This window comes from Odontesthes bonariensis, chromosome 2 (genome assembly GCF_027942865.1).
Source record: "Odontesthes bonariensis isolate fOdoBon6 chromosome 2, fOdoBon6.hap1, whole genome shotgun sequence".
In the NCBI taxonomy this organism is placed as follows: Eukaryota; Metazoa; Chordata; class Actinopteri; order Atheriniformes; family Atherinopsidae; genus Odontesthes; species Odontesthes bonariensis.
This window is the reverse complement of record NC_134507.1, coordinates 43841768-43913856: the sequence shown is the minus strand read 5'-3', so window position 1 is coordinate 43913856 and position 72089 is coordinate 43841768. Positions and strand designations below refer to the sequence as shown.

The 72089-nt window shown below is 41.6% G+C and overlaps 2 protein-coding genes across 2 annotated transcripts; one reads left to right on the top strand and one right to left on the bottom strand.

Annotated features, from left to right (window-relative positions):
* Nucleotides 1-36904: 36904 nt before the first annotated feature.
* yipf4 (Yip1 domain family, member 4) lies at nucleotides 36905-43146 on the bottom strand. The gene is made up of 6 exons (XM_075482100.1): nucleotides 42903-43146; nucleotides 41778-41931; nucleotides 40881-41052; nucleotides 39801-39878; nucleotides 39599-39712; nucleotides 36905-37260 (listed from the first exon to the last, which is right to left on the bottom strand). The coding sequence occupies exons 1-6, from the start codon at nucleotides 42958-42960 to the stop codon at nucleotides 37123-37125; spliced, it is 714 nt and encodes a 237-aa protein (XP_075338215.1). The 5' UTR covers nucleotides 42961-43146; the 3' UTR covers nucleotides 36905-37122.
* Nucleotides 43147-47005: 3859 nt separating this feature from the next.
* exo1 (exonuclease 1) lies at nucleotides 47006-68809 on the top strand. Its single transcript, XM_075485954.1, has 14 exons — nucleotides 47006-47108; nucleotides 49617-49813; nucleotides 50372-50491; nucleotides 54345-54468; nucleotides 55331-55468; nucleotides 55867-56079; nucleotides 56514-56701; nucleotides 56825-56927; nucleotides 57013-57226; nucleotides 61137-61317; nucleotides 65101-65590; nucleotides 66740-66832; nucleotides 67905-68101; nucleotides 68590-68809. The coding sequence occupies exons 2-14, from the start codon at nucleotides 49653-49655 to the stop codon at nucleotides 68615-68617; spliced, it is 2250 nt and encodes a 749-aa protein (XP_075342069.1). The 5' UTR covers nucleotides 47006-47108; nucleotides 49617-49652; the 3' UTR covers nucleotides 68618-68809.
* Nucleotides 68810-72089: the final 3280 nt, after the last annotated feature.

The following is a 72089-nucleotide window of genomic DNA, read 5'->3' as shown; positions in this document are numbered from 1 at the left end:
TACTGCCAATAGTTCAATGTCAGGACTGCAGAGACGACTCTTAACAGTAACATGTCCTGGGTGATGTTACTGATCCCTGTCACTGATCACTGTTACTGATCCCTGTTACTGATCACTGTTACTGATCCCTGTTACTGATCACTGTTACTGATCCCTGTTACTGATCACTGTTACTGATCCCTGTTACTGATCCCTGTTACTGATCCCTGTTACTGATCACTGTTACTGATCCCTGTTACTGATCACTGTTACTGATCACTGTTACTGATCCCTGTTACTGATCCCTGTTACCTTGCATGCACGCTTTGACCTAAGGGCCCAGATCAGCTTTGCTACTCTCACTTTTCTTCTCATCATTGTTTGTAATAATTTTCTTTGCTCTGAGCAGTTTTAGAATGTTAGTTAAATTGTTCAGGATCCTTCTTGTTTTCCTTTGACATAAATGAGGCCTTTAATCGTGTAGTTCAGAGCTCTGTGCTTTACCTGCTGAGAGCAGCTCTGTCTTCAGTATATTCTGTTTTACTGAAGCTTTACTTCTTCCTTCCAGTATGTGTGGCGTGTATATGTATATGTATGTGGGTGTATGTGTACGTATAGATGAGCAGTGTTGGTCAAGTTACTTTAAAAAAGTAATTAGTTACAGTTACTAGTTACTGCTCCCAAAAAGTAATTGAGTTAGTAACTCAGTTACCACATTGTAAAAGTAATTAGTTACTTTTTTGTGTTCTATAACGCTGTTACGTTCTATAACATCTTTAACATCAAATATGTTTATATTAACTGATTGAATTCATTCAAGGTAAACACAAGAAACTTGTGCTAAAGGAAAAAAAAAATGGACCAGATTCAGAGAATATTTCCCTATACTCCCTATATAGAAGATATAAAAACACTACATACAGTAATTTAGAACATTCGGTATTTATTTGAACTCAATAGATTGCAGCCTGCCATATGATGCATAGAAATAAATTAATAAATAAATTCTGACCCGAAAAATCGAGTGTTTGTTTTCGAGTTGCTTCGTCTCCTTCGCTGGGGCTCATGCTAGCTGCATTTGGGCTTGGGTCAGCTGCAGAAGCAACAAGTGTCATATCCGCATGGGTTGATGTAAGGTGCTTCATTAGATTTGAGTTACTTGAGGCAGACGTGGATAAAGTTTTTTTCCCTGGGCATAGCGTGCATGTTACATACACATTCTTGCCTTTTATCTCCACGGGTAAGAAGTAGTGCTGGTACTTCCAGTTAGAGAACGCTACCTTTGAACTTCCCTGGCTCGTCGCCGCTGTCTTGTGTGTGTTTAGCGCGTGCAGTGAGACAGCGTGAGCCGGTCATCCGCCCACCCAGCCAATCATCATCGCATTTGCAACGGTGTCATCCCCCCACCCCTGCTCTCTCCAGGCAGCATGCAGCTGATGTGTAGCCGAAAGCCTACAACCAAATTGTAGTAACGCGCCACTTTATGTTCTCAGTAACGATAACGCCGTTGTAACGATGGGGAAAGTAATTAATTAGATTACTCCGTTACTGGAAAAATAACGCCGTTAGTAACGCCGTTATACTTAAACGCCGTTACTCCCAACACTGTAGATGAGAGTGTGTGCGTGTGTGTGTGTCTGTATGTGGCCTTGGGTTTCACTGCTTTGTTTTATTTGCTTCTATCTTGCAAAGCACTTTGTGCAACATTTTCTTGGATGAGAAGTGCTATATAAATAAAGGCTGATTGATTGATCGATGTAGTGCACCAGATTAAAAAACTTGGGTCATCTCCCATGGAACGTCTTCTGATGAACCAAAACACCTGATTAACACTGTTCTCACAGAACATTTCATTCATCCCATTCATATGCTTTTTCTTTCAACCACATGTTATGACTGAGCACAGATCGAATTTAACCATACCATCTTGTTTCTCGATAAATTGCAATTGAAGTGGGTTGTTGTCATTTTCCAGACATCTTTTAGCCACCTGGTGTGGAGTGGTGGGAAGAGAGGCTGTGTCCAGATTACTGTTGTAGTTCTTTTTCAGAATCAGAATCAGAATCGCTTTTTATTGCCAGGTATGTGGACACACACAAGGAATTTGACTCCGGTTACAACTCACTCTCTTTAGTGCAACAAGTACAAAAAATAGACAAAAAATAGACATAGAACAAGATTAAATCAGAAGTGCAAATTGGTGTATGGTGCAAGGATGATACACTGAGCTTTCTATTCTATTGAGCTTTTAATGTTTGACTCACCCACCACAGGAGGGGAATGAAAATGAGCAGAGTTATTGTGACCATCAGTGTTACTTCTGCTGTGGTACTACTGTCTAGTCCCCAGAGTGGTGTTTTTCTTACTGGTTTCATTGTCAGTGGTCTGTTTGATAGTCTTAGTCCCCGTGTTCTAGTTTTTGTCAGTGGGTGAGGTTCCTCAGTCAGTCCGAACCTCAGCCAATCAACTCAGTGTTCTTTCGGTAGGATGTTGAGCATGAGTACAGTGAGTCTTGTGGATCCAGTTTACTCAGTCTGTCTTCTGTCAGCCCTACCTTTACACAATGTGATGTAGCTTCTGCTACCTTGTATGGTCCCCTCCACAGAGTTTTGAAGTGTAGATGTCTTAATCGTGTCTGGCAACATGCGCAGAGTTGATCAAAGTCAAAATCTTTGTATAGAGACGTAATGGATGATGGGAGTGTCACCTCATCCCCGTCCCCAGCTGTCACTAGTAGCCTCTCAATGTCCACCACTAGTCCGAAATCACGCTGGTCGAAGCGCCTATCGTTGTGAAGAACCTGTCCCTTGCACCCTCCTGGTTCTTTTTAGCACATCGGGATTGCTTGGTTGATGAGGCGTTGTAAGATCCCTGCAGCACTCACTTGAACAGTGCCGATGGCTAGCCTCAGCGAGGTTTGGTTCGGTTAGCGTAGTAGTTGAAGAACATTCGTCACTAGTCCCTTTCACACTGAGACCTTAGCGGGTCCAAATTGCACCTTCGACCCGCGTCGAGCAATGTGAACGCTTGGCGTATTAGGTGACCCGTGTAACTTGATGTAAAACAGAGTAAAACTTGTCCTCACCTGTCGCTGTTGTTCTGAATCAGCTGTCCATTCTGTCTTTTAAACTCCTCACGTCACGCTACGCCCACGTCCGACCCGCGTCAATTGCTTTCACATCAAACTCGGCTCGGCAAAAAGACTAGGGTCCGACACGGGTCGAAAGGCGAGTCGAGTTGACACGCCAGCCCGGGTCGTCAGTGTGAAAGGAACAGTGGACACACTAACTTCGCGGATTAAATGCGGGTTCTTCCTCAGTGTGAAAGGGGCTTCTGTTGCTTGGTTGGTCCACAGTTGAAGGTTGGGGCACAGCTGTCCCATCAGATGATGCTGTGCTTTTTATTTGTTTTGCTTTAAAATATTCAAAAATGGGTTTGTGCCTTTTCATTATGGTTGTATATTCCACGCCACGAACAATCTCTGCAGTATACCACAATCACTACTTCTGCCGCGCGATTTTCAGTGCTGCGCTGTTATAGGCCTACATTTTGCAACATTGACGTGTGACGTGAAAAATATTGGTTACGGGGTTGTGTTTATGTTTGATCTTCGACAGTTTTTTTTTTTTTACTTTGTTTATTGAACATTTTAAACATAATAAGACAGACATTGTTGGGTCAGAATAAAAATATAAATACAATCAGTAGCAGCAAAAATTCTGTTAACCCCCAACCCACCCTGACCACCCATCCCACCCACAGGCCAACAAAAAAAAGAGAAAAAAGGGAAAAAAAATAAATAAAAATAAATAAAAAATAAATAAAAATAAATACAAAATAAATAAGGAGGGGATAAATTATTAAGAATATTAGTTTAAATAAATAAGTACAAATACATAGAAAATTTAAACTTACAGGTTTGTCAGATATTTAAATATCCTCAATGTCAGACAGAGCTAAGGAATCAAAATACCATAAAAAGGGATCCCATGTAGCATGAAATAACTTGGTGGAACCTCTACAAGTAAACCTCAATTTCTCTGTTTTGAGGTTGTAGAGAAATTCTTGCACCCAGCGGACATGTGAAGGGGAGTGAGAGACTTTCCAATTCAGTAAGATCAGCCTTCGAGCGAGTAGAGTGGTGAAAGCTATGGCTTGTTTCATTGCTTTCGGCAAGTTAGAAACAGGGGGGATACCAAAAATTGCAGATACTGAATTAGGAGCAACCAGAAACCCATATGCTTCGGATAGGGAATTGAAAATTCCTGTCCAGAATGGTTTCAGCTTAGGACATGACCAGAACATGTGTGAATGATTAGCAGGGGAAAGTTGACATCTGCCACAGGCATCATTTACAGAGGAATACATTTTTGCTAGCCGTGAATTGGTATAGTGAGCTCTGTAAACAACTTTGCATTGAATTAGTCTATGCCGGGCACAGATGGAAGTTGAGTGCACCAGAGCCAGTGCAGAAGTCCATTGTTGTTCTGTAAACACAATGTTAAGATTCTCTTCCCAAGCTGTTTTGACTGCATTTGCAGATGTTGATGTTTCTGATAGCATAAGCTTGTATAGAACCGAAATACATCCTCTAAGACTGGGATCAATTGAAAAGAGAGTCTAATAGGGTTTCTGGAGGGGGATTCGGAAAGTAAGGAAACAGCTTCTTAACATAGTCACGGATTTGAAAAAAACGAAAAAAATTGTGTTTTGGAAGGTGGTATTTGACAGATAGCTGTTCAAAAGACGAGAATACATTTTCAGTATAAAGATCTACAATTGATTTAATTCCATTATCATGCCAAACTTTGAATGCTGAGTCCTGTGATGGTCCAAACATCAAGTTTTTAAACACTGATGTCAGGGCAGATGAGTGCAAAAGGCCGAGCTGTTTCCTAAGTTGGTTCCATATTTTTAAAGAAGTGGATACAACAGGGCAGTTAGTTAAGTGCAGGAGAGGAAGTTGTGAGCACAAGACTGAGCGAAGTGAGAACTAGGAGGACTTTTTCTCTAACTGAACCCAAGCCGGCATAGTGTCTTCTTCATCATTCATCCAAAATACCAGTTTCTGTACATTTGCGGCCCAGTAATAATAGCTAAAAACTGGGAGGGCAAATCCTCCTTTCTCTTTGGGGGACTGTAAAACCGACCTACTAATTCTGGCAGGCTTCCCAGCCCATAAAAAGTTTGAAATCAATTTGTCTAATTAACAAAAAACGATTTATTGAGAAGAATTGGAAGATGCTGAAACATGTAAAGAGACTTAGGAAGAATCACCATTTTCACCAAGCTTATTCGCCCAGCGAGTGAAATGGGCAAAATTGACCAGCGAGCAAAGTCAGCTTCTGTTTTATCTATCAAAGGGGTAAGGTTTACTCGGTACAGATCAGAAAGAGATAGTGCAATTTGAATGCCCAAGTAACGAAAACCATCATTAGACCAGCGAAACGGTACTATTGATGACGGAAGGGTTTTGGCAGAGTCATTAATGGATAAAAGTTCGCTTTTTTGGTAATTAAGTTTGTAGCCGGATATAGTGCTGAATTTATTAAGAATATTTAAGATAATGGGAAAGGAGGAGATAGGGTCTGAAACATACAATAGAAGATCATCAGCGTATAAAGACACCTTATTCACTATATTAAATCTTGTTATACCTTTAAAAGAGGCCTCTGCACGTATCTTCGACAGGTTTTGAGTTGGAAAAAAACTTGCAGGCTCTCGGATACACACAGAGCGGGGAGGAGGGGGGTTCATTCATTCATTCATGGGAGGGAGCCAATCAGAGACGCGTCATTATTGCGTCACGGATATGCATGAGAAGGACCGGAAAACCCTGTTGTATCTCATCAACCCATTCTTCCTGCCCACAAAAACAGCTTGAAACAAAGCAACCATAACGTTTTTTTAAACAGAACTGACGCCTAATGCATTCAATAACAATGGTGAACACAGCAGTATTAATGAAATGACGATGGAAGTTGGCCTTTAAATAAATAACAAATAAGGCTCCAGAAGCATAGCAGAGGTTGGAAAATGCAACAAACCAAGGCACCAAAGCACAAGCATAAATCAACAATATAACTTTTTTTTTTAGAAAGAAACAAATTTAAGGTTTTGAATACCCAATTCAAACTGCTGACCTCAACCCATGTGAAATAATCTTATTATTGACATCTCTTAATATTTTGATGAAATGAAATAGTTTTGTAAAAAAGGAAGAGTACAAAATTCCTCCTCATCAAGTAAGTCTGATAAGCAACTGCAGGAAGTCTCATGGATGATTCTTGCAGCATAATGAAGTTCTTCAAATTATTAAATTCAAGTTACTCAATGTACAACTGTTTGTTTATTTCTTTAGTTGTGTTGAAATCCAGCTGTTTTCTGCTGAGACACAGAGTTGTTGCAACGCTGGCCAAAACATAGAATCTCTCCAACAGCTTCTGGGTCTGACCCAAGGCTTCCTCTCTGTGGGACATATCTGAGACACCTCTCCAAGTAGGCATCCAGAGGATATCCTGACCAGATACCCAAACCACTTCATGTGGGTCCTTTCAATGCAGAGGAGCAGTGACTCTACTCTGAGCCTGTCCCGGATTACCAAGCTCCTCAACCTAGCCTTAAGGAGGAAGCTCATTTCTGTCACTTGTAATTTCAATCTTATTCTTTTGGTCACTACTCACAGCTCATGACCATAGGTAGTAGATTGACTGCTTTGCTTTCCATCTCAGCTCTCTCTTCACCACTACAGACCGATACAATGTCCACATAACTGTAGATCCTGCCCCAATCCGCCTGTCAATATCCTCCTTTTTGCCCCCAATCCACTCCAAGATACCTAAGCTCCTCCACTTGGGGCAGTGACTAATCCCAAACTGGAGCGGGCAATCCACCCTTTTTCAACTGTGGACCGTGACCTTAAATTTACAGATATTTACTCATCCTGGCTGCTTCACAGTTGGCTGCAAGTTACCCTAAGTGCCTGCTGGAGGTCTCTGCTTGATGAAGCCAACAGGACTCTATCATCTGCAAAAAGCAAAGATGCACTCCTTAGCTGCAATCCTTCGAAAGTTTTAAACAGAAACACATTGGAAAAAAATCTAAATCTTACCAAGTATATTTGTCTCATTGAGTATCTCATTACACTTGATATAAGACATAATTGCCTAACAAATACCATTTCAGCAAGATATAGGGACTAGTTTTAATACAATACATCTTGAATATCTTGTTAAGTGAAAAAGTCTTGAAAACATCTTGTTTTGAGTCATATTTCACATGAAACAAGCTTTTTTTTTATTTGAAGAGGTTTTTAAGCTAATTTCAAGATCACTTCTAACTCAAAAGTCCTAAATATCACATTTTATTTCAAGAAATCTTGACAAGCCGATTTTCACTAGTTCCATTGGCAGATTTTTTTTGCTTATTTCAAGCAAAAACGTCTTTTATTTGTTGTTTTTTTACTTATTTTTGGAGGGGCATTTTTTCCAGTGCATTGATAAAGGACATGTAGCAAAGGTCAGCACGGTGGGGACCAGAACCGGCCATCACTGCAGTGGGCATTGCCAACATGGGATGTGCTCCTAACTACTCGACCACTGAGGGCCTTCCCTTTTTAATAATGGAGACCACTACCCTGGTCTGCCTGTCCACTATCCCAAAATTTCATGCAGTGTTGCAAAGGTGTGTCAACAAAAACATCCAGAGCCTAAAGGAATTCAGTTAGGTTGCATTTATCTGAAGTTGAAACTTGGATGAAGATGAGATCATGTTTTATGAATAATCATTAAGAATTCGGTTGTTCCAAAGGATAAACAAACAGATTTTTGCAGCTGTACATTTAAATGTCCTAATGAGACTTAAAGTAATCTGTATGTGTGTTCCTCCAGGTGTGTCCAGTTTGTTCAGCCATGCCATGGGGAGACCCCACCTATAAGAGCTCAAACTTTCTCCAGCATCTCCTTCACAGACATAAGTTCTCTTACGATACCTTTGTTGTAAGTCCACTTTTTCCCTTTTTCACTTTAAATGTACACAAAAATGTCTTTAACTCCACTGAAAGTAAACATTTTCTCTAACTCTCTCATGAATGGTATCTCTATGTCGGTAATATTGATTTTGTTTTTCCATATATGGAGGAATAGTAATTACATGTTTTCCAAACCCAAAAACAATGGAGGTGCATGGAGTTTGTGTCTTGGGGCTCTCAGTATTGAGCACAAATATTTTGTAACAATTGAGCATCTCTCACCATAATCAGTGTGAACTTGGTGCCTTCTAGGGATGTGTATCTCTCCATTAAAAGACCATTAGATATGAATGTAAATCCATGTGGTTTGATAGGATTTGGGGAGGATACATTTTTAAACAATTTGGTACAATTTGATGGGATTCTGATACAGATCTTAACATTTCCAAAGTATTACTAATTACTCAATTTAAACAAGTTTTTTTCTATAAATTGGTTAACTATTTTCATTGGTACTTCATAGCACAGGAAAAGCATTCTTCATTCTTTACTTTGTCAAATATGGCTCTGGCTGTGAAATGCAGTTCAGTTGATATCTTTGACCACTGTTCTAATGTGACCTAAGTGACCAAACCTCGCTCACTCTCAACCGCAGTGTAAGATGGTGAATTTTTACTAACAAATTTGGTCATAGATACTGTAATTACCTTTGACCTAGGAGTTGACTAAGTTGTGGTTGGAAAAAGTGTTCAGTGTTGTACGGTTGCTGTTCTTGCATATGAGCATCCATGGATTCATATTGATGTCTCAACAGGTGAGTGGTTCAGGTCTGTCACGCTACTGCAGTACTTGGGTTTTTGTCCGACATTTCTTCCCTCTTATGAAACCCATGTGATTTACAGACTTTTGATTTGATGCTGCATTTGTAAACCGTGCCAATGTTGGTCATCTGACATGTTGTATATCTGTTTATCTCACAAGCAAGAGCAGTTGGTGTATTGACCCTTCCCAGTCACGTGACTTTCGTAAAGCAACCGCCATTTTGGACGTGTAGAAGACAACGATTTGCGAGTAACGATAGTAACAGTAACGATACAGACAGACTGAAAATTGAATAAAAGAAGAAAGAACAAGATGCAGAAAAAAACTCCACTATCCAGCGAGGTCGGGCATTTAGTGGGCCAGCAGAGGGAGAGGTATTTGGAGAAGCTGAAAATTGGAGGTTTAGAAAACGACGTGTACTTGCTTCCACCAGGGCTGTTTACAGACGTCCGACAGCATGCCACCGCCTCGTCTTTACCCGACTTCGGCCCCCACGACCTTTATATTTATGTTGTAAAAAACCCATCGCCATACATGGGAAAGGATCTAAAGGCATACAAGAGTTTGGATGCCTACAAATATTATGTGTCGGGCTATGTGACCTGCCTTTTACCAGTGGATCGTCCCTGGAGCCGGTGGGCGCCATCTTTTTACAGCTAAGGTTTGTTTACATTTTTCATTTAACGTTGTTCACCAGGATAAACGACATGTAAACCCGTTGACACGGTGTTATAATCTTGCTATTACGAGAATTGCAATGACCAAGTCGTAGTGCTTTACTAAAGGCGCTGTGTTATGTTTTATCTAGTAGAAAGGCAACCCTGAAATGGCACAGGGGAACACTAGTGTGCCGTGAGAGATCATCTGGTGTGCCGTGGAAAATCCCTCTCAGGCTTTATCTTTATTTTGCATGTATATGTATATGTTATATATCTTTATTCGACACTTACCTCCAACAAAGTGGTCACTACACAACCGCTGGTATACTGAAGGTTGCCAGTCTTTCCTATTGATCGCCGCGACTCATCTTCTCCGTCGCTCAAGATCAGTGGGGATCCGGTAAAAAGACAAATCTTTCCTCGTCTGCTGACTGTTGGTACACCCAGGCGCGCAACAATATGCCGGCATGATGTAAACCTTACTGATCTAATCGATATTTTCCTTTGAATGTTCTTCGCTCCTCCGTTGTTGGCTGTGGTAGACTACTTGTTTTCACGTCCAAAATGGCTGACGCTTTTGTTGTGACGTCACGTGGGATGGGTCAATACTCAGGTTTCACTACATCTACATCTGAAAGGCACATTAGCAGGTGGTCCAGCTGATACACAATTACCACCATTGGTGTGCAGACTCTTCTTTCTTAAAGTACTGCCAGAGAACACCAGAGCTCAGCATAAGGATGAGAGAGCCGCGGGTCGGCAATCCGCGGCTCTCTCATCCTTATGCTGAGCTCCGTGTGGCTTGGGAAAATAAATTAAAAAGTATCCAAATGAAGTGTATTCTATTTGTGTTAGTTCTTTTTTTTATTGTAGTTCTGAATTGGAAGATTATTGTGATATTGAAATATTAAAATAAAATTCCATCCATCCATCCATCATCCTCCGCTGCTCCGGGGATCGGGTCGCGGGGGCAGCAGCTTGAGCAGAGAAACCCAGACGTCCCTGTCCCCGGCCACTTCCTCCAGCTCTTCTGGGGGGATCCCGAGGCGTTCCCAGGCCAGCCGAGAAACATAGTCTCTCTAACGTGTCCTGGGTCTTCCCCGGGGCCTCCTCCCAGTGGGACTGGCCCGGAACACCTCACCGGGGAGGCGTCCAGGAGGCATCCTAACCAGATGCCCGAGCCACCTCATCTGACTCCTCTGGATGCGGAGGAGCAGCGGTTCTACTCCGAGCCCCTCCCGTATTACCGAGCTTCTCACCCTATCTCTAAGGGAGAGCCCAGACACCCTGCGGAGGAAACTCATTTCGGCCGCTTGTATTCGCGATCTCGTTCACTACCCACAGCTCGTGACCATAGGTGAGGGTAGGAACATAGACTGACCGGTAAATCGAGAGCTTGGCCTTCTGGCTCAGCTCCTTCTTCACCACGACGGGCCGGTGCAGAGCCCGGATCACTGCAGACGCCGCACCGATCCGCCTGTCAATCTCCTGCTCCATTCGTCCCTCACTCGTGAACAAGACCCCGAGATACTTGAACTCCTCCACTTGGGGAAGGATCTCATTCCACCCTTTTCCGGCTGAGGATCATGGTCTCAGATTTGGAGGCACTGATTCTCATCCCAGCCGCTTCACACTCGGCTGCGAACCACTCTTTCGTCGCTCAAAATATGCGTCACACTCGCCGAAAGCCGGTACATGCCCGCCAAAACGCTGTGCATTTATCCAGACTTTCAACCCGAGGTAGGCCAAGTATGGAGAAATGTAAGATATTATTTTTTTAAGAGTTCAAAATGTTCAAATTGTGTTCATTACATAAATAAAATTTCATTTTCTCTGTAGCACTTTATGGATTTCATAAGCAACACACTATAGTTTTTTTTATTCAAAGCGTAAAGGTAAAAAAACAATACCTTCATTTTAGATGTCAAAACGTATTTGCGGCTCCCAGTGTTTTCTTTCCCGTGGAAACTCGCTCTAATATTTTCTCCATGACGCGTACTTGCAAATTTTGCTTTGACTTTGTACAAGCAGAGCAGCAAAACCTTTGTCAACTAGATTTTAAATGAAGAATTGGGTCATAGAGCAGTTTATGGCACATTGAAGTTGATCTGGGATCCATTCATAAATGTAATTTACACACTTAGAGTTCAAATCTGATTCAGATTAGCGTCAATGAATCTTTTCACCTCTCGTGCTTTCATCAGGTGATGAGGAACGTTTTTGCCATAATGTTGTTGACATTACATTTATATTTATTACATTAGATTCATTTCAGAGACTCTTTCATCCAAATGGGGGGGTTAATGGAAGTTCAGTGTTTTTTCCAAAGAATTTGGGAATCAAACCAGCAGCTTCCAAATAAAGGACAACCACTCTGTCTCTTGACTTGACTTTTTTAAATCAAGTGGACAAAGCCTATATCACCCATTCTCTTATGGTTTACGTTTCTTTCTCTGATTCAGGGTTTTCAGTAAAATTTAAAGCAGGCAAACTAGTGACAACTTTTGAATCAAATCAAAATCAAATCAAATTTATTTGTATAGTACATTTCATGTACAAACAGTTCAAAGTGCTTTACATAAAATAAAAGCATTGCAGCAGGGAGTGCAAGAAGCAATAAAAATACATAAAAGAATATAAAGAGAAACAAATAAAATCATTTAAATGAATTTAAAATCAGGCAACAGTCTGGATAAGTTAAAAGATATTTCATGCATAGACACATGAGAAAATAAATGTTTTTAACCTGGATTTAAAAATGTCTACATTTGGTGAAAGTTTAATCTCCAGTGGCAGTTTGTTCCACTTGTTTGCAGCATAACAGCTAAATGCTGCTTCTCCATGTTTAGTCTGGACTCTGGACTGGACCAGCTGGCCTGAGTCCTTGGATCTAAGTGCTCTGCTGGGTTTATATTCTCTGAACATATCACAGATGTATTTTGGGCCTAAACCATTCTGGGATTTGTAAACCATCAGCAGGCTTTTAAAATCTATTCTGTGACTGACTGGAAGCCAGTGTAAAGATTTTAAAACTGGTGTGATGTGTTCAGATCTCTTAGTCCGGGTTAAAACTCTAGCAGCAGCGTTCTGGATGAGCTGCAGATGTTTAATGCTCTTTTTGGGAAGTCCAGTTAAAAGAGCGTTACAGTAATCGAGTCTACTGGAGATGAATGCATGGATGAGTTTGTCCTGGTCTTTTTGGGAGAGGAAACCTTTAATTCTGTTGATGTTTCTGAGATGGTAAAAAGCTGCCTTGGTGACAGCTTTGATGTGGCTGCTGAAAGTCAGATCTGAGTCTATCAACACTCCGAGGTTACCAACTTGGTCAGTGATTATAAGGTCCCGAGTCTCAAGATATTTACCAACGCTAACCCTCTTCTCTTTGCTACCAAACAGAATGATCTCAGTTTTGTCTTCATTTAATTGTAGAAAATTCTCTCTCATCCAGGTGTTTACTTCCTCCAGACACTGACACAGTACGTCTGCTGGGCTGCAGTCGTCCGGTGACAGAGACACATAAAGTTGTGTATCGTCGGCATAACTGTGATAATTGATGTTAAAATTCTGCAATATCTGACCCAAAGGGAGCATATACAAGTTAAACAGAAGAGGTCCAAGAATTGACCCCTGGGGGACTCCACAAGTCATGGCCACTCGCTCAGATTCATAGCTGCCAATAGTAACAAAATAACTCCGGCCTTCTAAGTAGGACCTGAACCAGTTAAGGACCGCTCCAGAAAGTCCAACCCAGTTTTCCAGCCTGTGCAACAGGATTCTGTGATCTACAGTATCAAACGCAGCGCTGAGGTCCAACAGAACCAGGACTGAAACATTACCAGAATCAGTATTCAACCTGATGTTGTTTAACACTTTGACCAGAGCTGTTTCAGTGCTGTGATGACGTCTGAAGCCTGATTGAAAGTTATCAAGACTTCCACTTTCATTCAGAAAGTCATTGAGCTGGTTAAATACAACTTTCTCAATAATCTTGGATATAAAAACAAATTTCCTTTAGTTGTCCTTTCAGTCCTCTAAGCCCCTCCCACTATACAAGCACAAATTATTAAGATCACAACACAAGCTTGACCTGAAGGAATCCCTTCACAGACTCTCATCTGGATACTTTGTAGCTAAATGTTACCTGATGAACTGCATTACCAACATAAGTAAATGTTGGTAAAAAAATGTAGATAGAGATAAGAATGAATAGTAGTATTGCTTTGTGCAAGATATGATATAGACCTACAAAAATATCAAATCAAATCAAATCAAATCCCACACGCTGTGTCACCCTTAGAGGATGAACTGTTTTATTTTGTATAAAAACAGATATGATAGATTTTAATTATCAGAATCAGGATATTTATTATCATTGTAACAAGTTCATTGAAATTAGTTGCTGTCCCTGCGTTTTTAAAGGGTAAAAATTTATTTTAAAAAAAGTGTGTGTAAATGGTTAAAAGTGTTCACGAAGGATGAATGAATTTAGTCAAAAGAGACATATTTTTCACATAATACCATCTATGCTAGGTGTTTAATGTCCTGATGGCTGTGGAAATGGAATCTTTGTTTTAATGCTCCTGTGTGATGCCACAAAGTTGGAGCAAGAAGAAATAAAATGGGATGATTGTAAAAGAAAAACATCAGAGCAGATAGAAAGCCATAAATGGAAGCAACTTTATTTGATTTTTGAAGGTAAGTTTCTCAAAGCCTGACTGCTTGATAATACTTTTGTGCTATAGTAATATTTTTGTTTTATATATGCTGAATGAACATCTTCCCAGTGATTATTCTCTATGTTTTGCAAAGGCTTAGATGCTTGCTGGTTTTCTACTCACCCAGGAAATGCAACACCTCTGCAGTTTCCTTTCAGGCTGCACCCGTCTTTGTGCAGTCATGATATCAGCTGGAGGACACATCCATACACCTTGTGCTGCCACGACTCAAACAGATTTTCTTCATTGATTTAAATCCACAACTTGTGTTTATCTAGTTTGTCTTCCATCTACGTTCGTTTGTTACAGCAAATATGATCCTCACAGTGTTGTCTGCTTTGTTGAGAGGATAGAAGGCTGTGGTGGGCTCATACAGGTGCTTAAAGGGGAACTGCGGTATTTTCAACATTGGGCCTCTTTTCTGAGTCGTCTGCAATGTTTTAGAACCCCCCTCACCGCTTTTTTGATGTTTACTGCTGTCTCCGGTATTTGCCTCATTTTGATTCATCTCAACCTGCTTCAGAACGGCAAGTCATGCGCATGTTCAAAAAGGTCACAATAAACGTCCGTTTTCAAAATCATCAACTCACCGGAGTGGTTACTGGTGTGCACTGGTAATCCATATCAAATTTCGTTGCGAAAAGTTGCTTCTGTCGTGTTTTATTTGGCAGCTCGTTCATGCTCTAACTATTTTCTTAGCGGTGGCGGAGTAATATCAACGAACATCCAGTACAAAATGTCAAATAAAACACGACAGAAGCAACTTTTCGCAACAAAATTTGACATGGATTACCAGTGCACACCAGTAACCACTCCGGTGAGTTGATTATTTTGAAAACGGACGTTTATTGTGCTTTTACGGACCTTTTTGAACATGCGCATGACTTGCCGTTCTGAAGCAGGTTGAGATGAATCAAAATGAGGCAAATACCGGAGACAGCAGTAAACATCAAAAAAGCGGTGAGGGGGGTTCTAAAACATTGCAGACGACTCAGAAAAGAGGCTTAATGTTGAAAATACCGCAGTTCCCCTTTAACTGAGGCCAATAACTGTCTCTCTCAAACTTTTAAGATGAAAGATGTTTGTGCCATTGATCTATACTCACTGAAAGCAAATAAATAAGATTTATTTTGCACTAGAATAAGCACGATTTGCTTGATTCACAGAAGTGGAACCTTCTCCAAGCTCAGACGAATGCCCCTTTTCCACCGAACATTTTCGTAACGGTACGGCTCTACAAGGTACAACTCTACCCTGATTGGGAGCTTTTCCATTGCGGGTTGAAGGTGGGACCCGTTATGATTTTTAGTACCGGCTAGTACCTGCTTCAGAGGTGGGTCTAGTCGGTACTTGCCGACACTAAAACGTCACGTGATCAGTGCTGCGACGAAGCTCGGGGAGCTTTAAATAATCACCCGCCATGTATGAAAACACACCTGCGAGAGCAACAGAGAATAAACAGAATTGCGAAGATGGAAGACCAGAGAAGGAAAGCCGACGATGAGCGAAGTGCAGACCTTTCTGTGTGTGGTGGCCGAGGACCGCATACAGAAGGAACTGGATGGAGCGACACGAAATGAGAAGGTGTTCCAGGATATAGCCAAGCTGATGGCTAACCATGGCTATCACCGGAATTCTCAGCAGTGCTGAGACAAGCTGAAGAGTGATTACCGGCAGGTAAAGGACCACAACAGCCGGAGTGGGTCAAACCGAAAGACATGGAAGTGGCTCGACCAAATGGACGGCATTTACGGGCACCGTCCGGCGAACCGGGGCAAGGAGAGTGGCGTGGATACGGCGACTTCTTTGTTGGAGGCGATGGAAAATGGTAAGTGTTGTTCTTATCCCCTTGGTGCAACGCTTATATCTTAACAAATGCATGTTTTATATCGTAACAAATACATGTTCAGTCTTTAACTTGTGTAAAAAGTTACACAGGTGTCTCATGTAAGTTGTTCTGAGTCAGCTAGCAAACAACGCTGTTTTGGAAGGCTAGCACAGTGTCTCACCTATGCGGTTACGTGTATGCGTTTTGTATCTTCACACTTTTAATTTTTTTCCCCCCTCAAAACTCGGTTTGTGCAACCGATGAGTGTTCGGTTGCTGAGGTCAGCGAAGATCCTCCAATCCCGCAGGCTTCAGAACCGACGCTGGCATCGCAATCTGCAGCAGAGGCAACAGCTGCTATCTGCATTCCACCGGCACCAACACTGGCGTCGACGCCTGTATCTGAGACAACTCCTGCTGTTTACTTTTGTACTGTCTTTTTTAATAAAGAGCTTGGTTTAACTAAACAATATGAATTGTCAACTGCATTACACATTACACTCCATCGTTGTGTTTACTTTTGACTAACCGTGGCGTGACACTTTGTAGTCGCCTGAAACCGACGTCACGTTAGTGGTGACCGGGCCGACTCCGCCCACTTCCAGGTCACGGTTTGTGTGGAAAAGGAAATGGTACTGGTGCCGTGCCGTGCAGTGTCGCGCTATATCGAACCGAGTAGAGTAGGGCTAGCTCGGCAATGGAAAAGGGACATAAGTTTGAAAGCAATACTGTCCGGTTTCATTCAACTGGTATAGTGTTTTTTAAGAAAGTTTTTTTCCCCTTTTATCTTAACTCTGTCTCATGTAAGTGAAACAGCTATTTTGATTCACAAAAAGAAAAAAACCCGAATGTATCAGTGTTGATGAGGCTTAAGTCAAGTTCAACAATGAAGATCTGTTCTCTCTCATCCTGCCTGTAATTCGCTGTGGTGTATTTGGGTAAATATTTTGTACAATGCAATTTTCCAATGGATAGGTGGAGTATTTTCCCAAAATTAGCATTGCATAGATATGCAGTGGGTTTCAGCTGATGTTCTGTTTGTTGTTCGTTAGGACTACAGCATCGATGAAGAGGCAGCACTTCAGGCAGCTCTGGCACTGTCACTGGCTGAAAACTGACACCAGTCACACCACTATCACCCTGATCCATTTCCTGTTCTTCCATGGGTCAGAAGGTATCATCCACCAAACCAACAACACCTGACCCACTCACGCCACACAGGATTCCAGCCAGCTTTGGATTTCTTTCTCCTTGTGAAGCAGTGCAGACAGTTTGATGCATTACCAAACACAAGTGGTCTGAATGCATCTTTATGTCTTCATATGAATGGGATGATTTGGACAGGAATGGATGAAATGATGATGTCAAGCTCCAGAAAAAAATGATCACACACTGACTTTCCAATCTAAGTTTGGAAAGATGTCAGTGCACCTGATCGCTGCTGTTGGGACCAACCCCAGCATGAAGGGCTACCTCCCTGGGAAAACATCTCGTCTGATAGTTTGAAACCTGCTGCTGACTCTTTAAGAGCTGATAAATGTTCAGGCCCTGGCAACAGGTGAGGTCCTGACTGCTGGTAGTCACTGTGAGTAACTACTGAGGAGCATAGACTCCAGTTTATTCTTCTGCAGCGGCCAAGACGGAACATTCAGTAGCTGGCCAGCAAGGTCTAATTATCAGCTGCACAAATGGATGATTCCGCTGCATAGCTGCACTTACCAGCCAAATGACCAGGATTAAAAGGATCATTAAAGCTGCACTGACAGGCTCGTGAAGCGTAAATACAACTGTAGAGTTTGTCATGTTTAGAAATGAAAAGCCTTTAAGTCATTTGTTGATTGTCTTGCTTGTCATTAGGTTACACTGTAACAATGGAATGGTGCCATCAATGACATCATCCAGTGGTTATGGTCAATAGACGGGTCAAGTAAGCAATAGTACACCATTGATAAGGGGCTGAAATTCCTTCAATTCAAGGATTGTCAGGTAACAAAATCAGGCTGCAACTTAAAAATGTACCCGACATTATCTGCATTTTCTCATTTGTGCTACCCTGCAAAAACAATTAGTATAAATCCAGATAGGGATATGAATTCAAAAGTTACGAATACGAATTTCTCAAGTGCAGGAAAGGGGACAAAAATACGTCATCGCTGACGTCATCACGTCACAGGCATCACCAGCAGAAGAAAATTCGATCACCCCATCAGCGCGGCCGGTGATACTAGAACATATTTTGACTTTGACCACAGTGCGGACTCTATATAACTCTATATTTACTATACTATAATAGTAAATATTTACTCGATTGCGTTTGTGATTTAAAGCATTACACAACAAGGGGCTTCAGCCAGAGGTGCACCTTGTCAACAGGCAAGGCAGGCAACTGCTTGGAGCCCCGAGCCACTAGGGGGCCCCCGAGAGCTGAGGTGCATTCAATCAAAGATTTTCTAGTTACTTTGTAACTAAACTGTGGCGAACGTTCGTGGTGAACATGTTTTCTTTGAACAGTTTAAATTTAAATGATTTAGTCAAAGATTGTCTAGTTAACATGCCATTCTATAATTCCATAATTGAATTGTTGACTTCGTCAAACTCACGTCAAGTTCCACTGTAGGCTATGTTCGCGGAGAACTAGCCCCTCAGAGTGTTTGCCATTGTTGGCAACGTTCGCCGGAAATTCAAGGCTAGTGGAAAATAAAAACAATACTTATGAAATCGATATCATGAACAGCTTTACTTGTCACAAAGAATCTTTAAATGAACACAATTATTATTGGATGGCCAGCTACACCCGGTAGATAAATAGCAACAGGCGAGTATCAAGTGCCAACGTAGATAACATATCAAAATTCCGATTGAATTCGATGTTGATTGATTGACATTGGCTTTGCCCAGTCAAATCCAGCTCGGATAACTTCAGTTTTGAAAATGACAGTTAGTGACGTTGAATCGGAAAATGAAGAGGACCTCACGCACTTTCCACCATTTTCACCAAAGAATGTGCATAAAGTTGAAGTACATGTCCACATGAATTTTCAAGAGTTTCCTACCCTGCCCCCCCTCGCCCTCACTGACACCCCCATCACCACTGCGGACTGTCACCGGTTCCTCGGCACCACCATCACCCGGGACCTCAAGTGGGAGCCGACCATCAGCTGGAAGGCCCAGCAGAGGATGTACTTCCTGCGACAGCTGAGGAAGGCCCAGCTGCCGGCCCAGCTGATGGTGCAGTTCTACACGGCCATCATGGAGTCCATCCTCTGCTCCTCCATCACGGTGGTCTGCCAGGGACAGACAAAGACTGCAAGCTGTGCGCTCCGCTGAGAAGGTGATCGGCTGCAGCCTCCCATCTATCCATGACCTGCACGTCTCCAGGACTATGGGGCGAGCAGGTCGGATCTCAGCTGACCCTTCTCTATTTGCACCACTCCCCTCGGGCAGGAGGCTTCGGTCCATTCGGACCAGAACCTCCCGTCACAAAAACAGTTTTTTCCCCCTTGCAGTTGGACTTATGAACACTTCATAATCACCTCACAACCTGCCCCAGTCACTTTACCATCATTAAAATTGCACTACTGAAGCTGCACTGTTGTTGCTCTGTATACTGTGTATTGTTGTACACACCTTGTACATTTTATATTCATATATTTTTATTCCTTATTTTTATCATTATATTCCTATGTTACATGTTACATGTTTGCACCTTACGCCGCAGCAAATTCCTAGTCAGTGAACACTGTTCACTAACAATGGCAATAAAACTGATTCTGATTCTGATTCTGAATTGGCCTGAATTTGTAATCTTGCAGCCTGGAATCTGTTTATTTCCTGGTCTGCTCCTTGCTCTGACACTAATTGCCTTCATGATATTCACCTGTGCCTGATTAACGTTTGCTCTCTCCCACTCTGCACTCCGCCTATATCAACTCCTTCCTGCCAGAGATCCCTGCCAGATTATCGCAAGCCTCACAGCCAGCAGATGTCTAGCCTCACCTCTCTACTTTGCCTTCCTGATTTCCTGTTCCGACCTTTGCCTGAATCAGTTTTGTGGATTATAACCCTCTGCTTCCAGAAGACCTCCCTGGATCCTCAGGATCATACCTAACCTTGGATTACCCCTGACTGTCATCTCTGGCCCTGTTCTCCGTACCCTGGAGCGGACTCTGACCATCACGGATCCACATCCCTATTGGAGGATTATCTGGACTCCAGCTACATTCAACTCCTGACCAGCACCTTTGATCCAATAAACCTTTTACCACTAAACTTGTGTCTGGTTGAATTATCGGGTTTTCTGATCTGGTCATTACAGTATAATCTGGCCATGATGAACCCGTCACCAGCACAAGAGTGGTGCACTGGAGTTGAGCGATCCATTTCCAAATTAAAGAAGACTGTTTCTGACATGATGGTTTTGTTGCGTAGTCCTCCTCTCCCTACTAACCCTCCTCCAGCTCCACCTGCACCTTCCATGCAACCAGCTGTGCAGTACAGATCATCACCACTTCATGAACCTCGTCTCACACCACCTGAAGTTTTCAAAGGCGAACCCTCACAGTGCAGAGCCTTCCTAACACAGTGTGAGATCCATTTTGAGCTGCAGCCGTCTTCCTTCCCTACCGAGAGACCTGTTGGAAAAAGAAAAATCCCAGCCCTCCAACAAATATGACATTACTTTTGGCAGTAATGAAATTCTGGAGGAACCCACCAACAGGCCAGAGAGTTTATCAAGCTCAGACCTGTTGGAAAAAGAAAAATCCCAGGCCTCCAACAAATATGACATTACTTTTGGCAGTAATGAAATTCTGGAGGAACCCACCAACAGGCCAGAGAGTTTATCAAGCTCAGACCTGTTGGAAAAAGAAAAATCCCAGGCCTCCAACAAATATGACATTACTTTTGGCAGTAATGAAATTCTGGAGGAACCCACCAACAGGCCAGAGAGTTTATCAAGCTCAGACCTGTTGGAAAAAGAAAAATCCCAGGCCTCCAACAAATATGACATTACTTTTGGCAGTAATGAAATTCTGGAGGAACCCACCAACAGACCAGAAAAGCTATCATCAAGCTCAGACCTGTTGGAAGCTCACCGAGAGCCACCGAAAATCAATATTTCTTCTAAAAAGCGTCAGCGCAAAAACAGAAAGACACCAGAAACCATTGTAAAGAACGACCAGCCTGAAGTCATCCAGGAAGCTGAGAAGATATCCGAATCTGTGGAAGAAAAAGAAACAGAAAGGGGTTCTGAAGACACACAGGAAGTGATTCTATTTGACTTGGCTCATCAGACTGGAGTTCCACAACCACACGTGGTCCCAGAACTGGTGAGTGTCGAAATGGAATTAGTCCCACAGCAAAAGGATGTCTCAGAGCCACCGAAAAGAAAACGTAACATTACTTTTGGCAGTAATGAAATTCTGGAGGAACCCACCAACAGGCCAGAAAAGCTATCATCAAGCTCAGACCTGTTGGAAAAAGAAAAATCCCAGGTCTGTGCTGCGGCTGTGACTCCTCATTCCGAGGTTGTCCATCTTGTGAAGGATCCTCCCCAGGCTTCCGTAGTTCGTCGTGTCACGTGGAAGTTTCCAGTTGCAGAAACTGAGGGGATTCCCTCAAACGCCTCTGCTGCTGACGAAGATGAAGGATCAGAGGAATTACAAGACTCTTATCAACATAAAGACAAGATCAACTCTTTAAACCATCGGATGGATATTCTCAGGACAAAGCTGCCGAAGAAAAATTTCTTTCTAACACGAGAGAAAGACAGAAGAGTCGCAGCAGAGAATAGCTGCTCCGTGACGGAGGAAAAATTGAAGAACCTGGAAAACTGTTTGACGTGTGAGCGCCATCTCCGTCAAAAGTGTGAGCAGAAGATCAAGGAATACAACGAAGTTATTGCAGAACCGTGTGAAACGCTGAAACCGCCAGTATCTGAAAGTGAATATCAGTCAGTTCTGAAAGAGGTAGAGAGTTTGAAAGAACAACTCAAAGAAAAGACCGCCGCCAATATTGATCTGGCCTCCAAACTAAACGCACAGGAGGAGGCAACAAAAGAACTTATGAACGCTTTATTCCAATCTGTCATCATCAGGCAAGAAAAAACAGAGTTGGACATCATCCATCCACTCCATTTAGCTCAGACAAGTGTTCCACCAAAGAGCAATGAAACAGAACCACAGGGGATCCCTGAGCAACCAAAGGAGAACGTCGCATCAAAGAAGCGTCGGCGCAAGAACAAAAACACGCCTGAAACCATCGTAAAGAACGACCAGCCTGAAGTCGTGAAGGAACCTGAAGATGCGGAGGACATTTCATCACCGATCATGGTCCAGGAACTTAAGACGATTTACGCACCTGTGGAAGAAAAAGAAACAGAAAGGAGTTCTGAAGACACACAGGAAGTGATTCCATTCGACTTGGCTCATCAGACTGGAGTTCCACAACCAGATGTGGTCCCAGAACTGGTGAGTTTCATTGAATCGGAATTAGTCCAACAACCAAAGGATGTCTCAAAGCCACCGAAAAGAAATATTTCTTCCAAAAGAACAAAAACACGCCAGAAACCATTGTAAAGAACGACCAGCCTGAAGTCTTCCAGAAAGCTGAGAAGATATCCGAATCTGTGGAAGAAAAAGAAACAGAAAGGGGTTCTGAAGACACACAGGAAGTGATTCCATTCGACTTGGCTCATCAGACTGGAGTTCCACAACCAAACGTGGTCCCAGAACTGGTGAGTAATGTCGAAATGGAATTAGTCCCACAGCAAATGGATGTCTCAGAGCCACCGAAAATAAATCTTTCTTCTAAAAAGCGTCGGCGCAAAAACAAGAAGACGCCAGAAACCATTGTAAAGAACGACCAGCCTGAAGTCATCCAGGAACCTGAGAAGATATCCGAATCTGTGCTGGAGAAAGAAATAAATCAAGAAAGAATTGTCATCGAAATGGAACCAGCCTCTAAACGTTTGGATGACTCTGAAACATCAGATCCTTTACATCCCACAGAGGACTTGTCTCTTCAACTTGCAGTACCTGAACAAGCAATGGACGAATTTAAGCCCTCACATGAAAGAGCAGCGCTGCCTTCAATGTGGAGGCGCTTAAAAAAGCATATGACGCAAAAACATCGCCGGCAAAATAAAGAAAACAACATCAAGAGAGAAAGCGTTTAGTATTCGCACAGAAGACTAGGCCACCTATGAAATCTCTATACATCATTAAAACAGTAACATCAATAAATGATACTTGAATATAAAATAAATAACATAAAAATTCATATATCGTTTGTACAGCTTTTCATCTTTTCATCCTGAACAACTGCACTGACTGAAAGTATCAGTGCATTGTTCTCACAACTGTTAAGAGCATTATTGTGTCATTCCAATAAGAACATGAATATGCTCCCACAAATGATTATTACATTGATTTATGTGTTTAAATAAGATTTAAGAGTCTATCAAGTGTAAGAGACAGAAAAAGTGGGTGGATTGTAAATTGGCTCCCCACACTGTGGAAAGATTTAAGAGTCTGGATTCATCATACAGTGAGGCAAGAATCCCACCCCAACCTCACGCACTTTCCACCATTTTCTCCAAAGAATGTGCATAAAGTTGAAGTGCATGTCCTACTGAGGTATCCACATGAATTTTCAAGAGAGTTTCCTTCTATTTGGTTGACAGTCCTGGAAACTTGTCCAATAATTGAAGCAGTCAGTTAAGAATCACACCCCAACTTCAAAGCACTTTCCACCATTGTCTCCAAAGAATGTGCATAAAGTTGAAGTGCATGTCCTACTGAGGTATCCACATGAATTTTTGTCCAATAATTGAAGGAGTCTATTCAGAATCACACCCAAACTCAACAGGACTTTCCACCATGTTCTCAAAATAAAGTGGATACAGGTGAGCTTGCCGTTCAGCTCACACGAGGAATATCTGCAGGTCATGAAACTACCCCAACAAGAAGCCCTTACTATAATGAGGAACAGCTCAGTGTTTCTATTAGGGCACTTATCATGACAAAGTCTCGCTTCTGATAGAAAATAAGTGTCATTCTAATCGTGGCCACAATATTGATCTTCTATTTGACTTGGAAAATCACACGTCATCCCTAGAAGTAATACACAGTTTGTTTCAAAGGTTCAGATCTTGTACCTTTTCACTACCAAGACAACCCCAAAGAGAAGCACTTTTGAGCTCAAAAATCAGGAGTGACTCCTTTGAGGTGATCTGAGAGTGATTTGCCCACAAAAATGAGAATTCACATTTACCCAGTGGATGTGGTCTGTCCCAGAGTGTCGCACTCTTTCACTTCAAAGCCATGTAAATTCTCAAATTAGTTAGAAATTAAATAGAAATTCCTTGCAAATACATTTTTATCTATAGTTCATATTTTGTAGTAGGATCTTTGAATGAGAGCCGTCTGCAAGATTACCCCAACAAGTAGCACTTACTTTTTGAAGAAATATAGTCAGTGCCTGTGTTAAGGTAATGTTGGGGACAAATTCAGGAAAGAACAGTCATGTCTTATTGAAGAAAATCTCACAAGCGAAACAACCCCAAAAGAGAAGCACTTATGAAATCAAGAACCATCAGTGTGTCTGTTTGAGGTGGTCTCCATGTGATACACTCATCTGCTAGCTTCAGTTACAGTCAATAGCATTTGTCGTGTACAATCGCCCCAACCAGAAGCACTTCCTGAACTCAAACACAAGTCAGCACAGACAATGAATCAGATTTTTGTCTTACATGAATTTCTCCTCGGCCCAGTTGATGCTTTCTTGTTTCCTCCACGTTGCGTTTCCAACTGGGTGAGTGTGTTGAACAGAGTTGCCCATTTTATATGCTCAGTGTTTGTGGTTCCAACAAACTCCACCTTCCTTTTCCACAAGGTTTCTATGGTCCAGGCAATGGGCCATTAAACAACCATTCAAAGAAGAATCGTTTTGGAATGAATGCAGACACGAGGGCAGTTAGGTGTTGATGAGTGATCAATCAGCTTTCTGCAGGTTTGCTCCATGAAACTTGTTTGACAAAGGAAGCCTCCAGTTGGAGTTCCATCACACGTACTTCAAAACAAGACAAAACCAAATGTACAGTCTGGTATCAAGTGTAAGAGACAGAAAAAGTGGGTGGATTGTAAATTGGCTCCCCACACTGTGGAAAGATTTAAGAGTCTGGATTCATCATACAGTGAGGCAAGAATCCCACCCCAACCTCACGCACTTTCCACCATTTTCTCCAAAGAATGTGCATAAAGTTGAAGTGCATGTCCTACTGAGGTATCCACATGAATTTTCAAGAGAGTTTCCTTCTATTTGGTTGACAGTCCTGGAAACTTGTCCAATAATTGAAGCAGTCAGTTAAGAATCACACCCCAACTTCAAAGCACTTTCCACCATTGTCTCCAAAGAATGTGCATAAAGTTGAAGTGCATGTCCTACTGAGATATCCACATGAATTTTTGTCCAATAATTGAAGGAGTCTATTCAGAATCACACCCAAACTCAACAGGACTTTCCACCATGTTCTCAAAATAAAGTGGATACAGGTGAGCTTGCCGTTCAGCTCACACGAGGAATATCTGCAGGTCATGAAACTACCCCAACAAGAAGCCCTTACTATAATGAGGAACAGCTCAGTGTTTCTATTAGGGCACTTATCATGACAAAGTCTCGCTTCTGATAGAAAATAAGTGTCATTCTAATCGTGGCCACAATATTGATCTTCTATTTGACTTGGAAAATCACACGTCATCCCTAGAAGTAATACACAGTTTGTTTCAAAGGTTCAGATCTTGTACCTTTTCACTACCAAGACAACCCCAAAGAGAAGCACTTTTGAGCTCAAAAATCAGGAGTGACTCCTTTGAGGTGATCTGAGAGTGATTTGCCCACAAAAATGAGGCTTCACATTTACCCAGTGGATGTGGTCTGTCCCAGAGTGTCGCACTCTTTCACTTCAAAGCCATGTAAATTCTCAAATTAGTTAGAAATTAAATAGAAATTCCTTGCAAATACATTTTTATCTATAGTTCATATTTTGTAGTAGGATCTTTGAATGAGAGCCGTCTGCAAGATTACCCCAACAAGTAGCACTTACTTTTTGAAGAAATATAGTCAGTGCCTGTGTTAAGGTAATGTTGGGGACAAATTCAGGAAAGAACAGTCATGTCTTATTGAAGAAAATCTCACAAGCGAAACAACCCCAAAAGAGAAGCACTTATGAAATCAAGAACCATCAGTGTGTCTGTTTGAGGTGGTCTCCATGTGATACACTCATCTGCTAGCTTCAGTTACAGTCAATAGCATTTGTCGTGTACAATCGCCCCAACCAGAAGCACTTCCTGAACTCAAACACAAGTCAGCACAGACAATGAATCAGATTTTTGTCTTACATGAATTTCTCCTCGGCCCAGTTGATGCTTTCTTGTTTCCTCCACGTTGCGTTTCCAACTGGGTGAGTGTGTTGAACAGAGTTGCCCATTTTATATGCTCAGTGTTTGTGGTTCCAACAAACTCCACCTTCCTTTTCCACAAGGTTTCTATGGTCCAGGCAATGGGCCATTAAACAACCATTCAAAGAAGAATCGTTTTGGAATGAATGCAGACACGAGGGCAGTTAGGTGTTGATGAGTGATCAATCAGCTTTCTGCAGGTTTGCTCCATGAAACTTGTTTGACAAAGGAAGCCTCCAGTTGGAGTTCCATCACACGTACTTCAAAACAAGACAAAACCAAATGTACAGTCTGGTATCAAGTGTAAGAGACAGAAAAAGTGGGTGGATTGTAAATTGGCTCCCCACACTGTGGAAAGATTTAAGAGTCTGGATTCATCATACAGTGAGGCAAGAATCCCACCCCAACCTCACGCACTTTCCACCATTTTCTCCAAAGAATGTGCATAAAGTTGAAGTGCATGTCCTACTGAGGTATCCACATGAATTTTCAAGAGAGTTTCCTTCTATTTGGTTGACAGTCCTGGAAACTTGTCCAATAATTGAAGCAGTCAGTTAAGAATCACACCCCAACTTCAAAGCACTTTCCACCATTGTCTCCAAAGAATGTGCATAAAGTTGAAGTGCATGTCCTACTGAGGTATCCACATGAATTTTTGTCCAATAATTGAAGGAGTCTATTCAGAATCACACCCAAACTCAACAGGACTTTCCACCATGTTCTCAAAATAAAGTGGATACAGGTGAGCTTGCCGTTCAGCTCACACGAGGAATATCTGCAGGTCATGAAACTACCCCAACAAGAAGCCCTTACTATAATGAGGAACAGCTCAGTGTTTCTATTAGGGCACTTATCATGACAAAGTCTCGCTGCTGATAGAAAATAAGTGTCATTCTAATCGTGGCCACAATATTGATCTTCTATTTGACTTGGAAAATCACACGTCATCCCTAGAAGTAATACACAGTTTGTTTCAAAGGTTCAGATCTTGTACCTTTTCACTACCAAGACAACCCCAAAGAGAAGCACTTTTGAGCTCAAAAATCAGGAGTGACTCCTTTGAGGTGATCTGAGAGTGATTTGCCCACAAAAATGAGGCTTCACATTTACCCAGTGGATGTGGTCTGTCCCAGAGTGTCGCACTCTTTCACTTCAAAGCCATGTAAATTCTCAAATTAGTTAGAAATTAAATAGAAATTCCTTGCAAATACATTTTTATCTATAGTTCATATTTTGTAGTAGGATCTTTGAATGAGAGCCGTCTGCAAGATTACCCCAACAAGTAGCACTTACTTTTTGAAGAAATATAGTCAGTGCCTGTGTTAAGGTAATGTTGGGGACAAATTCAGGAAAGAACAGTCATGTCTTATTGAAGAAAATCTCACAAGCGAAACAACCCCAAAAGAGAAGCACTTATGAAATCAAGAACCATCAGTGTGTCTGTTTGAGGTGGTCTCCATGTGATACACTCATCTGCTAGCTTCAGTTACAGTCAATAGCATTTGTCGTGTACAATCGCCCCAACCAGAAGCACTTCCTGAACTCAAACACAAGTCAGCACAGACAATGAATCAGATTTTTGTCTTACATGAATTTCTCCTCGGCCCAGTTGATGCTTTCTTGTTTCCTCCACGTTGCGTTTCCAACTGGGTGAGTGTGTTGAACAGAGTTGCCCATTTTATATGCTCAGTGTTTGTGGTTCCAACAAACTCCACCTTCCTTTTCCACAAGGTTTCTATGGTCCAGGCAATGGGCCATTAAACAACCATTCAAAGAAGAATCGTTTTGGAATGAATGCAGACACGAGGGCAGTTAGGTGTTGATGAGTGATCAATCAGCTTTCTGCAGGTTTGCTCCATGAAACTTGTTTGACAAAGGAAGCCTCCAGTTGGAGTTCCATCACACGTACTTCAAAACAAGACAAAACCAAATGTACAGTCTGGTATCAAGTGTAAGAGACAGAAAAAGTGGGTGGATTGTAAATTGGCTCCCCACACTGTGGAAAGATTTAAGAGTCTGGATTCATCATACAGTGAGGCAAGAATCCCACCCCAACCTCACGCACTTTCCACCATTTTCTCCAAAGAATGTGCATAAAGTTGAAGTGCATGTCCTACTGAGGTATCCACATGAATTTTCAAGAGAGTTTCCTTCTATTTGGTTGACAGTCCTGGAAACTTGTCCAATAATTGAAGCAGTCAGTTAAGAATCACACCCCAACTTCAAAGCACTTTCCACCATTGTCTCCAAAGAATGTGCATAAAGTTGAAGTGCATGTCCTACTGAGGTATCCACATGAATTTTTGTCCAATAATTGAAGGAGTCTATTCAGAATCACACCCAAACTCAACAGGACTTTCCACCATGTTCTCAAAATAAAGTGGATACAGGTGAGCTTGCCGTTCAGCTCACACGAGGAATATCTGCAGGTCATGAAACTACCCCAACAAGAAGCCCTTACTATAATGAGGAACAGCTCAGTGTTTCTATTAGGGCACTTATCATGACAAAGTCTCGCTTCTGATAGAAAATAAGTGTCATTCTAATCGTGGCCACAATATTGATCTTCTATTTGACTTGGAAAATCACACGTCATCCCTAGAAGTAATACACAGTTTGTTTCAAAGGTTCAGATCTTGTACCTTTTCACTACCAAGACAACCCCAAAGAGAAGCACTTTTGAGCTCAAAAATCAGGAGTGACTCCTTTGAGGTGATCTGAGAGTGATTTGCCCACAAAAATGAGGCTTCACATTTACCCAGTGGATGTGGTCTGTCCCAGAGTGTCGCACTCTTTCACTTCAAAGCCATGTAAATTCTCAAATTAGTTAGAAATTAAATAGAAATTCCTTGCAAATACATCTTTGTCTATAATTCATATTTTGTAGTAGGATCTTTGAATGAGAGCCGTCTGCAAGATTACCCCAACAAGTAGCACTTACTTTTTGAAGAAATATAGTCAGTGCCTGTGTTAAGGTAATGTTGGGGACAAATTCAGGAAAGAACAGTCATGTCTTATTGAAGAAAATCTCACAAGCGAAACAACCCCAAAAGAGAAGCACTTATGAAATCAAGAACCATCAGTGTGTCTGTTTGAGGTGGTCTCCATGTGATACACTCATCTGCTAGCTTCAGTTACAGTCAATAGCATTTGTCGTGTACAATCGCCCCAACCAGAAGCACTTCCTGAACTCAAACACAAGTCAGCACAGACAATGAATCAGATTTTTGTCTTACATGAATTTCTCCTCGGCCCAGTTGATGCTTTCTTGTTTCCTCCACGTTGCGTTTCCTACTGGCTGAGTGTGTTGAACAGAGTTGCCCATTTTATATGCTCAGTGTTTGTGGTTCCAACAAACTCCACCTTCCTTTTCCACAAGGTTTCTATGGTCCAGGCAATGGGCCATTAAACAACCATTCAAAGAAGAATCGTTTTGGAATGAATGCAAACACGAGGGCAGTTAGGTGTTGATGAGTGATCAATCAGCTTTCTGCAGGTTTGCTCCATGAAACTTGTTTGACAAAGGAAGCCTCCAGTTGGAGTTCCATCACACGTACTTCAAAACAAGACAAAACCAAATGTACAGTCTGGTATCAAGTGTAAGAGACAGAAAAAGTGGGTGGATTGTAAATTGGCTCCCCACACTGTGGAAAGATTTAAGAGTCTGGATTCATCACACAGTGAGGCAAGAATCCCACCCCAACTTCAAAGCACTTTCCACCATTGTCTCCAAAGAATGTGCATAAAGTTGAAGTGCATGTCCTACTGAGGTATCCACATGAATTTTTGTCCAATAATTGAAGGAGTCTATTCAGAATCACTCCCAAACTCAACAGGACTTTCCACCATGTTCTCAAAATAAAGTGGATACAGGTGAGCTTGCCGTTCAGCTCACACGAAGAAGATCTGCAGGTCATGAAACTACCCCAACAAGAAGCCCTTACTATAATGAGGAACAGCTCAGTGTTTCTATTAGGGCACTTATCATGACAAAGTCTCGCTTCTGATAGAAAATAAGTGTCATTCTAATCGTGGCCACAATATTGATCTTCTATTTGACTTGGAAAATCACACGTCATCCCTAGAAGTAATACACAGTTTGTTTCAAAGGTTCAGATCTTGTACCTTTTCACTACCAAGACAACCCCAAAGAGAAGCACTTTTGAGCTCAAAAATCAGGAGTGACTCCTTTGAGGTGATGTGAGAGCCCACAAAAAAGCACTTTCCACCATTTTCTCCAAAGAATGTGCATAAAGTTGAAGTGCATGTCCTACTGAGGTGTCCACTCTATGGCCTTGAAGGGCCCTGTTTACTTTGTCGTGGCTTCCCAATAGGGAGAATTTCTTTCTGCATAGTGGTGTCCAGGGATACCTCCCTAAGGGGGTGGGGGCTCTGTGCGATTGTGCGGTAGTGAAAGGAGTCTGGACACTAGTGCAGTCCAAACTTCAATTCAATTACATGGACCTAATCTCAACATTACTAGCTCTGAAACATCTTGGCCGTGCTCTTAGAGGTCAGCATGTTCCGGTCAGAAACAACAGCACAACGGTAGTCTCTTACATAAACAGGCAGGGAAGGACAAGTTCACTTCCCCTGTTACACCTAGTTCACTCTGTGTTATAGTGTTCTTTTTTTTTATTATCATATCCCACGCCGTTTCAATCTGGAGGCAGATGTGCTCTCCAGCGGAATGAAGGCTTCAACCCTCAGTGGTAGCTCAGATATGGGACCTCTTTCCCTCTTGCACTGGATTTGCTTCCGATGTCTCCAAGGTTACTTTACACCGAAATGCATCTTAAATCAGCGGTTCCAGATTCATTTTAGAGGTGAGGGGGCCGAAGGGAGGGAGAGAGAGAGAGAGTTCTCCGCTTGGTTGTTGTTACGCCCTAAACTCGAATGACTGTCAGGTGCACAGACTCATTTTTGTCACACTCTAATGTCGGTGCGTATTTTTTAATGTCAATCAATCATGTGGAAAACTAGGCTATCCTCTGCAACAAGAGTTGTTTTTTGAAAACGGTAATATCCAGCAAGGTGGGTGTGGCTGGTTGTCTGTCACAACATCTCACATCAACATATCCTTTTCTTTGATTACTAGCTGCCCGGTCCTTCGGGAAAACGCCCAAAACTTACTGGACATAGGAACCAGAGGTCACCAGAAGTACATAACTTTAAAGGGATAGTTCGGAGTAGATTCACCCTGGGGTCATTTGAACCGTGACATCCAGCCAAGTAGCCCACCCGAAGTTTTTCCGATATTGGCCGAACATCAGCCGAGTTATCCCGAATAGCTTAGTACAAGCGCTAACGGACCCTGGCAGTATCTCCAAAATTACCACACTAAAATCACATGCCATGACACCAAACTTCTACAGTAGTACAAATATGGTCTGTACTCACAAAACGATGCATTTGGAAGTTTGTACATAGTCCAGGAGTTTATTATTATCAACACAAGCCTAATAGCTTCTCTGCTGCTAAAGCTGCGTCACTTTCTTGATCTGGGACGAGCCCGTAAAAGTCCTCATCGAATATCTCCATCTTGTCCTATCTTTTCACCTCGCGCTGTAGCAGCAAATAACAGTCTTCTTCTTTCACTGCAGTAGCCCGAAGTAACCGTGTTTGACTATCCTCAGTCACGTGTACACAGTTGTTTCCGTCAACAAAGTTCCAGACGAGAGTATAAAAAAAAAATTCACTGAATTGTGATAAAGGCTTATATTTTCAAGGCAACACTTAAAAGATATTTCAAATGTTACCTACTATCAATTAGACAAGGAATTTAGTTATCAATACTGACGCTGAATTCACTTTTCCTTGTGCATATTATGAGTTTTGATTAGGACTTTTACGGGCTCGTCCCAGATCAAGGAAGTGACGTCGACGCAGCTTTAGCAGCAGAGAAGCTATTAGGCTTGTGTTGATAATAATAAACTCCTGGACTATTTTCAAACTTCCAAATGCATCGTTTTGTGAGTACAGACCATATTTGTACAACTGTAGAAGTTTGGTGTCATGGCATGTGATTTTAGTGTGGTCATTTTGGAGATACTGCCAGGGTCCGTTAGCGCTTGTACTAAGCTATTCGGGATAACTCAGTAACTCGGCTGATGTTCGGCCAAGATCGGAAAAACTTCGGGTGGGCTACTTGGCTGGATGTCACGGTTCAAATGACCCTAGGGTGAATCTACTCCGAACTATCCCTTTAAGTGTGCTGGATGGCATGAAAAAACATTAGAGATTGTATATCTTCAACACAACGTTGTTTTCTTTTTGGTGACTGTAATGATAAATTCAGTGTCTGCAAACTATCCATCCATCCATTTTCTATACCCGCTGAATCCGTCGGTCGGGTCGCGGGGGGGCTGGAGCCTATCCCAGCCGTCAATGGGCGAGAGGCAGGGTACACCCTGGGCAGGCCACCAGTCCATCACAGGGCCACACAGAGACAAAAGAGACAAACAACCACACACACACGCTCACACTCACTCCTACGGACAATTTTAGAGACTATTTGTCTCTTGATTAACACTCAGACAATAATTGTTTTAGACTATTTATCTTTTAATGATCAACGAGACCAGATCCCGCACCCTTCTCCAAAGTGTGAGACTTTCCCCCGGGGGGTGTGGTAAGGTGAAGGTTGAAGAATACACACCTGAAAGAACAAAGCCCCTTCTCTCCTGTAAAAATGTTTTTGCTCCCCTTTGTCTGGGGTCTTTCTTCACCATAACCGCTGAGTGGTGTTGACTGACGACTGAAAAATAGAAAGGTCTCTATTTAATTTCTCATCAGAAGTAATAGGAAGGTAAGCAAACCTTAATAGGAAGTTAAGAAAAACTTCCACCACATGACTCACCTTTTTCCGCGGGCACTGTGAAATTTCACAGTTTTGTTCATTCTCTTACCAGGGTTACATTGCTATAAAAACGTGTACAAGGAGGATGTCTGATTTTCGAACCTCAGGGTTGCACATCTGCTTTTTGCTGGTGATGCAGTTATCTTGGCCTCTTCAAGCGATTGCCCTCAGCAAGTGGAATATCACCCAAGTGGACAAGGATCGAGATTTGAGAGGTGACCTGAAGAATGGGGTCACAATCAGTTGATGAGTTGAGCCACTGCTCTTCCTTGTTGAAAGGAGTCATCAAAGGTGGTTTTGATTACGATATGTCCTGGGATGTGTCCAACTGGAAGGAGGTCCAGGACACACCCAGAATATGCTGGAGGGAAAATGATGTCTTCCATAAAGGAAGGGCTAACTAGTGGTTAGATTTTGCAGTGTAGCCTCTATATTTATGTGGATAGCAGTCTCCGACAAAGACACACCTGCCTCCTGAAGACCGTTTCTGATCTGTTGGACAGGCCTTTGAGGATTTTCCTTCACCATTGTGAGGATTCTTCTGTTTTCTGCAAATGCAGCGCTCATCAGTGGAGAATTTCTTCTGGATTATCTTCCAGATATTTTGGAAATCTTGAGGTTTAACCCATCCATCCATTTTCTATACCCGCTGAATCCGTCGGACGGGTTGTGGGGAGGGCTGGAGCCTATCCCAGCGGTCATTGGGCGAGAGGCGGGGTACACCCTGGACAGGCCGCCAGTGGTTTAACCCATCTCTAATGTATTTATTTTAGTTTTTCAGCCTCATAATAGCTTCCTTGACTTTCAATGGCAGAGCTTTTCTCCTCATGTTGAACAATGGCAACTACAGACTCTAATTTGCAGAGAATCAAGCTGAGGTATCTTATCCCTAACAATAACAGTTAGGAAGTCAGGTGTCCCACACATTATGGAGCCCTAAAATGAGGCAGACTATGTATGAAAAGTGTTGTATATATGAAAATATGTCATTTCTACATGTGGGAACTAAAATGTATGAAAATGTATGAAAATGACTTTGAATTAAATTCTGGATGGTGCACTTTAATCGTGCCTAAATTACATTGAGGAGTAGAGGGAGAACTCAAAGAAAGATGGGACTTTGTCTCAAACATTATGAAGGGCAGTCTATCTTTCTGTTGTTTGGTCATCATTATTACACCCTATCAATATACAGGGGAAGATTAGTCGGTTCACTTTTATTGATCTTGTCCTGGTTGTTGTTACGTTTGGACAAAGATTCGTCCTCCTCCTTGAATTCTTCCATTAATTTATCCAATGGGGAATCACCCTTGATGAAATTGTCAATCTGACTTTGAAGATCTGTTTTCAGAGTTTCAAGCTGTTCTGTCCTGTCAATATTGCTATAAAAATGAACCAGTTGGGAATTGAAAACAGTGGAAAGTTTTTCGGTGGATTCAGGTGAAGACTGTTTACATTGTGGCACAAAGCAACAAATTTGTCCCTCGTCGTTGATAAAATAAATGGCTTTTTCCCGATCCTGTGTGCAGTCGCTGATCTCTGTAAGACTCTGTAATTCCTCTTGGCGGGATGTGATGTTGTCCATAAATGTTTTCTCAAGGAATGGTTGATAAGTTACAGTCTTATTCAGAGTCCCTCTGTCAAGAGATTTGAGTTTTTCACCATAAAGCGCAGTTTGAATGGCTTAAAGCTGCAGTCTGCAACTCTTTTTCAACCATAATGCCTGGAACTGTCCGGGGATTCTGAAAGTAGTACATCAAATACCCCAATACAAAAAAAAAAAAAAAAAAGAGTTCTCTGGGTCCCCTATATGTCCCGCTAGGTCCCTCCAAAGCCAGCAGGTTTGTTTACAAAATTGCAGACTGGACCGGTAAAAGGTAACCAATCAGGTTACGAGCTGGGCTCTGCTGCCTGTCAATCACCGATTGTGCACGCGCGATACAAGGTAGGCTCGTCCCCACGCTTATTTATCTGGACTATTGAACTTCATTACGGGCTAGTCTACTTACTGTGTCTTCCATGATCGCAAATGACAGGTGAGTTGATGAATGAGGAGTCGTGTACGCGGATCTGGCGTGCACGTAGACGTGCACGAGTTCTCATGTGTTTTGATGGGGCGGGACAGGAAGTTGAATAACTTTTTATTTTTCGGTTAAAAAATAAGCATTTCTTGCATTTTGCGACTACGGAGGTCACCGTTTTCAACTTCAAGCGTTCTGATAGATCATGTAAACTCTTAAAATGCCAAAAATTAGGACTTTACGTATGACAACAACAAATCCTGCAGACTGCTGCTTTAATGTGATTAGCATATGAGTAAATGGTCTCCAAATTCATACACAAATGCAGCGAAGTCCACAGACCAGAAGCAGTTTGTAAATCAAGTTATATTTGTGTGTGCATCAGAAATACATTAGGGAATCTTGTCCTGCGCATCTGTAAATAGTCTTGTGCATTAGTGAATCTTGTCCTGCGCATAGAGGTATAGAGTTTGCCTCTGTATTATGAAATGAGTGCATACAAAGTAGTGATATAGTAAATTAAAAAATAATTATTTTTGTGTAGTTTGTATATTGCAATAATAACGTATGGTTATCACAAAATCCCACGGTTTGGGAACCACTGGTCTAGAAGATGGAGGAGAGGAAAGATTCAAACTGCATTACATCTGAACTAATTATACAATATAACAACTAGTAAAAACATAATCAATTTGGAACTGTCATTGATTAGTTATAACCATCAGACTGTGTAAACACACACTAACATTTTAGCCTGGGAGAGTATTTTTTAACTTCCTTTGTTTCATTTTGGAATTTAACCTGAGCAATAGATCTAAAACACATTGTACATAAAATATTAAAACTCTGTCCCCATCTCATCACACTTCCAAGTTTCCCCAATTAGTGTCTAAAGGCAGACTCATTGAGCCACGAGGGAGGTAATTAAGTAACTGCTGAGAGGTAACAGAATTTTTTATCTTCTCCACTAAATACTTCTAATCTGTTAAATAGTACCGAAGTAGGACACAGGTTTGGTCTCAATGTTTCTGTATTTACAAACTATTTTAAAATAGATTTTTTTAGTAAATCTAACGTTGTGATGTACGGTGCTGTTTAATGAACAGATGTCATCAGTTGTGTTTACTGCATATAAAGCAGTGATCACTCAAGAGATACCAAATAATTAACTGACAAATGTCTAATTTACTGTAATTATTGATCAAATTATACCCCTGCATCAAACAGCTGAAAAACAGGACTCAGAGGGGAGAAAATAAGGCACCACATTTATCAGACAACTTGTTTGCTTATCACAACCTGCTTCTGCTGCTGAAAACCTTAAAGAAATGAAAACTGAAAAGCATCAACTGGCATCTGCCAGAATACATTACAAGGTGTAACCGAGTGGAACCTTCCTGTTTCTGTTGAGGTTTCTTTTCTGCAGTTCATCTCCAACCATGTATACACAAATATTCGGCAACACATTCTTAAGTGTGATTAAGATGGGAAAAAAAAAATTTCTTAAACAACCCTGCAGTTATGCCCAGTTTCAGGAAATAGTAACAAATACACGAATATGGAGACTATATTGCACAAAGTGTCCGCATAAAAAGGTTTAAGCTGCAAAATCACAAGCATTTTATTTACCAAAGACAGGAGGGACAAAATTATATACAATGATATATATTCCCTACACCGCCACAGTCTACAACTGAACACAGTTAAAAAAGAAATAAACAGATTTTTAAAAACTTTCTGTTATTGTTACATTTCTTCCCCTCATGCACCAGGATCACTGTCCATGAAAAGGTGCACAGTTGCAACTCAGCTCGTCACACACCAGTATATAGTGACAGGAAGTAGATATACAAAAGTAAAATGGGATATATGAGAAGGGGCTTCTTTGTTTTGAATTCATCTCCAACGAGTAGTGAAGCAGCGCTGTACGCAGCCCAGAACACTCCGAACAGCTGGAAGGTGAGAAGAGGAGAAGTATCAGCACATTATTACAGGCCAGGAAGTAAATATCACAGGGAGAGAGGAGCTTGTTGCCCTTATGAAAACTTCATCTATTTTTTTTATCATATTTATCTGCTGATCAGCAGCTCATGAGACAGGATTTTAAGATTAGTCATCAGGTCGATCTTACTGAAGTTCATTTCCCCAAAAATGTTATGTACACAACTTTGTGACTGTAGTGAAAAAAATAAAAGATCAAACCAACAAATCAAAAAGGAAATATTAATGTGCATCCAGGCCTGAGTCTACATCATGATTTTATAGAGCCCACTAAGATGTTCAATATCTCATTGTTAGGCCAAGTCCCCAAAACCTGAAGTCTCCAATGATGTATGAGAGAAGGTAACGTTGCACATCTGGCTGAGTCTGGAAAAAATTCTAAGTAAAACTCTTCCTGCAAACTATCAATTAACTTCTCTAAATGATCCTTTCAGCTTTAACTGGAACAATACTAGCTGTGGTACTCACAGGAGCTCCTGTGTGTTAATGATGTTACCAACACCGTCTAAAACAGTGTGCTGGGTTTGATGCGCACCGCAGAGTTCTGATCCTAGTTGTTTAACCTGTTGTGGACCACAGCCCCAGTACATATGTGAGACCTGAAAAATGGCACTTCAGTAAAGCCCTGACCATCCAGATGGATCGATCAGCGAATGAGAAGCTCAGCGCAGGCTCAGTTGGCTTTGGCCTCCTTTATAATGGTCCTATTTGTAACATTTGCCTGGTGTGTGTTAATCAGGATGTTATGAATCCAACATGTGACAAAAATAATGTTTTTTTTTTTTTTTTTAATGTTGCACTAATTAGACCAGGACCGATTTGGGGGCCAATCACCGATCACCAAAAGCGGTATCTGCCGATATTATATATTCCCTATATTGCCAATCACCGATCACAGCACGTCAAATCCATAAATTCTTCAATATTGTTGTCTCAAGTAAGTCTCTTATGTATAAAAATGAGGATCTGAGAAAGGATTATGAATTGACCACTGTTTAATTCATATTTCACACTCTAGAGACAACTTGGACTCAGCTTACATAGAGTAAGTGTAGCTTACTAGCTTAAGCTTTCTTGTGGAAATAATTATGTGTACAACACAACACACAACATGTGCAGTGCACCCAGACAGACAACAGCAGACATTTCACTCTCTAGAGTTGATACAAGTTGTAAACTGTAAACCTCAGTTTTCCTGTGGAAAAAGGAATTAAATCTTAAAATAAAAAATGGATTACGTGCACAACACACAACATGTGCACCATAATAAACATATCTCTCTCTCGGCTCTCTTAGAGACACAAATTGGAGTTTAGCTACCAGCTTTTTTGTGGAAAAATAAAATAAATATGTCATACAAATGAAGATAAGAACACTGACATTTGTGCAACTGCAACATTATCTCTGGAGACACTCTTGGACATACAACTTGGAACTTATTATACAATATTGTGGCTTTCCTGTCAAAAAATAAACTCAAACTGCAACATAAACAGGCTATAGCCAAAATAATATAATAAAATAATAGAGTTTCAAGACAATTTGTCTGCATGTAGGAAATAACAGACAATAGTGTGCAAACAAGTTCACAGCATTAGCAATAATCAAACGAATTGCCGTTAGACTCACACTGGAGCTCCACGTGTCACTCGTGAAGCCGACTGACACCATCTTGTGGTCCTGCATAAGGCTTTGGATGTGACTGTATATAGTTTGGTATAGCTCCGCCAGGCATTCATCAGGGAAATATTTACGACTAGGCAGCGGTACACAAGCAGTTAACGAGGTTTTGAACCCGATGTCTTCTACAACAGAAAGCGGCTGATGATCAAGGCATATGAACTCCATTACCTTATGATTTAGTTCCTTCTTTTTCTTGCTGTTGTTTATGTGTGTCTGTTACAGTCAGCTGAGTTAGTGGCGTTGCTGCACGCTCCTTTTCTTTCTCGGCGGTTTGTTGTTGTATTGCATGTATAACGTCATCTGATCGGCCTGTTTTGATCTATCTAGAGAACTCCGATCCAAACCGATAGGAGCACTATCGGCCGATTGCAATCGGTTGCCGAACGATCGGTGCATCTCTAGCACGAATGCATTTATTTTTCCTAAGGACATTTTTCATTTTACTGCTTTAAACCTTTCTATTCCTCTACAGTATTACACTGTATCCTGCTCACATGAAACTAGCAAAAATAACTAGCATTACAGTCCAGGTTAACAACTCTAGGACGTTGCCTCCAAGCAACATAATTTAAGCAATTATTGATCCAACGAAACCCTTCGACTCACTTTGATTAGTGTAGAAACCACCTCAAATCCTCCGATCACTAGGAGCAGAGGGGCTATGACGATGAGCGGCAGAAGGGAATACCCAATCACTCCAAGAACCTGGCCATAAGAAACCTGCTCAAAAAAACAACAAGAAGTTGGAGACAACTCGATGTGGATTTTGTCCAGCAGCAGGGAGTGACTAGTGGTCTGCGTCACTTACCTCACCACCAAGAACACGAGCCAGCAGGAAGACAGTGAGTGATCCAAATATCCAGATGGTGATGATCCAGGACACAACCTGTTCATGCAGAGCACCATTTAACAACAGAGCTGTGGCTTCGGGGATTTGTGGTCTTGGTTTTGATTTGTTTTGACTCAAAAACTGTTAGCAAATAGGAATATTGCATTTTCATAAATTATATATAACAAACGCTGACTTGTCATGGAAAAATACATTAAAAAAATAATTGTGTTGCACATTTTTCTAAAATGTTTGGACCATATCTCTGGGCTCAGGATACCATGTTGCTGAAATGCAGCGGTTGGTTGAGGTGCTGTCATAAAAGATAATGTTGGGTTTGCTTGGTCCCCCCAATCATAAGAATCTTCTCATTTGTTAGAAAAAGAAAAAAAACTGGTTACTATTTTTGGTTGTTGTTCAGATCCTTCACTGACTTGTGCCATCAGTGCTCTAAATTTTCCATTCTGAAACATGAAATAAAATCAATGACGGTATTCCCAATCCTGGCCTGGCCCCCAACCTTTTCATAAATGACCAATCAAGTAGCACATAAAACCGATTACATTTGTTTTACCATATTTTAGGTTTGGTAGGTTAGGTTTCCAGTCTGTGACAAACTGTAGAAACCAAAGCATCAAATGGTTTAGTTTAAAGGCTAGTTGGCTGGGGCTTAAAAAATAAAGCGTTTTGCTTCTCAAAACAATATGCGTTCAACAGAGTAATACATTTGCATCACAAAATCATTCTCCAGGAAAAAGTCAGACCTCACAATTGCTTGGCCCTATTTTCTCTCCCTTCTGCCTGCTGTGCAGAGCGAGCAGTTCCCTGCTTCCGAGCAGCAAACACCGTAACAGGCGCAGCTGTCGGCAGGCGGCAGCAGGCAGTGATACGAAGGGAGAGAAAATCGGGCCAAGAGATTGTGAGGTCTGACTTGTTCCTGGAGAACGATTTTGTGATGCAAATGTATTACTCTTTTGATAGACTAATATCTAATAGACAATACTGTGAGAAAACCTGTTCATGCAACTGATCCAGTGGTGTTTACTGCTTCCTGCTCACCCTGAACTGTCCATAGATTGAGATCATGGAGAAAAGAAGAACCACAGCCAGAGGGCCCCAGAAGTCGGGATTATCTCGGACAACCTGCCGGTTGTAACCCAGAGACGGCATTGGCATCAACACGCACCGAATCTTGTAATAGATGTCCTTCAGGTCAATGTCCAGCTCTTCCCTGCTCACAAAAAGAGACCACACTATCATAGTGAGAACTTTGATCTGACACTGGTAACAGGCAACAAGTAAATAGAATCAACATAACACAGTTAAGGTCATCTGAGTTGGTGCTGAGGTCAAATCTCAGCTGGAAGCAAGTACCCTGCATCACAGTAAGGCTTATTGTGTCCACGCAATTTTATGTGCACTGTATTGAAAACAATATAAACATGAATAAAACCACAACTCAGATTTCACAAACTTTTAGCTTTAAATCAGAATCAAATTAAAATGTATTTTCATTCTCAAACTAGTTAAAAGGAATTAGAAAGTTCAAAGAATGCAGCATGTTGGCAGATACTGCCGTTTGTTTTAGCAGTTTCCAGAAAAAGCCTGTTTTACAGTTTGCTGTCATCTGTAAAACGTCACACCATTTCTTCTCCACCTTTGCAGGGCAGGTTAATAGACTGTTAATAGCCCTGTAAACACTAAAACTCATTCACACCTCTCGTCCACATGCAGTGTCAGCTCACTGCACATGCTCACAATGCACTGCATTGGAAATTTGGAATGTCTTTAACGTTGTGGTTATTGCCTCCTACTGGCCTGGCTTGATTTTATTTTACTAAGGATTTCTGGGAATTTCTGTGTTCTTGTCAAGACAAGAGATATTTTTTTCAAACAAATTAAAATATTAGCTTAAACAAATACTGTAATAGTTGCTTTAGTAAGACATGCACTCACAGAAGAGGTTTGTTCTCTTCATTGTCGTCCTCCTCCACCTCCAGCAGCCAACCGTAGCCTCGTTGCCTCAGGAAGGTGGTGGCATACGGGTCTTTACCACCGTCACTGCCCATGTTCAGCTTAACATCTGGGGTGCTGATGGTGCCGCTGAGTTCTGTGATGAACACAGTGGTTTTCAGAGCGTGAGCTTTACAGGAGGTACAGTAAATACACAGCAGCAGGATGTACAATGAAACATTTTTAATGCTGCATACAAACATGAATATCTTGGTGTGGTTATTACATCCTAAATTCCTTCTTACTCTCCATGTAGCCTGAGAAAGCTCATCTGTAACTACCTTTGTTATTCATATTGAATTGGAAGTATTGGAAGTATTGGAAGACTGTGGCTGGATTGGCTCAATTGATCAGATTTTCATTTTAAATTTCTTATAGGACTCAACTGTTCGAGGTGTATTAAAACTATTCAGCACGCATCTTCCTGTGGCAGAATAGACTGTGTCATCTACATTACATATTCCAGATTAATCTGGAATATGCTGCCTTTTGAGGGTAACTTTGAAATCCAATATTGAAAGTCAATAAATAGATCAAATATGGGACAAAAAGCAAAAAAGAATAAATTTCTATTCCCACTAAAATTTCACGTTGAGCCATGAAGCTGTCATTGTACTGGTATTATAATTTAAATATAGTTAGGTTAACATACAGTATTAGGAAGTGCTTGAAGGTGTAAGCGAAAAGTGTACACTAAAGTCTTGGTTACATCCCAACAAATATAGTTCACAATTGTGCTTTGCCACAGTTAAAGGACGATCAGCCTTTAAAGATCTTCTTTCAAAGATTTCGTAATAAGAATGGCAAACAAGTTTTTAAGTGGTGCTTTTTATCTGCGTTATTTCAGCCACGTATCAGTGCATAGCATAGCTAAAAGCTAGCTCACAGTCAACTGAAAAGGTTCTTTTAGCCTTTTAACAATGTCCTCCTGCCCGTGTACTTTTCCCTCTTGAAAGCATATGGGTTACCTCAACGTCACTCATCAACAGTTAATGTAAAAGCATAATAAATATGTTTCTTTCTCTTTTAAGGCCTACTTTCTGTGGAGCGCTGCGAGCGTTAGCATACCTTCAGCTTCTGAGGAAGAGACGAATGTGAAATCTCCGTTGGTGGGAGAGAACTGCATAGTTGACTTTCTCTTACTACCACACACCTCGGGTCCAGAGGAATGACATTTAAGTCAGAGGTCAGTAAAATGTGTCGGGACACGTTAACAGGGCTGTCATTGATCCCAGCTCACCTGTGAAGTTTTGACTATCGCATTTTGTTTTTGTTCCGCCTGTCACTGTTGCGCTACAGAGAAGGCGGAAGTGCACGGGAAGCCGGGGATGAGACACGTCTTACGACCCAGGAACAAGTCCTGCCCCCCTGAGAAATGCCCTGTCCATCCAAAGAAAACTGGCCAGAAAAAAGGCCACGATTTATTATCTCTGTTTGTGTCTTGTATTGATAGAATAAATGCAGGTGGTGATATTAAAAAAGCATATATCTGCAAAGTTTATAGCTTTATTTATTTTTTTTTGTTATCGTGTTTCCCCCCCTCCGTAACCTTAACCCCTTGCTGCTGACAAAAAAAAGGCGATTTTCACATTTTCGGATGTTTTTGTTGTATATAATGATCTGAAATGTAAACTTAATGAAGGTAATAAAAAGCTGGAGTTGGCTGGATGTCTTGCTCCAAGTATCTACTTGAATTTAAACCCTCAATGGAGAATGTGGAGCATGTTAAACAAAAGCTAATGTAAGCGTTGTAATGGTGCGTTTGCATGCATCATACTACTACATCTACATTTCTTTACAACCCCCCCCCCCCAAAAAAAAATCATAAAAAAATTCCACAATGTTAACAAAATTGACGGTCAAGATTTATGCTAGTGTGACCATATTTTCATTACCGAATTGAATTATTACCATTATTATTATTATTATTATTATTATTATTATTATGCTTGAAGTTGTAGTAGTGGTTTTCCACCGATTTTTTTATTTATTTATTTATCTTTCAGGTATTGTTTTCTGCCCCCCCAGATGAGCTAACTGCCCACCCACACATGCCATTCTGATCACACCTCTGCTGGGGTCCACAAGTTTGTGAGCAGCACTGACACACAGTGGTTAATGTAACCCTCTCCCAGCTCCATGGGAGGTGTTGGGTTTGTCAGATATAGTGTTTTCCACGATTGCCAAAAAGCTCAAAATTAGTTTATCTGAGCAGAGGACCTTCTCCCATATGTTTTGGGAGTCTCCCACATGCCTTTTGATGGACTTTTCTATAAGCAGTGACTCTTCTTCTGGCCACCCTTTCATAAAGCCCAGCTCTGTGGAGGGCACAGCTTATTGCCCTATGGTCAGATACTGGAGATGAGATGCAAGTGGAAAGGTAATGTGTTGTGGACACTCCCTATGTGCTTGTAAACAAACGATAAAAAGTGATCTGAAGACCCTCGTAAGTACTTGATGTCCAGGAAAACAGTGTTTCCCAACTTATTCGAAGCCCAAAATATAGCTGCAAGCTCTGTCCCTTGCAACAGAATCTTTTCTAAGGCTGAGAAAATAGTCAGAAAAGGGCTCAGTACTGCGGAAAAGAATCCTGTTTCGCAAAATCTGTGAAATGAAACGCTGTACTAAGCACTGTCACATCATGTTCACAAGCACATTTCTCTTATATGACATAGAATAAGATAAAAATCCATAGGGTCATGGAGCCTATCTATCACAGCTGTCACTGGGTGAGAGGCAGAATACCCTAGAATCACCCCGAGGGGCAATTTAGAGTCACCAATTAACCGCACATACATGCCTGGGAGGAAGCCAGATTACCCAGAGAGAACCCACCCACAGGGAGAACGTGCAAACTCCTCACAGAAAGGCCCCAGCTGGGATCTGGACAGGAGTTTGAATGGACAGATTTGGGATTGAAAGAATGATATATTTGTGCAGGTGCTTTGGTTAAAATGATGATATAACTGCTGTAATTCCAGTCTGCCACCCAATGTCACTGGTCCTCCTCACAGTGAACCGCCGAAGCTTCAAATCATTTTCGGCACAAGAAAGAAAGGCTTTGTTCAGCCATCACTGTCAGATACACCAGTCTCCCCTGTGACACTTTCCAGCTCACTCAGGGTTATCTTTGGTCTTTTTGTTGCCTGTCTTATCAATGCCCGGTCTGTAAGACACTCTGTTGGCAGGTTTTATGTGGTTCCATATTTACAACCAAACCCTGATTTAGACTTCTCAACAACGTTCTCCCTGACTGAGGAAAGCTCATTTGTCTTCATGATGTCACTTACTTGGTGTTGCAGACTCTGGGCTTTTCTGAACTGGTATGTATATACATACATATATATTATTCACACACACACACACACACACACACACACATATATACTGTATGTATATACTTACTTGCTATGCATTAAGTTAAGCCTTTTAATAGTAATACAATTTGAACTTGAACTTGTATGTCTAAGAAATAAAAATTCAATTGTAATATATAAAACAGAACACAGACAGAGACAGATCAGCTCAGTGTGACCTGGCTACACCCTGTTGCTATGAATGGTCAATACTTGAACATGCGGGCTGTTGGGCTAGTACAAATGTCTGTTTAGATTTTCTACTGTATCTTTTCTTGTAAAAATTAGGACTGAAACAGGGGTTCTTGAGCATTTAATGACGCCACACAACAATGCTTACTCTGAACCATATAAATGTGAGCAGCAGTCTCACTTCACAGCCACGTGTACATGCTGGCAACATAAACTGTAGGCTGTCTGAGGTAGCTCTGGCCTCACACAATGACATGCCATGACATGACATGTGCTTGAAACTGTAAAGGATATTCACCAAATGGATGCCTGTCAAATTGTGTTAGGCTTTTAATATCTCCCTGTCTGGCAAAGACGAATCATCACATGAGATCCTGTGTTAGTGATCAACTGTACAACCACAAGAAAACTCTCTGCAAAACTTGTTCCCAGATTCCACATTTGTCCACATCTTACTGTGTGTACAACTTACTGACACAATTACCCAGTATAGACACATAAAAGCAGTATACTGGGGAGGTCAACTACCATAGATATCACAACGATTTGGTTTATTTCTTGTAAGAAATTGAATGAATGAGTGGAGAGGAAAGAGAAGTGTGAAAATCAGCTGACGTATTCTTCTTCTTTTTTTTAAACTTCCTTTTATTTAAGATATTTTTTTTTTACATTACACATGAAACATTTCAATATTATACGCCAAGGGGTATAATTTTGATCACAATAAACACAATAAAATATTCAAGTGTTCACAGATATCTACAGTCTTAATCGCTTTCTGGTTGTTTGAGTATTTAATGGAGGTCATGTACTGCCTGAGCTCACCGAGAAAGGCAAGAAAATATATGGTTTTTTTTCATGAATTTACATTTATGGATATGAAATTTTGCCATTAAAATGATGAGGTTCATAATAAAAGTTATGTTGGCTTTTTCTTTGGTACTGTTAATGTCAGAGGGCCCAAACAATACACTCCTCCAAGATAAATTAAACTCATTATCAATGTTGTTAGCGATGAAGTTACAGATATCACTCAACTGTCTTTGGACAATGGGGCAGTGCCAAAATAAATGGGTAACAGTTTCAGTCTGTATAGAACAGAAAGTACATTTCACATCAATGTCTTTTTTGAATCTTTTAACAGTATGATCATTGGATGGATAAAATCTATGAATTAACTTAAATGAAACTTCTCTGACTTTATGAGTTAACAGCGTTTTCTTCTTCTTTGACCAGGCAGACTGGACTCAGTGACAGCATGCCCCTCAGTCCAGACACAGATGTTGACTGAAGGCAGGAATAAAGCTGGCAAAGATTAAATGAAATGCATAACGTTATATTTGGTTCCCCTGTTGACAAGCAACAAATGTTACTTTACTGCCAATAACTAATAGGGCGGGCAAAGTGAAGCTCTGAAGCTCAACCTAGAGTGAAAAGCTCAGCCCACTTTTTCTTCCATTGATCCCGCCTCTCGGTGTATATGACCAATGGCAGCAGCTCTTACTCAAACACCGGTTTTGCCGCTAAAACCGAACTCGCTTTAGTAGACTGCCAGCCTGTTAGTACGTGTGGATATTAGAAACAAAAAGGTGAGCTGAGTTAAATCAGCCGTTTAGTTGTTTTTGTGTGTTTTCCTAGTCAAACGTGCTTTACATGGATATCCGGTGTCGCGACCGTTTATTTTAGCAACGAAACTGTCAACGTCGTTCTGTTGCTGAGCAGACAGGTAGGTTGTAGACATTTGTTGGCTCTGCACACACTGAGAGACCTATCATGTGAAAACGTGTCATTTGTCAACTTATTTATCGTGCCAATAGGCACTTCATATCAAATACTTCAACTTTAGAGGTGTTAACGCTTATTACCAAACATAAGATGGTATTGTAACGTGCCGATAGGTTCTTCAAAAGATATCAGGTTTTGTGGTCAATTCGGCACATAGATGCAGTTTCTTCATTTCACTAAAATGTAAAGTTGAAATTGTGGTTAATGTTTGTTACACTGCTCAACCTTCCGTGTTGTGGTTCATTAACAGCGATGGTCATAGACAGGGGTGATTTTAGGATCTGGTCTTTAGGGGTGCCCAGCCCCCAGTGCTCACAGAGGCACATTATTTCTCACTAATTGGGGTGAACTAGTACATTTATAAATTTTGGAGCCGTATTAGTTTTGCTTTGAGTAGTGTTTCCCCTACAACATTCAATTTTGACCTCTTCATTTCAAAAGACTGTGGCTCGACAGGGATAAGAGAGAGCCTGAGACAAATATTGAAGATAACTCAACGTTTATTTTGGGAGTAAAGAGTTCAAACAAAAACAAATGCTAGAAAATAAATAAAATGGTCACTAAAATAATGCATCCTTGAGCAAAAAAAAAGTGTTTTTGCATAATATAATATTTTAAAAATGTGCTGAGCCAGGGGGTGCCTTGGCACCACTAAAAATACCTTAGCCTCGCCCCTGATGTTTGCTAACACTGCTCAACCTTCCGTGTTGTGGTGCATTAACAGCGATGGTCATAGATAAAGTTGCAACATCAAGTTAACATCCATTGGAAAATGTACTATTTGTTGCATGTACTCCACATTCCAGTTGTGGAATTTCCTCGTTTACTTGAGAGTAACTGAGCTCTGAGCAAGTATTTCCGTCCGACTTCAATCAAAAAAGATCCTAAGGTTTCATCTTCACTAGTCCGTAGTCTTTAACAGTCATTGCCACTGAAGTTATCCATCCATGATGTGTATACCCATTTTTATCATGTTCAAGTCTGCTGATGGTTTACAAATCCCAGAACGGTTTAGGCCCAAAATACATCTGTGATATGTTCAGAGAATATAAACCCAGCAGAGCTCTGAGATCCAAGGACTCAGGTCAGCTGGTCCAGTCCAGAGTCCAGACTAAACATGGAGAAGCAGCATTTAGCTGTTATGCTGCAAACAAGTGGAACAATCTGCCAGTGGAGATTAAACTTTCACCAAATGGAGACATTTTTAAATCCAGGTTAAAAACATTTCTGTTCTCATGTGTCTATGCATGAAATATGCACGCTATCTTTGAACTTATCTAGACTGTTGCTTGTTTTTAAATTCATTTAAATGATTTTATTTGTTTCTCTTTATATTCTTTTATGTATTTTTAATGCTTCTTCCACTCCCTGCTGCAATGCTTTTATTTTTTTGTAAAGCACTTTGTTTGTACATGAAATGTGCTATATAAATACATTTGATTTGATTTTGATTTGATTAAAGGTCGCTAAAACTAATTCAATGTCACGATTCGAGATGACCAATTAAAATTTCTCTGATTGTAAGCAGTGTTTAGTCCTAAAACACAGCATCTATCATTCCAGAATGGTCACAAGATAATCTTTGAAGTTGTCTCTCATTGGCAGACAGGACCACTGCTCTGGAGCTACAACCAAAGATATTGCTTTAATTGTGTTGCATTGGTAATGGTTTTAGTTTTTTTTTTTGTCTCTATGACATGACTTTCACACACAAACATTCACACGCAGCAGGTCTTCGGAGCACCTGGATAAAACCACCGATGTCAGCATGAAGGAGTCTTAAATGAATGTTTTCAGACTGATATAATCAATAATATCAAAATGGGAAGTTGTTTTGCTCTTACTCCATGTTCAGTTTGAAGTGCGCTCACTGCATATTCAACCATAACATGGTAACTTGTTCTCAGTGAATGTTGGGGCCATTAGAATTTTTATACCCACATAATGTCCACCTCTTTAGTTTGTACTGTAGTAAATAGAAATTAGTTTCATGGAGTTTAACCAGTATTAGTGTGTTTCAATTGAGGGGACTGTATGGGCGTCTAAAAAAAAAATCTCAAATAATTGACTATTTTCTTATAATTTCTTATTGTTTTGTTTAAATTTGCCCTTTGTGTAGAAAGCAAGACTTCCCTCACATTTCTCCATCATGTTTCTATGATATTCGAGAACCGACAAACCAAACACTGGATCTAAACTGATCTTTCACCCTGTTTAAACCTGACCGTCACTGGAGGTTCTTCCACATCCGTGGAATGCGAACGTCATTCACGTGTTTGCAGCCAGCAACCTCATTACTGGATACCACGAATCCCACGCAAACATAGAGCTGTTGTACTCTTATTGTACCCGAGTTGATTCTGTGTTTTGGGTGAAAGATACACACTGCAATTCCGCTCAGAGAGTCAGAGGTGGTTCACATGTCTGTGATTTCTTCATTCTTTCTCAGATTCATAATCAGCGTGGTTAGGCCGAGTAGCTGAAAATGGGAATCTCTGGACTGTTGCAATTCATCAAAGATGCAGCAGAGCCCATCAACGTGAAAAAGTATAAAGGCCAGACGGTGGCTGTGGACACCTACTGCTGGCTACATAAAGGAGCCTTTTCTTGTGCTGAGAAGCTTGCTAAAGGGGAACAAACTGACCAGTAAGCAGCTTTTTTGTTGTTGTCAATGAAAAAGTTTTATATGATACACACTGAACTATAATAACAGATTCCATGTGAGTATGATTAGTGTCTTTAGTACACAAAGAATTGTGCCGAGCCATATAACTAATTCATCGTCATAAATAATATAATCCAGAACACACTCAGTGTTTCCCGCAGGAAATTGCTTAGTCAAGGTGGTGAGTCGTCGGCCGGGACCAGGGGTTTTGCGCGGATAGCGTTCCGTCGGGTGGCGCGCGGGGGGGGGGTACTTGGAATGGGACGGGGGCTGTTAGAGCAATAACGAAGCTGTTTAAGAGCTGTAACACTTTTTTATTTACATTAACAACCAGTAGGTGTCGCAATTCAATGTTATCAATGCTGTCTTTTAATGTCTGAGCCTGGCAAAGCATTATTACTTCGGTTTAAAAACGTTGGCAAGGCGGCAGTGCGAGTTTGCTAAGGCGGCCGCCTTAACTATAATGCGCTGCGGGAAACACTGCACTGGATCATTCTATCTGAAACCCCAATGCTGTCTTTTCAATGTGTCCATACTAGGTATGTGTGGTACTGCATGAAGTTGGTAGACATGCTGTTGAACTTCGGTGTCAGACCAATTCTGGTGTTTGATGGACGCAATTTGCCTTCCAAGCAAGAGGTGGAAAAGTCTCGCAGAGAGTGAGTATTTACTTTGTGTATAAATGTAAAGATAGACGGCACTCCTGTTCCACACTTCTAATCTACATACACATATCCCTATCTCTTGCTCCATCAAAGGTAGCTAGAAACTTGGGTATCATGATTGATGACCAACTAACCTTTAAAGATCATGGTGCCTCCGTTGCTCGATCATGCTGCTTTGCATTGCTAAACATAAGAAAGATCAGGCCGTACCTAACCCAACACGCCACCCAGCTCCTGGTGCACTCTATGCTCATCTCCCACCTTAACTACTGCAACGACCTCCTAACTGGTCTGCCAGCCTGTGCTGTGAAACCTCTGCAGATGGTTCAGAACGCGGCGGCGCGTCTGGTCTTCTATCAGCCTAAAGCCTGATTTATACTCGGAAACCAGGTCGTCTGCGTGTGTGTCGCAGTTAACGCAGACATGCCCCCCCCCTACGCAGACACTACGCAGACACTCTGGTGCACCTCCTCAAAATTGTAACTCACCGCAGACAGTGCCGCAGACATCGCCGCAGGAGGAGAGAAAGGAGGCCTCTGATTGGTCAACTCTACATCCGCTCTACACTATGCCTATTTCCGGTTTGCTAACCGGCTGACGCTAACCGTGACGATTCTTTCCCTCTCTGCCAGCTCCAGTAGTAGCAATATTTCTTCTATTTCTAGATCGATCAGCTGCATCTCAATCAAAGTGCGCATTCGTCCAGTCGCCATTGTTGTTGAATGACCTCCGTAACCATAACACCCACAATCCTAGCTTGTTCGTGATTGTCCCTCTTGCGTTGTGGCGTGGGATTAACATAGCGCAGACAGCGCTTCAAGGCATAAATCAAAAATAACTGCGTCGTGTCTGCGACAAGCTCACTGCGACACACTGCTGCGAAGTATACACGAGCCTTAAAAGAGCACATGTCACCCCTCTGTTCATTGAGCTCCACTGGCTACCCTTAGCCGCTCGCATCAAATTCAAGTCACTGATGTTAGCCCACTAGTCCTTAATGGAACGGCTCCCATCTACTTGAATTCACTTGTAAAGGCTTATGTCACAACTCAGTCACTCCAGTCATCAAAGTATCGCCGTCTAGCAGTGCCTACACCATGCTGAAGACAATCCAGACTCTTTTCATGACCAACCAAGTGCTACCAGAACAGGGGCGTCCCTGAATATCTTGAAGAAACTCTTAAATACCCAGCTCTTCAGAGATCATCTCCTACCCTAGCACTGACCCTGTACTTCCCTACCCCCTCTACTGCACTTTCTCTTTCTGTACTTCCCTCTATGCCTACACTCCATCTCTACTCTGTCACGTCTGACAGAGTCTGACCAGTGGTTTTTCCTTCTATGTAGCGTATTGTTTGCTTTGGTGTTAGCTGTAATGCTATATCCTCATTTGTAAGTCTCTTTGGATAAAAGTGTCTGCTAAATGCATAAACATATAACATTGTTCTCAAAAGTGAATTCTACAAAAAAACTAAACAAAAAAAACCTGCCGAAACGCGTGTTCTAAAAAGTGTTCCTTTTAGCAGGCTTGTGAGATTTTCGTTTTAGAGTGAACAGAGACGAGGTAAGAACTTAGTGTTGTCACCTGCACTGCTCTGTCGGAGCTGTACACTTGGCACTCTGACAGTGTGTAAATTGATTCTATGAAGATATGGGATATTTTGGGCACTTCCTACATGGGAGGTCCATATACTGATAATGACAGGAAAGCTGTATTCTACAACACTATAGAAAACAACTCATCCTTGTATTGAAAGTTCCTGTTAGCAGTGCACTCGCACTTTCCTGCTGTCACACAGTAGTGTCCCATCTAATTTTTTTATGCAAACTATAAAAAAAAGGCTGGAGCCTATGCCAGCTGTCATTGGGTGAGAGGCGGGGTATACTCTGGATCGGTTGCCAGTCCATCACAGGCCCACTCAGAGACAAACGAGACACAACCACGCACGCTCACACTCACTCCTAAGGACAAATTAGAGATGCCAATTAACCTGACATGCATGTTTTTGGACGATGGGAGGAAGCCGGAGTACCTGGAGAGAACCCACGCATACACGGGGAGAACATGCAAACTCCACACAGAAAGGCCCCAGCCGGGAATCGATGCATCCATTACGACTGCCTTCTTAGGGCGTATTCACACCTACCTCGTTTGGTCCGGACCAAACGACCAAACGGACCAGATTTCCGTTGGTTCGGACCTTTTGGGATGGTCTGAATACAAACCACCGAACTCTGGTCCGGACCAAACAAGCGGACCGAGACCGAGCTGAAAGGTCGGACTCGGTCCGGATCAAACGAACCCTGGTGCGGATCTTTTGGAGGTGTGAAAGCAGACCGGACCTAATCCCAGACTTTTTGCTTTTTTGTACCTCGGGAGCATCCGTCGTTTGTCTGCTGCTAGGTAACAGAACAGAGCGTCGTTCTTCTAATTACTAGACCGGCTGTGGTAAAGCTAACGAAAGACCGAAAATAATGTTTCTAGACCGAAAATGAGTAGGGGACAAACGTGGGCCGAAGAGGAGACCCGTGCTCTTGTGGACGTTTGGGCAGATACGTCTTGCTTGAAGAGCCCGAATTGTCTCAGCTTGAGCACACATCAGCGTTCTCCTCCGTAGCCGCCTTGCCCTTTGTCGTCGTTGTTGATAAATTACTTGTACAGCAGCATAGTAATTACACAGTTGTGAAAATAGCAAAACGTTGAAAAAACATATAGTTTTGATTATATTAAAAGCAATAACGGCACGGAAAGCGTCCATGACTACATTCACTTTTGAACTTAGCACTTTGTGTTGCGCGTGTCGATTCTGACCAGTAGCCGAACGACTTCAGGGCGCGTGGCTTTGTTGAAATATTTTGGTCCGTTTACTGAAATGTACAGTCTGAAAGCGAACCGCACCAAAATGAAAAAAAAAGGTTCGGACCAAATCAAGTGAACTATCGGACTTTCCTGGTCTGAATACGCCCTTAGTAGTTTGTCAACCACTGGTTAGCCATCACCGCTTATCAGTCTGGATCTGAAACACCCACAGGATCTTGGCTCTGTCATTCTCCACTACCTTTTGAGCTGTCAATTTGACTCTGGGATTTCCAATCCACCCTGCTGCTATGTGCTGCACTGTCTCAGTCCTCTTTGCACAGCCTACACCTTGGGTCCTGTCTGATGTACTCAGGCCCCGGTCGAGTGCTGCCATTATTAGCTCTTCTGTGCTGTCTTTCAGACCTGCTTTTTCTAGCCACTGATACGACTTCTCGATATCAGCCACTCCTTCAATCTGTTTCTGGTTTTCAGCTTCCTGACACACTTATTTAGCTATTCATCACTGGGGGCCATCTTTCTGATGCATTCCTGGATCTTTGTTGTTTGATCCTGGATAGTGGCTCTGACTCTCACTAGTCCCTGCCCCCCCCCCGTTGGGTGGGTCCCATCCACCATTAGAAGTTGGTTCAATGTGATGTTTACAGGTTTGGGAGATCTGTGGTGTGTCAGGGTCTTTGATGCATGCATGTGTGTTTGTTTGAACACGCCATGACAATACCCTGTTTATTTGAAGCTCTGCATTCCAAAACGGCGACATGTGGTGGTGCAGAATTGGAATGTACAGACCTGTAGATATTCTCCTCACAAACATATAGTTGTATATCAAGGAACAGAAGACATCCAATATTTTGTTATCCTTCACAAGGAGGCTGAGCTGTAACTAAACTTACCACTATTATAAATTAAAACTTTAATTTTTACTTCTGTTTCACTGGTCAGCACTGCTTGCTGGTCTATATAGGGAATTATTCAGAGTCTGTTCCATCTTTTCTTGTGTTTACCTTGAATCGCCCGTGCACCTTTCAGACGCAGGGAAGCCAACCTTCAAAAGGGTCGACAGCTGCTGCGTCAAGGCAAACTGTCAGAGGCCAGAGACTGTTTTACTCGCTGCATTAACATCACTCCATCCATGGCTCATAATCTCATTAAGGTAAGACCTTCTTTCATATTGTAAATGTAAATGTATTTTATTTCTACAGCCCTTTGAAAACAATCCTTACGGTGTACCAAAGTGCTTTACAGCAGGTAATAATTAAAGAGAAGAATAAGTAAAAACAAATTAAAATAACAGTGAAAGCAACAACAAAATCAAATAAGATAAGTGTCATCATACTACTGGGTATTAAAAGCAATAAGTAGGTTTTTAGCCTGGATTTGAAGAGGCCCAGGTCAGAAATGAGACGCAGCTGGACGGGGAGCTTATTCCAGAGCCTGGGGGCAGCTTTGTGTTCTGACCTGGGCACTTCCAGCAGAAACTGATCTGTTGACCTCAGAGCTCTACCAGGACTGTTAAAAGCTCAGATAAATACGATGGGGCGAGGCCGCTAAGAGCTTTAAAAACAAACATTAAAGTTTAAAATCAATTCAATAAGGGACAGGAAGCCAATGGAGGGAATTAAGAACAGGAGTGATGTGCACACGTCTGTTGGTGTTGGTTAAAAGACGGGCAGCAGCGTTCTGCACAAGTTATATATAATATTAGCTCAATACGATGCGATAAATACAAGCTCTCAAATGCTTTGATCACTGAACTGAGACATCCCTCCTACTCCTAGTCTGTTAGAACTCATAAAGTATATTTTTAAAGAAAAAGTCATTTAAATTAGAATATCCTTTTTTATCTACATTGCCAATCAGTTTGCATGGGAAGTGCATGTTCACTAAGTTATTTCTGGCTAAATTTGAAGAAGACTTTGTATTACAGAACAACCTTTTTGTAAAACATGGTAACATGTTGTAACTGTAAACTCGACACAGTGCCATGATTAAAGGTGACATTTTTCTTGAAACAGGCTGCGAGGGCAAGAGGGGTGGACTGTGTCGTGGCTCCCTATGAAGCGGATGCTCAGTTGGCGTACCTCAACAAATCCGGTTTGGCCCAGGCGGTCATCACAGAGGATTCTGACCTGCTGGCATTTGGCTGCAAAACGGTATCTCCTACTTTACTAAGGAAGTGCATGCCCAGCTGCAAGCTGCACAAATACTAATGAATCAGGGGGAGGAAATGTGATACTTTGGTCAACATTTAACTAGTTTTATTTTGTCAGGTCAATTATAGTTAGAAAAATGATTACCTGAAGGTGGTCTGCTGGGCTGTTGGGGAGTAAAGCAGTAGCATTCATAACAAATATGGTTTAATGTTGAAATCAATACATTTTGACATTTTTGAATATTTGTTGCCATTTTAACCAAATAATTTCAAATAAAAACACTGAAAAACTTCAGGATTTTGCCAGTGTAGAATAAGTCATTTAAAAGCTACTGTTTTCTCTACAACTTTTAGGGGGAACCAAGGCTATAGCAACAAACTTGTCTCACAATTTTGCAGGTGATTCTGAAAATGGACAAGCAAGGCAACGGCCTAGAGATAGACCAGAGTAACCTGGGCCGCTGTCGCTCCCTGGGGAATCTTTTCACAGAGGAGAGGTTTCGCTACATGTGCATCCTGGCTGGTTGTGACTACCTGGCCTCCCTGCATGGCATTGGTCTTGGAAAGTCTTGCAAGCTGCTCCGACTTGCCAAAGACCCTGACATCCTCAAGGTTAGTACAGACAGTGAGACTGTAATGGCTAATGAGTAATGGGAGTCCAAACTGGTCTTGCTTAAATCCATTTAGACCAAAGGTGCAATTTAAAATAAATGGTAAAACTTGAGCATTATTTTTTCTCACTAGAGAAAATATAAAACCTATGAAATAAAAACATTTGAGAAATTATGTTTGGCCCATTGTAAATGATTGACTGTAACTGTAACTGTGTTTCTTATCAATATTCTTAAGAAAAGATGATCATTGTGTCTTGAAAGAATGAGAAGTCTGATTATAATACTCACGTCACATGCACATACACGTGTATATGTATGTGGAAGTCACTTGAATTTCTTTCTTTTACACTGGACTATTTTCAACACTTTTCTATAAATGTTACACTGCTCTGATAGGAAACTGTTCATTGTGAACCATCCCTTTCTCATCAGGTGATCAAAAAGATGGGCCAGTACCTGAAAATGAATCTCGTCATCCCTGAACAGTACATCGAAGGATTTGTAAGAGCCAATAACACCTTCCTTTACCAGCTGGTGTTTGATCCTCTCAGGAGAAAGGTTGTACCTCTCAACCCATACCCAGAGCACATAGACCCAGCCACCCTCACCTATGCTGGACTGTATCCTCCTGTTTGAAGTACATCTGGTGTGGTGTCATTTTTGGTCATTATCACTGATTTAGACTGATTTAAATTCCTCTCCATTGCTTAAACGTATTGTGTCCTTTATAGTAATTAATTCAGAAATCTAGGAGATGATAAAGGATTGGACATGGCCTTGGGAAACCTTGACATCCATACCATGAAGAGGATAGACAACTTTAGTCCAGACAAAGTCAATCCACAGGTATTTGATCACAGCCAGTTAAAGGTGAAATGCTGCTCAAGATGAAATCTCTTCATTAGTAACAGCTTTCCAAATTTCTTTTCAGCTGCCTAAAGCCCGTAGCCACAGCTGGAATGCTGCACCAGCCTCCACTGGGCCCAGTATCTGGAGCAAGGGCTTCACACCAGCCTCTGCTGGTCCTGCTGGGCCTGCTGCTTCTCCAGAAAAGCCTTCCTCCACCAGGGGGAAGGAGAGAGTCATAAGCCTGGATGGCCTTCGGCTGCCCTGCAGAGAGCTCCAGGTGAAGAGGCCAAGAGAGGGTGAGCTGTTTATGCTTTGCTTTCTCATTCCTCAGCAATGAAATACAACCAAGAACATTTCCTAAAACAATGGACTTTAGTACTTCTGGGAGGTATCTGTCCTGTTTAAGTATTTTTCATGATATGTGATTTATAGACTTGATACATTCAGCTCAGTTTGACTGAGCAAACCCAGCCTTTGTGTTGTCAGCTGAGCCATGCCAGTTTTCTGCCCAACTGCAAGTGACTCATAAGTAAAATCAAACTGTATTGTATCAAGACAAGTGGTTTTGTCCCCTTTGGTACTGAAGACCTTTTAGTAACAACACTGTTCGCAGAAACGTTGGGCTGATGTGTAAAATGTAAATTTGATCATGATTTAAGCTCTCTATATATTTATTGTATGAAAAAACTAGAACTAGTGGCTGTTGGGTTTTTTTGGGGTTTTTTTGGGGGGGGGGGGGCATTTACTGGATGAATATCTCATGACTGATTGGGCATTGTAGAAACAGGTCAGTGATATTATAAAGCAACATAAAATGACAAATGGACTTCAACAAATGGGAATCATTAGACCTTTTTCTTTGGCTAATATTTACTTGAAATTGTAGAACAAGAATAAGTGTATTAATGTAGGCTGGATTCTACCTAAAGGAGGGTCAGCTTTTGTACATGTTGTACAACTAATCAGCAAGCAGAGGTGCAGCCATTATGAAAACACCTGAGCTTAGCACACGCTATAATGAAGTATTTGTTTAGATATCGCAAGATGTATGATCAACAGCTTCCTATCTGCAATAGGAGGCAGGAGTTTTATTACATTATGTATTTTTATTTTCTCTTTATTCATCGTTATTTTTGCTGTAGTTGATATGAATAAGTTGGTTCATAATTACTGCACGTCCAACATTTCTATTCATTTTGTAATACAGCAACTCTTTTGTATTTTCTTTATTGATTAGCTGATTTTTTTTTTTTTTCTTTTTACATATTCTAATGTCTTATATCGATAAACCAATCAAAATCATACAAAATGCAGAAATATGCTAAATTACATTGTGTGCTGATAGTCTTAAAGGGAAACCAAGATTTTTCCTATTTATATTGAAGGTCTCTCCCTGTGAATTACTGAGACCAGTTCTTATAACCATGCTCTGAAAAGTGATGGAGTTATCTTCCAACCACAGACAGATTGTCAGATTTTTTTTTTCTGCTGCTAGATATTTTTTGTTTTGTTTTTTTTTGTAGTTGCTCCACTTGTTTCTAGGAACGTTCTTTATATATATATATATATATATATATATACATATATATATATATATATATATCCCCCCAGTTTGTGAAACTTCTCAGTTGGTAATGATGGTCCTACAAAACTGCTACAAAGAGTCATCTCAATCTGACTACAATCTGAAGTCAAAGTAGTTTTGACTTGATGTTAAAGTCCGAATAAATTATTTTAGGACACAATAAAATCTAATATAGTGTATTTTTGGTTGTATAAGTAATAATTGATTGTGTTATTAACATTAGAAATATGTTTTCTTTGTAACTTTATTTATTTATGGCTCAAAGTATAAATGAACTTAAATGTGTGCATTTAACATTAGCAATTAAAAAGTAGGAAAATAAACTAATTTAGTTTGTCTTGAGACATGCCTCTTTTTCCATTTGTTGAACAGAGACTGGAATAAAAAAAAAAAATACATAAATAAATGGATATAAAAAGAAAATGTTTATGCATTTAGCAGACGCTTTTATCCAAAGCGACTTACAATTGAAAAAATATCTAACATTACAGCTAACATCAAAGCTAACAATACGCTACATAGAAGGAAACCACAAGTCAGACTCTGTCAGAGGGTACAGTGTAGAGATGGAGTGCAGGCATATGCCCCTTTTCCACCGCCGAGCTAGCCCTGCTCTACTCGGTTCGATATAGCGCGACACTACACGACACTGCACGGCACGACACGGCACGACACGGCACCAGTACCATTTCCTTTTCCACACAAACCGTGACCTGGAAGTGGGCGGAGTCGGCCCGTTCACCACTAACGTGACGTCGGTTTCAGGCGACTACAAAGTGTCACGCCTCGGTTAGTCAAAAGTAAACACAATGATGGAGTGTAATGTGTAATGCAGTTGACAATTCATATTGTTTAGTTAAACCAAGCTCTTTATTAAAAAAGACAGTACAAAAGTAAACAGCAGGAGTTGTCTCAGATACAGGCGTCGACGCCAGTGTTGGTGCCGGTGGAATGCAGATAGCAGCTGTTGCCTCTGCTGCAGATTGCGATGCCAGCGTCGGTTCTGAAGCCTGCGGGATTGGAGGATCTTCGCTGACCTCAGCAACCGAACACTCATCGGTTGCACAAACCGAGTTTTGAGGGGGAAAAAAAATTAAGTGTGAAGATACGAAACGCATACACGTAACCGCATAGGTGAGACACTGTGCTAGCCTTCCAAAACAGCATTGTTTGCTAGCTGACTCAGAACAACTTACATGAGACACCTGTGTAACTTTTTACACAAGTTAAAGACTGAACATGTATTTGTTACGATATAAAACATGCATTTGTTAAGATATAAGCGTTGCACCAAGGGGATAAGAACAACACTTACCATTTTCCATCGCCTCCAACAAAGAAGTCGCCGTATCCACGCCACTCTCCTTGCCTCGGTTCGCCGGACGGTGCCCATAAATGCCGTCCATTTGGTCGAGCCACTTCCATGTCTTTCGGTTTGACCCACTCCGGCTGTTGTGGTCCTTTACCTGCCGGTAATCACTCTTCAGCTTGTCTCGGCAATGCTGAGAATTCCGGTGATAGCCATGGTTAGCCATCAGCTTGGCTATATCCTGGAACACCTTCTCATTTTGTGTCGCTCCATCCAGTTCCTTCTGTATGCGGTCCTCGGCCACCACACACAGAAAGGTCTGCACTTCGCTCATCGTCCATGGGTTGGCTTTCCTTCTCTGGTCTTCCATCTTCGCAATTCTGTTTATTCTCTGTTGCTCTCGCAGGTGTGTTTTCATACATGGCGGGTGATTATTTAAAGCTCCCCGAGCTTCGTCACGTGTATGACGTAATTTCACCTGACCAATCAGTGGACAGCACTGATCACGTGACGTTTTAGTGTCGGCAAGTACCGACTAGACCCACCTCTGAAGCAGGTACTAGCCGGTACTAAAAATCGTAACGGGTCCCACCTTCAACCCGCGATGGAAAAGCTCACAATCAGGGTAGAGTCGTACCGTGTAGAGCCGTACCGTTACAAAAATGTTCAGTGGAAAAGGGGCATTGGAGGGAAGTACAGAAAGATAAAGTGCAGTAGAGGGGGTAGGGAAGTACAGGGTCAGAGCATGATAGGAGATGCTCTCTGAAGACCTGGGTCTTCAAGAGTTTCTTGAAGATATTCAGGGACGCCCCTGTTCTGGTAGCGCTCGGTAGGTCATTCCACCATCGTGGAACGAAAAGAGTCTGGATTGTCTTCAGCATGGTGTAGGCACTGCTAGACGGCGACCCTTTGTTGACCGGAGTGACCGAGTTGTGACATAAGCCTTTGCAAGAGCATTCAAGTAGATGGGAGCCGTTCCATTAAGGACTCTGTAGGCTAACATCAGTGACTTGAATTTGATGCGGGCGGCTAAGGGTAGCCAGTGGAGTTCAATGAACAGAGGGGTGACGTGTGCTCTTTTAGGCTGATTGAAGACCAGACGCGCCGCCGCGTTCTGGACCATCTGCAGAGGTTTCACAGCACAGGCTGGGAGACCAGTTAGGAGCGTGTTGCAGTAGTCAAGTTGGGAGATGACCATGGCCTGCACCAGGAGCTGGGGGGCGTGTTGGTTAATACTAAAACATTAGTTATTTATCTGGACTTACAGAGCACTTGTTTATCTGAACTAATCTTTGTATTTGTGCTCCTGTAGACTCATGCATATCTGATGAGGAAGTGCTCCAGCAGTACTTCGCTTCTGGGCAGAAGCGATCCAAGTCAGAGCAGCAACCAGACAAGTCGCCATTAAGCATCCAGCCACGCAATCGCTTTGCCACGCTGCTGCAGAAGAGGAACCAGGAACCAGAGGGGGACGGCCAGGCCACCCGCAGCAGGTGAAGTCACTGTGACTACATTGGCTCAATTTCATTTGTAAAGACATTAATGAGCTCAATGAACATTTTATTAGTTGAAAAACTCCTAAAATCATTGAGCTTGTGTGCATGTGAAAGTTTGCAAATTAGTGGACATAAACTGTCAAATATCAGGCAGGCTAGCATTTTATTCTAGCTAACTCTTAAAAGAAATGAACGAATGAATGAAGACAGGACAGTTTGCAAAGAGACCCGTCATAGATTAACTAAAGGCCCGTTATAACTGTAAACCAAGCTTATTTGTCTGGATGTGTTCTCACTGATGAAAATCCAAGGGAGAAACTTGGATCTATAGGGTGCAGGTGACAGGATATGATGCAGAGATTTGGCTGGGAAAATCAGTGTTTTCTTAACAAAACTTTGAGTAAAAAGCATTAGGCTCTTTGTTGTGAAAATATAAATATTGATATATTAATAAAAAGGTCCTAGAATGCGCTGCTGAGGGTGGCAGCACGTTGGAGTAGCTCTGTACCTCACATTGAGATTTTTCTTTTTTCTAAATTTCATTCCTGTTATTTCTTGGAAGAAATTGCATTTTTTTGGACAACTGTTCCTTCCTGCCTTGGATGCTGTGCAGCTGGATTGATTTTTCCCAATACTTTTGTATATTTTACTATTTTGTTATAATGCATAACCATAGCAACAAGGTGGTTTACAACAGGGAGCAGCTGATTAACATTGGAAAAGCAGAAATAATTCGACAACTGAAGCCAGAAATCCCACTGGAATTTAAAAGGAGGCGTCGTGGATGCAGAGCAGGAGCAAAGAGGAGAGAAAGAAAGAAGAAGTTCAAACCATCTCTGCCATCCGTCATCATGGGCAATGTAAGATCGTTAGCTAACAAGTTGGATGAACTTCTAGCCTTGACAAGGACTCAGCAAGAATATCGGGAATGTAGCATTATGTGTTTTACTGAGACATGGCTGCAGGATCATATCCCCGACTCCAGCGTCTCTCTGCCGGGCTTCCTGACTGTACGAGCAGATCGAGATTTAAAGAGTAGCAGGAAAAGGAAAGGGGGTGGATTGGCAGTGCTTGTCAACAACAGATGGTGTCATCCAGGACATGTTACTGTGAAGAGTCGTCTCTGCAGTCCTGATATTGAACTATTGGCAGTAAGTTTTCGTCCATATTTCGTCCAAGAGAGTTCACCAGTGTTGTTTTGGTGGCTGTTTACATTCCACCCTCAGCTGTTGCCGACACTGCATGTGATGTCATCAGTTCCGTTGTTGCTAAGATACAGACACAACACCCCAATTCTTTTGTGGCAATATCTGGTGATTTTAATCATGCCTCACTCTCTGCTACACTGCCAACTTTTCAACAGTTTGTCAGCTGCTCTACCAGAGAAAACAAGACATTGGATTTGTTTTACACAAATGTCAAGGATTCATACATTTCCAAATCAAGACCTCCCCTGGGTAAATCGGATCACAACCTTGTTTTTCTCTGTTCAGCATATAAACCCCTTGTCCAGAGACTACCTGTCACAAAAAGGACTGTTAGAAAGTGGTCACAGGAAGCTCAAGAAGCCTTACAGGGTTGTTTTGATGTAACCGATTGGATTTCTCTTTGTAAGCCACATGGAGAGGACATTAATGCCATGACTGAGTGTGTGACTGACTATATAAACTTCTGTGTGGAGAACACCATCCCCACCAGAACAGTGAGATGCTTCCCTAATAACAAACCCTGGATCACCAGTGAGCTAAAGGAACTATTGAACAAGGAAAAAAAGAGCCTTTAGGGAGCGAGACAGGGAGTTACTGAGGAGTATACAGAAGCAGCTCAAAGTCAAGATCAGAGAGAGCAAGGAGGTGTATAGAAAGAAGCTTGAGAGTAAACTGCAGAGGAACAATATCAGAGATGTGTGGTCAGGAATGAAGAAGATCACAGGCCTCAAGCAGAGGGAGGATCGGATGGATGGAAGTCTGGACAGAGCAAATGAGCTGAACACATTCTTCAACAGGTTCAGTTCAGGAACAAGCTCACCATCCTCCCCTCCTGTTCCCAGCCAAAGAGACATCCCACCCTCCTCTGACCCACAGCTTTCCTGTAACATCTCCACCTCCACCTCAGTCATGGATTCTTCTGCTTCCACTAGTTTGTCTTCAACCCAATTCTGAGATGCTGCTGTCCCCTTTGCCTCCCCCTCCCACTTTTCTGTTTCTAGAAGTCAGGTGAAAAGGCAGTTGGAGAGACTGAACTGGAACAAGGCTGCAGGTCCAGATGGTGTCAGCCCCCGAGTCCTGAAGGCCTGTGCAGAGCAGCTCTGTGGGATTCTGCAACACCTTTTCAACCTTAGCTTGACCCAAGAGAAGGTACCACTGTTGTGGAAGACATCCTGTCTGGTTCCAGTACCAAAGAAAACTCATCCTTCAGTCATCAATGACTACAGACCTGTTGCCCTGACATCCCACATCATGAAGGTCCTGGAGAGGCTCCTGTTGACCCACCTGTGTAAGCAAACCAGCACATATCAGGACCCCCTGCAGTTTGCTTATCGCCATGGAGTTGGAGTTGAAGACGCTATCATACACCTGCTTCAACAAACCCACTGTCATCTGGACAAAGCAGGCACCACTGTGAGGATCATGTTCTTTGATTTCTCCAGTCCATTTAACACAATCCAGCCTGATCTGCTTCGTCTGAAACTCCAGAAGACTCAGGTGGAGGCCTCAACAATCACCTGGATTAATGACTACCTGACAAACAGACCACAGTTTGTCAGACTAAAGAATTGTGTGTCTAACCAGGTGATCAGCAGCACAGGAGCACCACAGGGGACTGTACTCTCACCATTCCTTTTCACTCTGTACACTTCAGACTTCCAGTACAAGTCAGACTCCTGTCATCTACAGAAATATTCAGATGACTCTGCAGTTGTCGGGTGTATCAGAGATGGACAAGAAGCTGAGTACAGAGAGCTGGTGGACCGCTTTGTGGCATGGTGTGGGAACAATCATCTCATCTTGAATGTTAACAAAACAAAGGAGATGATTGTAGATTTCAGGAGAAACAGGGTCAGATCAAACCCTGTTTCCATCATGGGAGAAGAAGTGGAGGTGGTTGAGGAATATAAATACCTTGGTGTTCATGTGGACAACAGACTGGACTGGAGACACAACAGTGAAGCCATCTACAAGAAAGGACAGAGCAGACTGTACTTCTTGAGGAAGCTAAGGTCCTTCAAGGTTTGCAACAAGATGTTGCATATTCTACAAGTCTGTTGTTGAGAGCGTCATTTCCTCTTGCATCATCTGTTGGGGCAGCAGCATCAGAACCAGGGACCTAAAAAGACTCAACAACCTGATAAAGAAGGCTGGTTCTGTTCTGGGGACGACTGTGGAACCTCTGGAGACAATAATGCAAAGAAGGATTTTGCATAAAATCAAGAGAATTATGGACAACCCTGAACATCCTCTCCATGAGACTGTTATCGGAAAACAGAGTCTCTTCAGTCAAAGGCTTCTTTAGTTTGGATGCAAAACGGACCGCTACAGGAAATCTTTCCTGCCCACAGCCATCAGCATCTATAATAACTCTTTGATTTAATTGAGCTACATCAACATTTAATTTCCCTCTGGGATAAATAAAGTATTTTTGAATTTGAATTGAATTGAATTGAATTGTAACATGGCATTCACATAGCAACCATAAATGTGTGTCTATTCCTATTCTTCTGCAGCTTCAGTAGTTCTGGAAAGCATGTTCTAATGTGGTTCTGTTTATTCCCACATTCAGGTTTTTCAGCAGCTCCAGTTCAGCAGCTAATCTGAGCACAAAGGAGTCCAAACAGGAAGTTGAGACCACTCCTGTAGATCTGAACAAAGACGAATCCTCACTCAGCATTAAGAGCAATGAGACTGATGGTCCTGACATCCCGTCACTGGAGACCCCCAGTCCACCATCATCACCCAGTAACACGTCAGCCAGTCAGGGCCTCCGGCTGTTCCAGTGGTCAGGCAGCGCCTCCTCAACCCAACAGTCGACTACAGGGCTGGCCAGCCTGCAGCAGTTTCACTATAAGAAGGAGAGCTTTTCCTCCTCTCAGGCAGCACATGGACTCTATGCAGACTCGTCTTCCCCACAGCCATCTTCCCCTGACTCAGATTCCCCTCCCTCCCAGGACAGCGCTTACTTTTCTCAGTCCCAGCCTGTCTTCACTTCCCTCCACAAAGAAGAAAGCTCCACTTCCAGCTTCCAAGCGTCCTGCCAGGAGGATGCTGCATCGGTACGTTCACAGAAAACTCCACTGCCCTCACAAATACTAATGAATCCCTTTGATTGGGTCTAGGGTTGCAAAGGGGCGGTAAATTTCTGGAAAGTTTCCGTTAAATTTCCATGGGAAGTTAAGCTTGGGAATTTTGGATATATTCCATATAGAAACTTTCCATGGGAATTATGGGAACTAATGGGAATTTAGGAGAACTAACTGGGAATATATTATATCCAAGCATAAATATAAACAGAAGTCACAAGAAAACATCCATACAAAATGTTTTCAACAGATATTTCAACAGATTTATTTGTAAGTAGAGTAGAACAGTTCTAATTACTTGTTTCATGGATGAACAAAAACAGGAGTGTTGGGTTCAATATTACCCATCCCCCTAACCCCACTCATTCAAAAATGCCCCCCCCCCCCGGTCCAAAATTCCCCAGAATATCATCAAAACTTACTTCACTTTGTTAAGTCCACAGACTCAAATGTGTGCCTTCAATAGTCTTTGTGCTTCAGGCTCAAAGGTGTGGTCCAGTCTTCTAGAAATCTTCTGTACATGTGATGGAGGCGTGCACAGTGCCAGTAGGGGGCGTGGTCTCAATAGCCATGCAGTAAGCAGTGTGCTCTGTGCATGTGATTGAGGAATGGCATCTGTTTGTTTTAGTCAAGATTATGCTAAAATATACTTTCCTCAACTATATTTAAGTTCCCTAGAAGAGCCAACCTTCAATTTAGAAAATTCCCAGTTTATTCGCTTAAATTCCAGTTAATTTCCTTAAATTCTCATGGAAAGTTTCCGTCCTTGAGAATTCCGGGAATTTTGCAACCCTAATTGGGTCAGCCCACAAACACATCATCAGACATTGTTTTATTATGTTAATGTTTATGCATTGAGCCGACGCTTTTATCCAAAGCAACTTACAATTGAAAAAATATCTAACATTACAGCTAACATCAAAGCTAACAATAAGCTACATAGAAGGAAACCACCAGTCAGACTCTGTCAGAGGGGACAGTGGAGTGCAGTGGATGGAGTGCAGGCATAGAGGGAAGTACAGGGTACGACACAACGAAGAATTTTCTGAAGGAAATGTAAAGAAAAAAATTCTGGTAATACATCTTTGAGTTCTAATGTGTGTCTGTCATGTACTTCCTCAGGAAATGAATTCAAGCAATGATTTAGAACCCGAGCCAGCCAGCTCCACGCGTTCAGCAGAAGCTGGCAGGAAGCCTGGCATGCTGAGATCAAAGGTGGGTTTATTTTGTTTTTGGAAATAGTTTTAATTCTTTCTTTAAAGGTATATGAATTGTATCAGTATGGGTGTTGCCTCCTTCACAGTGTGGCATGAGTTAGGCTGTTTTTAGACTGTCACATTGATGTGTCCAGTGGGCTTGTTGATATGGTCTTTATGTGCATGCAGTTTTCAGCTAGCTGCAAGTGATGGTACACATCATGCCCCCAGAAGCTGCACTGATTATATTTTCCTGTACAGTTGCCTGTGCTACTGTTGTTATGCTACGATAAAAGTTTCAGAATTGAACCCAGGTATCTTGAGGTCGGCAGCCTGATTTTTCTCTAGGCCATATGATTTCAGAATTCCACCTGCTAGCAGGTATTGTTTATTCTCACAGGCTTGGGGACAGAGTGGACGCTTCACATCCTCTTACTTTCCCTCCTGTATATGTCTCTGTCTTTGTATTTCCAAACACAACAAAGCTATAAAAAATGAAATACACCATTAAAATTTCACTTAAGGGTAGCCCCACCAAAAATGGGTTTAGCCCAATGTTGGATGCCTTTAAACTTGAAGGTGTGCCTATGAGCGATATTTCTATCAAAGCAACAACGTACGTCTCTGTGAGGAGGCCCTAAATCTCAGCATGAACTCTGACCTCTTTCACAACACTTCTTATTCAAATAAAGTTTTTAGAATTGAATTTCAAACTTCTTGCGAGTGCAGCTATTCCCCTTTAAAGGGGAGTAGGAATGTGAGCTATGATGCTCCTGTTCTTATATTAAACATCAACGAGGCAAAATTATAAAAATATAACTCCACAATAAATGATTTTGTATCTATTAATAAATCCCATATCATTGTTAAACAACAGGAAAGTTAACATTATGTCATGCCCCCAGAACTTATCAAAAATTCGGCAAATGTTACCGCACACTGTGTAAAGCTGTCATTCTTTCAGCCAAAAATATGGCCTTTGTGTTATTGAGGGCAAAGATGTCTATTTAGGAAGTCGCAAGCTTTGCAGTCAAAAGTAAAAGGCTTTTCCATTTAGCTGTGTGTTTAAACATTTCTCTTTCTGTGTTAAGGTTTCAGGACTTTCAAAGTTGAGGTCCAGCAGCCAGGTTCAAGCAGTGAAAGAGCAAACATTAGGCCCAGCCAGAGCCAGCGGACTGAGGAAGAAATCTGCTGGTTCCGGGAGGAAAAGCTCCTCCCCCAACAACGAGAACAACCCCAGGGTCCAGGCCACCATCAGCAGCCTCTGGAAGAACTTCACTTTCAAAAAGTATCATTAACACAAGTTACTTTGCAGTGAAGCACAACAATCCATTGTCTTTATTGTAAAGTTGTCTTATTAAACTTAATGGAACATGATGAGTTTTCAGTGAAAATTCAATAAAGCTTAATCAAGAGTTTAAAAAAAAAACAAACAACAACAATAAGGCCCCCTATGGCAATGAGATTACTTTTTACATCTTGACAGCTGACTAATAACTCAGAATTGTCCCTTCTCAATATGTTTCTTTTACACATTTCTTTTACATTATGCTGCTCACACAAATGCTGGATTGTTCCGGTTTCACTGAGAGAAAATCCTGTTTTTTCCTTGTGTTAGTATATAAGACCAGAACACAGAGGTTCCAATCATTTTCTGAGGCCAGCTGAAGCTTGCAGCTTCATTACAGACCCATGTTAAATCATAAGCTTAACTTTAATCTGTAAAGTACTTTCTCATGGTAAAAGTGTCAAACATCCACATTTGTGCTTTTTCAGGGACACACAGAGGATGACAGGCTGGTAACATGAACTCTCCTGTCTCCAGTCAAAGACAACTTGCTGACATCAGCCCACTAAACTTTGAGCAGGCTCTGAATGCCTCACTCTTATCTGTACCAAGTGCTCTGTATGGGGTAAAGCTTAAACATACCATGTATGCTAACAATTTCTCATCAACCTGTTTTCTTAGTGTATAGTTTTAATAAAACTCCATTCTTCTTATCCAAGCAACTTCTGTGCCTGATCTGGATTCATTTTATTGCACACACGCTCTCATGTGAGGTTGGATCTTCTTATTTCCTCTTACTGGAGTGCAACTGGACATGTGTTCAAATCAAATCAAACCAAATCAAATTTCTGTCAGAACCACTCTCGTCAAAACGAGACGAGAAACGGAGATGAATTTCAGAAGCTTATTCTGAATGCATACAATTGTGTTTGGCGGTATGGCTCTGTTCGGAGGAAGTTCCCGACTTTTCCATGAGCTCCATGGAAGCCAAGACAGGGAACAGCAGCATCCTCAGGAGGAGTGCCTTCCATTTGCTGTAAAGGCAACAAACCCCCTAGAACAGAGCAAGCAACAATGACAACAGTATGACATTGTTGGCAATGAAAAATCGGTGGAGCAGGGGAGGTGGTGGGTGCAAGCAGAGAGCAAAAAAAAGCAGTGACAGCAAACCAAGTTTAAATGAAGCGCCCCGAATGCCAGCATCCAATTGCGAGCAGCAGCTGATTACCCATTGAGCGCAGCTGGTGTGGACAGCCATAAGGGTTGGGTCGGGGTCAGCCAATAGGCAAAGGGCGCGTTGACTACGTGTCCTGCCAGAACTAACGCGGTGCTACATTTATTTATATAGCACATTTCATGTACAAACAGTTCAAAGTGCTTCACATAAAATAAAAGCATTGCAGCAGGGAGTGCAAGAAGCATTAAAAATACATAAAAGAATATAAAGAGAAACAAATAAAATCATTTAAATGAATTTAAAAACAAGCAACAGTCCAGATAAGTTAAAAGATAGCGTGCAGATTTCATGCATAGACACATGAGAAAATAAATGTTTTTAACCTGGATTTAAAAATGTCTCCATTTGGTGAAAGTTTAATCTCCACTGGCAGTTTGTTAGGGGACTAAAATGCACAATGATTACCTGTGTGTACTGAGAATGATCTACCTGCATGCAAGCTGAGGAATGTTGTGACGAGGCTGAAGGCTCATTGTGCCCTCACAACAATATTGAGTATACAGGATTTGAGTAATTCAAACTGAGTGAATCATCTCTTTTCACAGCTGACATCAGATTGAGTGCACTCTTAAGTGTTTATTTGGTTGATATGTAGCTGATTTTCTATCCATTTTCTATACTCGCTTCATCAAATTCAGCAACATGATGGGGCTGGAGCCTATCCCAGCGGCCATTGTGCAAGAGGCAGGGTACTTCCTGGATGGGTCACTAGTTCAGTAGCTGATTTTACATTCACTTGATATCTATCATATCTAATCACAATTCATCAAGATGAGGAGGTGAAAATGTGACCTATGCAGTGCGCGGTGCTTCCAGCAGGTCGGTGAATGTGGGTGCTGTGCTGTGCTGTGCGGTGCGGTGAAGTTTGGGAGCTTCAGTGCTCATTTCTGCCGTGTTACTTTGAGATCTGAGATGATGGCACAGCCTATCCTGTTAGATTGTTGCTGCTGATGGTTGAAGTTATTTTTTGGATAAATGTTTAACGTGAGGAATGCATTTGAAATGCAGTCATTTGTTACAAGTTAAACTAGTGTCAGTTTTTTTATCTTTTGGTTTTTTTTTTTGTACATGATCAACAAATAAAGCTGTGTATAGTAGGGTCCCCCTACGCACAAGTTAAAATGTCCTTTTTCCAGAACTGCAATTAACAACAACCAACAAAAAAGAAATTGGAACCCCCTTCCACTGTGTCTTCCTCACTTCGTTAAGCAGCATGATCCCTAACATGAAAGGTTGGTGTACTAAATAAGTGTACTAAACCTTTCCTCCAAATTGAGTGTTTTCTTCCATTTCTGTGCTGGGACCTCAGAACATGAAGATGACTTGTATTAGTTTATGTCTACATGGCAGGGTGACCTTTGATCTGAAAAGTCACTCAGGACTGTCTGAAGATATCTGCGCACATGGAGGATTTTTGTCTAACATTAGTCACTGCACAGCGTTGCTGCGGGGCAGAATGCCTGAGCTCTCTGAGATACCAAACATGTCTCTGTCTCTACTCACCCAGCCGGACTTACTGTTGCACAAGGGCCAGCCAGGGGCTTCCCTGGCTGCTTTAAGAGTTTTATTCTTTCTACTTAATTACTAATTATCTGTATTGTTTTCTTTATGGTATGTTTTTATTTTATGTTCTGTTGGATTAGTTTCTTGATGAAGTTGATGAACTTGCTGGCTCTTTGGAGAAGATGTTTTTCTTCTCTGCTCCAGTTATTCATCTAACTGCAACTAGAAGGGGAGTGAAAATTGTTGTTCAGCGTGGGGGTTATCGGGATGGATACACTCCACATGTCCAGTTGTCAATTAAATGAAACATTGGATTATTTTACTTAAGTACAAATTATGAAAGAAAATGTATCCAGTTTCTTATGGAATGCTTCTTCTGAAATGAATGAAGCACAGTAGATGAACAGTTTAATTAACTTAAAAGACATAATACCATATAGTCTAACTGTATTTACAGCAGAATTCTGTTGGTCTTCTCAGTGTTTGTTTGTAACAGTATGAACTAAAATGTTGGAGTGATGCGTCTCCACTCTGCACCACAGTATGCTAAGAATGCAGGTTTACCACATTCCCATTAAAACATCAAATGAGCAGTAAGTGTATCAGGTGTTAACACCCTTACTGTTGCCTCCTCTCATTGGTATCTAAGTAAGACGGTTAAAAAAAGAGATCACGCAGGGTGATCGGGGGCACAGTGGGCTGTACAGCTACCAGTTCGAGTCCCGCATTGGACGGCCTTTACTGCGTCTCATTCCCCTCTTTTTCCCTGTCTCTCCTCCCACTGTCCTATCCTTTGACGGCATAAAAAGCCCAACAAAAAATAAATACAAATCACACAATAAGTACTTTGTTGTATAACATTTACTGGCTAAATAGGTCTACAGGCTTTTGATTTTATAATTCATATTAGTTTGAACTATTTAGTTAAAACCAACTTTCAGGAAACAGAACTGCGGGAGTATGAGCAATTCATTTCTGAACAACACCAAATGACAGAACTGAGTTAGAAAAGAGACTTTTAGACTGAGCAGATACCTACATTTGCATTTCTTGCACATGTTAGCATTATTTCTGTCCACACCTACAGTTAGATTGCTACCATGCAAAAATGAGTCCCACACTTCGGTGACAGCAGGCTCTATTAATAACACAGGCTTGTATATACCGCCACTTTATTACTAATTTAAGCAGCCAAATGTTCCATTTTCATTTTCCAGTATATATCATCTACTGTGTTTGTGCTCAAAT

Excerpts from the sequence above, each read along its gene's own strand:
- yipf4 (XM_075482100.1), bottom strand. The coding sequence starts at position 42,960 with ATGCAGTTCTCTCCCACCAACGGAGATTTCACATTCGTCTCTTCCTCA. Across the intron at positions 41,053-41,777 it reads GAAGAGAACAAACCTCTTCT|GGAAGAGCTGGACATTGACC; the intron begins GTGAGTGCATGT and ends TTTTGTGAGCAG. Across the intron at positions 37,261-39,598 it reads TGGTTTCTACACTAATCAAA|CTGTTCGGAGTGTTCTGGGC; the intron begins GTGAGTCGAAGG and ends CTCACCTTCCAG.
- exo1 (XM_075485954.1), top strand. The coding sequence starts at position 49,653 with ATGGGAATCTCTGGACTGTTGCAATTCATCAAAGATGCAGCAGAGCCC. Across the intron at positions 56,702-56,824 it reads ACCCTCACCTATGCTGGACT|AAATCTAGGAGATGATAAAG; the intron begins GTATCCTCCTGT and ends TAATTAATTCAG. Across the intron at positions 56,928-57,012 it reads CAGACAAAGTCAATCCACAG|CTGCCTAAAGCCCGTAGCCA; the intron begins GTATTTGATCAC and ends ATTTCTTTTCAG.